The sequence below is a fragment of the Dermacentor andersoni genome, chromosome 7 (genome assembly GCF_023375885.2).
Source record: "Dermacentor andersoni chromosome 7, qqDerAnde1_hic_scaffold, whole genome shotgun sequence".
Taxonomy (NCBI): domain Eukaryota; kingdom Metazoa; phylum Arthropoda; class Arachnida; order Ixodida; family Ixodidae; genus Dermacentor; species Dermacentor andersoni.
The window spans coordinates 23,595,540-23,667,628 of NC_092820.1; the positions used below are offsets into that span (position 1 = coordinate 23,595,540).

General features: G+C 44.9%; 3 protein-coding genes across 4 annotated transcripts; 1 reads left to right on the forward strand and 2 right to left on the reverse strand.

Moving 5' to 3' along the window:
* Window positions 1–17,934: 17,934 nt before the first annotated feature.
* LOC126538935 (uncharacterized) lies at window positions 17,935–27,788 on the reverse strand. Of its 2 annotated transcripts, XM_072289563.1 has the most exons (6): window positions 27,712–27,788; window positions 27,168–27,314; window positions 24,464–24,675; window positions 23,737–23,911; window positions 19,468–19,544; window positions 17,935–18,232 (listed from the first exon to the last, which is right to left on the reverse strand). In XM_072289563.1, the coding sequence occupies exons 3-6, from the start codon at window positions 24,563–24,565 to the stop codon at window positions 17,957–17,959; spliced, it is 630 nt and encodes a 209-aa protein (XP_072145664.1). In that variant the 5' UTR covers window positions 24,566–24,675; window positions 27,168–27,314; window positions 27,712–27,788; the 3' UTR covers window positions 17,935–17,956. The 2 variants fall into 2 exon arrangements, with proteins under 2 accessions (XP_072145664.1, XP_072145665.1); XM_072289564.1 differs by lacking the exons at window positions 27,168–27,314; window positions 27,712–27,788 and having other exon boundaries at window positions 24,464–25,156.
* Window positions 27,789–31,809: 4,021 nt separating this feature from the next.
* Window positions 31,810–38,707, reverse strand: LOC140219543 (uncharacterized). The gene is made up of 4 exons (XM_072289426.1): window positions 38,564–38,707; window positions 37,278–37,375; window positions 36,903–37,094; window positions 31,810–31,897 (listed from the first exon to the last, which is right to left on the reverse strand). The coding sequence occupies exons 1-4, from the start codon at window positions 38,705–38,707 to the stop codon at window positions 31,810–31,812; spliced, it is 522 nt and encodes a 173-aa protein (XP_072145527.1).
* Window positions 38,708–51,405: 12,698 nt separating this feature from the next.
* Window positions 51,406–52,251, forward strand: LOC126535513 (uncharacterized). The gene has a single exon (XM_072289565.1). It carries the CDS (start codon window positions 51,406–51,408, stop codon window positions 52,249–52,251), a length of 846 nt encoding a protein of 281 aa, XP_072145666.1.
* Window positions 52,252–72,089: the final 19,838 nt, after the last annotated feature.

A 72,089-nucleotide genomic window follows, 5' to 3' on the forward strand; every position in this document is an offset into this window, starting at 1 on the left:
CTTAATCTTAACCCTCTCTATGCCCGTACAAATACCTTCAAGTACAGCTTCTTTCCCCGCACAATAGAAGTATGGAATTCCTTGCCTGGCTGCCTTCGTTCACTCCCGATAAACGAATTCGAAAGTGCTGTCTATGAAAACCAGTATATGTAACTACTTAAATCAGGTTTAGTTTATACTTTATGTGTGCGTATTGCTGTGTCTTTGCTTTTTATGAATCGATGAAAACAATTTGTAAGATTTTGTAAACGATTGTAACGATGTTGTAAGAGTCATTGTTGATTTCACTTTATTTTTGTTCAACACTGTTTTTACCCACTCCTGCAATAGCCCTCCTATGGGGCTGCAGTATGTACAAACAAAAAAATAAATAAAGAAAAATCAGTGGCATTTTGTTTTTTTTTGTTTTTTAGCATAGAGGACTGCAAGGCGCCAAAAAGGTATAATCCAGCATGACTGACTCGGCACCAACACTGCATGCGCGAGAAAAGTCTGATGCACCTTTAGACACAGCGATCACCAAATAGGGCGTCCGTTCCCACTGCATACCTACTTTACAACGCTGGCAGCCAGCGTCGGAGCTTAAACTCAACCCCACTCCACAATGCCGGCACACCTAGGGACAAATGCATACAAGGCGAGCATAGAAACTTCTCTGTAGTGCCTAAGCAAAGTCACATATTCAAGGAGCAAAAGCCCCGAGATTTTCTCTTGCTACTGCTTTTATTCGCAACTGCACAGAAACGTCTAGTGCCTCAGGAAATGCCACACCCTGCTGTCGTTACTAGTGATTGTAAAGAAACTGCCCGGAAACCACTCAGAGCACCTCAGCGAGCCACAATTAGCTCAGCGAGCAGGCTTATCGCAGCGACTGCGGTATCAATGTTCCATAGCAGATACAGCTACATGCTACTGTATTGCCTTTGCTCTGGTGCACGACAGGGCTGGAGTGCGTGCTTATGCTCAATTCTGGCCATGCTAAGTGGTCTGGATCGGCTTTGAATTGCACCAACTTGTCCTACGGGTATACTAGCCACATCCAAATGCTGCATTTAGAGGCACTGTCTACAGTTTAATAAGGCTATCAATTCATCTATACAGGAGCAGCCAGGAGTGAGAGTGAGCTAGCAAGTGAACATGTGGTCTCACCTTAAGTCTCGTGTGGCTCAAGGATAGTCAAATGTTCTCGAAATGAATCGAAATTAGCGAGACCTGACGGATAGAATACCAATAAGCAGTGTGGCTAGACAATACTTGGGCTTCTTCTAGAAGTAATCGTATTTTATAAAAATTCAAAATGCAGATTTTCCTTAACCACACCACAGGCTTAGTGAAAAACGCCTTCTGCAGATAGCACACGCTACTGTACCTCAGCCAAATTTTGCACTTGTGTGCAGCACGTGCAGCTCAGAAGTGGAGTGCGGAGTCATCTTTTTCTCAAACCTTTTTTTCAACAGAGGCCTTCTCCTCAACTTCTTGGGGCTGCTGGCAACTGCCCCTTGACGTCAGTGTGCACATTCCCAGACGGCGCTGCCATTGGCCCATAGCCAACACCAATTAAAAGAATTGTGCACTTCTTCCTGGCTGTTACTGGGTATATTTATAGACACAGTTTACTAAACAGGCTTGAATAAGTGAAAATCTGCGCTTCCAGGAGAAGCCAACTATCGTCTGCTGACACTCAGCCGCACCCACAGGCATAGAAATGAAATTTTGGCCACAGTGCTTATCAGTGTTGTAGCAGTAGGGCCTAGATAATTTTGATCAGTTTTGAACACTGAACTAGCCTCGAACCACACCTAATTCGAACACAGCCTCGAACCACACATACACAGGCCACACTACACTTCGCATGGAATGGCAGTTAGCATCTACAGTGGACGCTCACCACTGCAAACCTAGGCTGGGCTAACATTGCTTCCAGCCAGTCCTGGCTAGACACCTTGACAGATATCGCTCCGTAATGAACTTATGCGAAAGCTTTGAAATCCACAGTTTGGATTTGTGTACTATCACTGCAGGACAGCAAGTCCACACCACGTAGCATGGTCAGACTAGGCGCAACAGTGAATGTGCAATCCAATCCTGCCATGCATATAGCAAGTGAACTACATTTGCATGTGGTTGTTTCTGTTGCCTAGTGTACAAACTGCTAGAAAACTCTCCCTGCTATCTACATGTAGCACCATGCAACTTTTTCTGTTCGCCATATGCAAACTGATGCTCAGGGGTTTCGGGGATGGGACTACAATTCAAAAGAAAAGGACGTTGCTGCTGGAGGGCTTAACTGAAGGACTTCCAAGAGGGCTTTCAGCAATAGGAAGAGAGGTGGAACCAAGCTATTGTGTCTAATGGGGAGTACTTTGAAGGTTAGCAAAATTATTTCTTTAAAACATACGTCATCATTTTTGCTTAAGCATCTAAGGATTGGAAAACATCTGCCTGTAGAAACTTTGCACCATACCTATGGCACTTATTTAAGATAGCCATTGAACACATTGTGCTCTTAAAATATGATGCCGGAGAGACATTTCTAATAACATCGCGATTTCGAAGCCTTCGCCCCTCCCCTTCCCCTGATGGATCCACTTCCTGGGGGCGGCATATTTTTACGGTTATTTTAATAAATGTTTTAGCAACAACATTTGTGTCATAGCTTTAGGTGCGAAGAATGAATTGTCGGATAACAGCAACCTCGAAATTAATCAACTTTTATAGGCTATGTAAAGATGTAAGGAGACTCACGCATCATCTCCTCAGGGCCTCCGTTTGCAACTGGCTCCAGGGATGCGCTTGTGATGCTCTCATGAGCTGGTGCAGCAAGGGCTGAGGAGCAACAATCTACAATTAGTGCCAGAATAACAGAGCAACAAACTGTTATTTTTTATAGACCATTATATAAACAAGAAGACCCCAGCCCATGATTCGTAGCAAGAAACCTTGTGGGCACACATTTTCTTCATTTCTATATCGCCTAAATATTGTACAATTACAGACATTCTGCTTAGTTCTGGCATAATGTGTGCATAGCATAGCAGCCCTTGCATCCCTAGTGTAGTAATCATTGTAACCAGCTTCAAATATACCAATAGAAGTGCTATTTCCATCCTTGTCTTGCATAAGCATCGCAGTGACCGAGTGCAGACAGGAAACGCCATGCACACATAGGAAAGAGGGCATACGCAGTGGTGCTTTCGTGAAGTTCTTGATTTTATGTGTCCAAATTTTCTACGAAATGGAACATTGAGAACGCCAACTGCTCTTGAAATAGCATTGCACACAACATCGTGCGATATCAAAATAAAGTTTCTTGATAACTTCTGAGTTTCGTATAGCGATCTGGTGGTTACAAAAACGGGACTCCCCCGCAGGGGCGTCTGCGTCAGCAGGCGTTTGGTGTGTTGCGACACCACGGACCCGAGCACACGAGGGTTGGACCCTCCCGCGTGCAGCCGTGCGCGTCTTAGCCGTGTCCGGGGAAAAGGGGATCCTGGGGGTTGAGCCAATGCCGGGTGTTTGGACCTTTACGGCCCCTCGGCGGCGGCAACACACCCCTTTGGCCTCGGCTTCACGTAGACGGCACCCCCGGACTGACCCACCCGGGGGAAATCGGTAGTTGCCTTTTCCTGTCTCTCTCTTCCTCTAATCTTCGTCTTTCTCTCACTTTTTATCTTTCCTGTCTTCTCCTAGCTTCCACTTACTTCCAATTTTTCCAGGCAGCAAGGGTTAACCTTGTGTGAATAGCCAACCTAGGTTATTTCGTATTTGGTTATAGTGGTAGCGTACTGCTGGCGTTTGCAGGCCGTGTTTTACGGATCCTGCAGCGTCCCCTTGTAGGACTCCACGGTGGGTGGCTGGCGTTACTGCCGAAATTACAATCTCTTATGGCTTCTTTCCCCCATTACCTGATCGCTCCCTCAAGAGGGGGCGCACCGATGATGTCTTCGAATTTTTTGCCCACCAAAAAGAAACTTTTCCTCGTTTCCATGTAGTGCACTCTGAAACACCAGGCAAACCCGTGCGAACAATCTCTCCATTCCTCGTGTCCAAGTCTCTTACCCAAGTTTTTGGTATAGGTTATAAAGCATCCAGGATGGCAAGCGGCGATCTCCTCTTGGAGCTCCGCAACCAGAAACATTATGAAAATCTACCCAATCTAGTTTCATTTGGTGACGCCAAAGTAACAGTAACTCCTCATTGTACCATGAATACCACCCGTGTCGTAGTCTCCGATGATGATTTATTGGAGCTGACTGAGGCTGAGCTCTTGGAGGGCTTCAGCGAACAGAATGTCATAAATGTCAGAAGAATCAAGATGAGGCGAGACGGAAAAGAAATTGCGACCAAACACCTAATACTCACCTTCAACTCCAGTGTCCTGCCCGAGTCAATCGAGGCCGGGTACATCAAGCTTCGTATAAGACCGTATGTGCCGAATCCCTTGAGATGTTTCAAATGCCAACGTTTTGGCCACAGCTCGCAGAGCTGCCGAGGCCGCCAAACATGCGCCAAATGCAGTGCCCTTGAACACGCCACTGAAGCATGTAAGAACTCTTTACACTGTGTAAACTGTGACGGGGACCACCCCGCGTACTCACGGTCGTGCCCCTCCTGGAAGAAGGAAAAAAAAATTGTGACTATAAAAGTAAAAGAGAATATATCGTTCAAAGAGGCACGAAGCCGGGTAGCATACCTGCCAAAGAAAACCTTTGCCGATGTGGCCCGCCATCTGCCCCCACGGTGGTTGCAGCTAGCGCTGCTCCGCCAACCGAGCAGACGGAGCCATTGACCCCGAAGGTGGGCGCAGCCGAGGCTGCCCCAACCTCCGAGGCCCCCTCCAGCGCAGGCAACGGCCAGCGCAGCCAAATCCCTCAGGGAGCCCCATCGACCTCCGGGCTGGTGGGCGCAGGGGTCTTGCCCTCCAAGGCGGGACTCCACCTCAAAACCTCTCGCTCGCAAGAGCACGTGTCCGGAGCCTCACAAGAGGCAATGGACACTACACCTGTCCCCAAGGCGCACCAAACGCCTAAGGAGCGTCGAGAATCGCTCGAACGCTTCAGAAAGAACAAAACACCTATTACAGGGCCTCGAAAGGGCTCTGTAACCTAAGGCATATTTCCGTTTCCGTACACACAGGACTAATTTACATTAAATATGGATACACAAATCATACAATGGAACGTCAGAGGTCTCCTTAGAAACCTTGATGATGTACAAGAACTGATCCACCAACACAATCCAAAAGTGCTGTGTTTACAGGAAACACACTTAAAATCCAAACACACAAACTTTCTCCGACAGTACATAACTTTTCGCAAAGATCGCGATGATGCTGTTGCATCATCGGGCGGTGTCGCCATTGTTATCCATAAGAGCATTGCGTGTCAACTTTTACAGCTACAAACGCCTCTCGAAGCAGTGGCGGTTCGAGCTGTTCTCCTAAACAAACTCATCACCATTAGCTCTCTTTACATACCCCCACATTACAAATTAACGAAACAAGAATTTCAATCCTATATAGATCAATTGCCGGAACCTTATGTTGTTCTCGGCAATTTCAATGCGCACAGCTCCCTATCGGGCGACTCTCGTACAGACGCGCGAGGTCGTCTCGTTGAACAGTTCCTCTTTTCTTCAGGTGCGTGCTTACTGAATAAGAAGGAACCCACGTATTACTCCCTAGCAAACAGAACCTTTTCTTCAATAGATCTTAGCATAGTTTCCCCGTCCATACTGCCCGAACTCGAATGGGAAGTAACGAACAATCCTTACGGGAGCGACCACTTCCCTATACTGATAAGAACATCTAAAGAAAACGAATATCCTCCGCAAGCTCCTAGGTGGAAGATAGACATAGTCAACTGGGAGAAATTTCGAACTCTCACTAACATCTCATGGGCCGACATGTCTTCTTTAGAAATTGATGCTGCTGTGGAATATCTTACATCATTCATAATAGATGCCGCATCAAAATGCATATCCGAAGTGAGTGGTCTGGCATGCAAACGACGTGTGCCGTGGTGGAACAGCGAATGTAGGATCGCCCGTAAGAATCAGAACAAGGCGTGGGGGTTGCTACGCGCTTCTCCCACTGCAGAGAATCTTATGAACTTTAAAAAAATAAAGTCCCAAGGCAGGCGAACCCGCCGACAGGCCAGAAGAGAAAGCTGGCACAAGTTTTTATCAAGTATTAACTCGTTTAGGGATGGGGCCAAAGCCTGGAACAGCGTAAATAGGATTAGAGGGCGGCAAACACATTCACTCCCCCTGGTAAACACGCAGGGAGATACACTGGAAGACCAGGCAGACTCACTTGGGGAATATTTTGAGAGCGTGTCAAGTCCAACAAATTACACACAATCCTTCCTCAAACACAAAGAAGCAGAAGAACGTAAGCCATTAACAAGAAAAGGTCGAGAGAATGAGCCTTACAACCGTCCCTTTAGCAATGCCGAGCTAAGAGCTGCCTTGATCACATGCAAGATCTCTGCACCAGGACCTGACAGAATTGTGTACGACATAATTAAGAACGTACACACTGATACACAACTGACTTTACTTGCACTTTTTAACACTATATGGGCTGCTGGATATCTTCCACTTGCATGGAGAGAAGCGATTGTGATTCCCATTTTGAAGCAAGGTAAAGATCCTTCGTTGGCGTCAAGTTACCGCCCGATAGCCCTCACAAGTTGCATTTGCAAGCTGTTTGAGAAAATGATTAATCGGCGACTCATACATTTCCTGGAATTAAGCCAAATGCTTGATCCCTTTCAGTGTGGCTTCAGGGAAGGGCGGTCCACAATTGATCACCTTGTGCGCATTGAGGGAAACATTCGCGACGCCTTTCTACATAAGCAATATTTCCTATCCGTGTTCCTCGATATGGAGAAGGCGTACGACACAACGTGGCGCTACGGAATCTTGGGAGACTTGTCGGGAATGGGCATCCGTGGCAATATGCTCGCCCTAATAGAAAGTTATTTGTCCAACCGTACCTTCCGAGTAAAAGTCGGTAATGCACTGTCACGTCCTTTTACGCAGGAAACTGGTGTACCCCAGGGAGGTGTGCTCAGCTGCATTCTTTTTATTGTTAAGATGAACACACTACGTGCTTCACGGCCACCGGCCATTTTTTATTCCGTATACGTCGACGATATACAAATAGGCTTTAAATCCTGCAACCTCGCAGTATGCGAGAGACAGGTACAGCAGGGCCTGAACAAGGTTTCCAAGTGGGCTGAAGAAAACGGATTTAAGATCAACCCCCACAAAAGCTCTTGTGTTCTTTTTACTAGAAAGAGAGGCCTGGTTCCAGATCCTTGTGTTCAACTGTGTGGACATCAAATACCCATAAACAAAACACAATTTTTTAGGTATTATACTAGCTCCAAGCTTACTTTTATACAGCACATTAAATATGAACTTACTTAAAATTCTATCCCACTCAACATGCAGTAGCGACAGGAAGTGTCTGATGAATGTTTATAAGAGCCTAATTCGATCACGATTGGACTATGGTGCCGTCGAATATAACTCTGCCGCTCCGAGCGCACTAAAGATCCTAGATCCTATCCACCATCTAGGTATCCGCTTAGCCACTGGTGCTTTCAGAACAAGCCCGATTGAAAGCTTATACGCGGAATCAAATGAATGGTCGCTCCATCTACAGAGAAGTCACATCAGCCTTACATATTTCCTAAAAATACACTCTAATCATCAACACCCATGTTTTAACACTGTTAACGATATGACCTGCTCTACACTATTCCATAATCGTCCTTCTGTAAGAAAGCCTTTCTCACTTCGAGTGAAGGAGCTTTGTGATGAGATACATGTCCCACTCCTCGAGCTTCGCCTAATGCATCCAACCAAGTTGTTACCGCCTTGGGAGTGGCAGGTCATAGAATGTGACATATCCTTTTTAGAAATAACAAAACACGCACCAGAGATCGAAATACGAACTCATTTCCTAGAACTCCAGCACAAGCACTCCGGCGCACAGTTCTACACAGACGCTTCGAAGTCTAATGCCGGGGTGTCGTATGCTGCCGTCGGCCCATCCTTCTCAGAATCCGATGTACTACACCCGGAAACAAGTATATTTACGGCCGAGACCTACGCATTACTGTCTTCCGTGAAGCATACAAGAAAATCAAAACTCCAATAGTCAGCGATATACACAGACTCCCTAAGTGTCGTGAAGGGCCTGATGTCACTTTATACACACAAAAATCCAGTACTTAATGAACTATATTCCGTCTTGTGTAAAGCGTACAGATCTAACCAGCATATCATAATATGCTGGGTGCCTGGCCATAGGAGCATCGAGGGTAACGTTCTGGCGGACGAGATGGCCACGTCAATCGCATCGCAAGCTGTTAACCCTACCGCTGCGGTGCCTGTCACAGATCTGAGACCTTTCTTGCGAAGGAGATTGCGAGACCACTGGCAACGCATGTGGGACGCGGAAACGGATAATAAGCTCCACCTGATAAAACCACAGTTAGGATTCTGGCCCTCTACTGCAAAATCACGCCGAACAGATGTCCTATTCTGTCGTCTCAGAATAGGACACACGTTTGGCACCCATAATTTTCTACTCACCGGAAGTGAGCCTCCAACCTGTGCTAGATGCGGGGAGAGGCTGACCATACTCCACGTCCTCCTGGAGTGTCGGGAAGCCGAGAGAAAGAGACATTTTTCATTAGCATACCGACAGCACATTCCTCTTCATCCTGCAATGCTCCTTGGTCCAGAACCGCTTTTTAATACAGACACAGTGCTACGTTATCTTAGAGATGTGGTCTTACATGTTATTAGTCCCATGAATTCGTAGCGCCTCCTCTCTCGAGAGGATGCCACTGCGATAATTGTTTTGAATAGCACATGCCTCCAGGCCCTTGTGTTTCAAGGGCTCTAAGGAGGCAGTAGTGCTCTGGCATTTCTCATAATCTGATATATTTTACCTATCGTATCATTCTTTTTATATGCATCTAAATGTTCATAGTACAAGTCATACGTCATCGCCATAATTTTATTACACAGATTTTACGCGCTTTAGAGCGTATATTTTAAGGCCCCTTTACAGCCACGACACACCAATTTCATAGTAATCATAGTTACACCGCACACCCACTACCACAGGCATGGCGCTCTTTGGCCATTCCTGGCCCTTGCGCCATGAAACCCCATACATCATCATCAAAAACGGGACTCAAGGGAGGCCATCATCAGCACAATGTACAATAAAGCCGAAAAGGCATATAAAGAAGTTTGTTTTTGAGGACGCTGTTTTTAAATGCACTAATAAAATCACTTTTCAAACTTGCCTGTGACAAAGGACGAGGGCTTAGCATACAATGGGCCATTTTATAGATTGTAGGAACTTCTTAAAATCTCTCTAAACTTCTTGCGAACATTTAAAGGTTGCCTTCCTGGAAGAGCTCTAGGCATTTGTAAGCACATAGCCCGTTTGATAGCTACGTATAAAGGGGTCCTGGAGAACATTTTTCGAGATCTGAGAAACAAATTCTACCGATGAGTGCAGCATGTTTCAAGCAATACAACTCAATAATTTTTTTAAAAAGGCCTCGTATAAGCAAAGGAAGCAGGAGCATGATATATACGTGCCTTATTACCCCTCAATTCAATGGTTCTTTCCAGCAGGGGCAGTGTCAATAACAATGACAGGTCTATCACACCTCACCTTTACTTTTCCAAAGCAAACTTATGGATGGGCCTCAGAAAAAACATTCGAGTGATAAAAGAGTGGCGATGCATTAATAATTGTCGGTTTTGACTTCCTAATAATCTGTAGAGAATCTCGCAGGGTGTGAACACAAGTAATTCATCAAAAAAAATTTCCCTATGACCATTCTCTATGGGCTGGTACCATATAATGTCAACTGGAAGCTGGCTACCACTTTAAAAAAATGGAGAGCAGAAGCCTTCTGGAAAGTGGACGGTACGGACTGCTTGTTAGCTCCATGTGCTACATGCAGAATGTTTGCTTGGTAAGATCAACAGGTGGTACAGTGCTGCTTTAGAGCATTAAAATAGCAAGAGAGTTTCAGTGTCATCTGCTTTTATATTTGTCGCTCAGATAAGCCAAAACAAAGGCCGACTTGTGCATATTGGTCTGCACAGCAACACAGTGACAAGCTTTGCAGCCACAGGCAAAATGAAGGTGCTACTACAGCAGACATCCATTAAGTCAACTCCAGTGTATTAGATCCCAAACAAAGGTTCTGGCTGAAGCCAATACATTTCCATGGGACGAAATATTTTTGTTATTCAGTTCCTAAAATTCAACTTTGTCGGAGAATTCATACTTGGCTGGTCATCGCACATGTGTTAGACCCTAATGGTGATTGCATTGGTTTTAAGAACCCTAATAAAAAGACCAGAGTTGTTCAATGAAACACATTGCACAGTTATTTTATAAAAAGCTTACAGGGCAGTGCAGGCAGCTCCAGACAAGGCGATGCAGCTGCATCTTCGTCTTCATCCCCATAGCAAGCATCATTGCCTGAAGATTTATGCATGTACAATTATTTTTGAGGCACTATACAGGGTGTTTCACATAACTTCAGCCAAACTTTGAAAATATGCGGAACGAACCAAGGTAATGTTGCTTGCCATCGCTAGGAGCTGCTCAGATTATTTTTATATTCTGCTTAAACACATAATTAGTCTCAATTAACTTTCCAGTATTATAACTAAATGAAAAGTGTCAAGGAGGAAATTGTAGAGCAACATGAGAAACTCCCGATACAGCTTTCTGTTGCTCAATACATCCTACATAAAAGTGTTTTTCCGAGAGTGAAACAAGCCCGCTAATACACGCAAAATTGCCACACGACTGGCTGCTCAAGGTACTTTGCGTGTATTCGCAGGCTTCTTTCATACTTGGAAAAGCAATTTTACGTAGCACGTATTCAGCAACAGAAAGCTGTATCGGGAATTTTTCATTTTTTACAATGTTGTCGTTGGCACTTTTCATCTAATTTGTGAACATGATTAATGAAGTTAGAGATAATTTAAAAAAAATGTCAGTATCACCAAGCGACAGCAAAAAACATTAGCTTGGTTTGGTCCAGCTACATCGCATTTGCATATATTTAGTTTGGCTCAAGTTACGTGGAACACTCTGTACACTAAATTAACAATTCAGAACTTTTCAAAGCAAAGGTAGTCGTGAAAGAAAAAGTCGGCTGCTTAAATAGGATGAAGCTCAAAAAAGGGGGGGGGGGAGAAAATCCATACAGCTTTCTTGAAGAAAAAAAAGTACTGCAGTAAAAGAAAGATCATTTTGGTTCATGTACTCAACAATATACCACCATTTTTTGGGACAGTTATAGAGCTACCCAGGAGGCAAGCACATGGCAACACAAGGTTAAATTAATGTGGAAGTTGCTGCACTGTATCCTGCTAACGTTTATTGCATGCACTTCGACTTGCCAGTTCTGCCTGATGCCTACATCTGCTAGCTTCCTGGTCAGCCGTCAGCAAAACGACTGCTCTGTAAATGTAGCCCTGATCTAAATTTGCCTTCCCCTCTCCCATAAGCACAAGCATAAAAAAAGAAAACAGACGCAATTACCCGACTGCTCCGTTGTGTCCACACCAGACAGAGCTGCTCTTTTCGCTCTTCTTGTTGCCTTGTCATAAGTGCCTTTGAACAAAGAACAAATATTTCAATACAGATTATAACAGACACTAGAACAAGCAAGCTGCTAAGCTGTGCAGGCAACATTCTGCAACAGACAAATGTCATGAACAAGAAATTTGTGACCACTGCAAATGCCCACAGCAAACTGCAGACATTGTGCACAAGGTTGCACAGCTATGATGACATCAAAGTATCAGTGGTACAAATTAACATAACACAGGAACAGAAGAATGAGACTAAAGGATTAATTTGCCAATGTTTTTTTTATTCTTTGCAAGTTTTCAGTTCCACAGTGCCCACAGCCAATGTTATGACACATCAGACTGTCATGCCCCTGAGAATATCTTAATAAAGAAAGAGCCAGTTATTACAAGTCCCTTTCACAATGCAAAAATGCAGATTGCATTTGCTATAAATTAGAATGGAAACATTCAAATGGCAAAGAGGTGCAAGCCTCTAGGTGCACTGTTTATAAATTTAGATGTTAAAGAAGCTATTGAAATTTCTAAGCTAGTTGTACACCTGAAAGCTATTGGTCAAAAATGACAAGAGTGAATGGACTGCACAAAAGTGCCTGTTAATATTCAAGCCATTGCTAATTATAAGGCTACAGGCACTGCAAGCTAGACAGGAGAAAATTGTTCATAAGACACCACAAAGGCTTCTTTAATTTTCTGGACATGCAACAACGGTGCTTGCCAACAATAATTAGGACTTTATTTTATTTATTATATATTTATTATTTACACGACTTCATCATGCATAAACCTTAAAACAAATTTTAAGGGGGGCACGACAGAACTGTGTTCGTCCCAACTACCGTGGTCTTAAAGGGACACTAAAGAGAAAAATTATTTCTTCTGCATCAGTAAATTACTCGTCAGCATACACAAAGAAAAGTAAGTGCATGTTCTTCAGAGTCCAGTTGAACTAAACTAGTATTCATAACGCCCAACATCCATGTAGCAAAGCTAAGTAATGAGACAATGTTTTATTTGTTCTAATTGTCAAGATGTCAATTAGGTAAATGCCATCAGAACAGGCTGTTTCCAGCAAGGAACGCATTATGTGCTTATTTTTTCCTACAATGAGCGACCCCCCCCCCCCCCAATATATATGAAAAAGATAATGTGCATGCATTTGCACGGCCATGAAACTGTCTTGAGTAAGCAAACTGTCAATTTCCTCCCTTCTGTTGCTTCCAAGCTCCGATATTTATTTATAACACAAATATTCTTTCCACAATGGACCAACAGCTCCCCTATATTATTAAATACCAACACAAAAGAAATCCACAACTCTGAGTGGTGAGCCTGCGACGAACCGTTTACTGTTCTGCTGAGACTGTTGGATGGCACTGCAACCTTTTGAACCTGGGTGCGCAGACACATGTTATGAACTGGGGAGGAAGAGTTAACTTGTGACACAGGTGTGGATGGTAATGTAAATGATAAAAAAGCACTGTGTGATATATTTTGCAACGACCAGCAAGAGACGGTAGAGTACAAACAGTATTGTTTTATATCATTTTAGTTGCATGCGATGAACTTTCTTGAAATCAATCCCATATTGATGCAGAACATTCAAGGTTTGATCTAATTAATTAGTTATATAAGAGATGCCTCAATGAAGAACGATATATAGAAACTGCGACGAACATATCCAAGCAAATGGTTTGTCATTTACAATGTATGCTATGTGCACATCCCAAGTTAGGTTAGCGGTGATATGTGCGCCAAGATGTTTATACGAAGATGTATGTTCCTGTAATGTTATTTAGAAGATAAACAGGCATTGTGTTAGTAGATCTAGACACACACAAATTTACACTTAGTAATGTCTAATTCCAGCATGTCAAAAATTTAGAACTGTGTCACCTATTACAAGATCATTTCAGTCTTATATTTAATCTCACGTGTCTAAAGCAATACCAAAAAATACTAAATCAAGCAAAAGGCCGATTATGTTATGAATGTAGTCACTTACTGCACCTCGCCATCACGACAACGGGATACGTTCTCCAATCTTGTTGTGGGGCAACTTTGTTCTGGATCATGGTAATTACTTCTGACCCCCTGACACTTTCGGGCCAGAAGCAAAGCTCTTGATTTTGTGCCAGCCACGATGTTGGCACAACTGCCAAGCTGTCGTTCTCCTCAGGGAACTTCACGACCCTATATGGTTTCGGCATCCTGCATAGACAAAGCAGTTGAGGAGGTGGCCAGAAGGTTGTACCAATTTCATTCACTCATAAAGCACTGCGCGAGTCAAAATTCAGGCCAAGAATGCTGCTGCAACAATACTCAGGCTAGAACTTTTCAGTAAGAGTTCAATATCTAATGAGATGAGGAACTGAGGGGACCAATCTTTTGTTACAACTATATGAAACCAGCAGACAATAAAGCAATGAAATGGAAAGGAAGAAAGCATAAAAGTAATTGTGAATTTTAATTTAAAGGGAGAAATTATCAGGAAAAGGGAAATGAGCGTGGACAAGACGGCAACTGGACAATGTTGGAAACAAACCCACCAGCTCCCACATACACTGCTGTAACGTTTGTGCTGTGGCAATTATCCTCCCATCCACTTATTTTGGCACTTGCTCTTCTGTACAAAATCTGGCAATGGAGTTTTAGCCAGCACCGTTTCAGGTCATGGCAGCAGACGAAGCATATGCTGTTTTAACCACAGGAACCATTCAGTAAAAGAAACTTAGGAGCAGGCACCTGGTAATGCAGATGTGGTTTCGGCTGCCATCAGCAGGAAGTTGCCTTTTCATCAACATCAATCTCTCATTACACTTATTCATCTAAATTAAAACAAGAGCCATCTGTCTGTTGGATTCATTATGTTCTGCGAGGAAGCAGACCATGTAAGTATCAGTCATGGGAGCAATATTTGTAAAGGAGGTGCTTCGTAATCCCTCGCTGGTGAAATAGTGAATAGGCATCTCCATATATCAACCCATGAGTCGCTAGAGAAATCCCCTGTACTGCAGACCCCTTACCCCGAGCGAGTCCTCAAAGCAGACATAACACACTCCCAACTTCATATACACTGAAGTTGATAATGAGTACCATCACAGCAGCAGAAAATTAGTGGGCAACTATAGAATGCAAACCAGGCTTGCCTTAGGCTAGAATATGGTGCAACACCTTATTCTGAAAACAATAGGCAATTTGAATCGGAAGGCAGCTACACTAAAATGCTGTCCTCAGAACAAAATAAACTTGTTAACTGACCCATCTTTGCATTTCTTTTATGAAAAAAAGACAGAATGCACCATTGTCTGCCTAAGCAGATCCCTCTATTGAATTGTGACTTTTTCAAGATCTGAAATGCTTTGTTATGCATGTTAACAAGCCATAGTATGACAGATAATCCTTGTCACTCTGACAGACAAGTGCAGCCAAGCTAGGTCTGGAACAGAATCCAATTTCTGAATTAGACTTTGGGAAAAAGTAAATTAAATTCAGAAGTCAGGCTCTAATTGCTGAACAATCGCCAGCACCTCATTTGAACACCCCACACACTTGCAGAAATCTATTGTGCTAATGACCTTTTGGTGGTGAAAGTTTTTGTTGTGCAGGAAAGCGAAGTTGCCAGTTTTGCAAAGTGTTCATTGTGTATTATCCACATTCCGCGAACTGGTCTTTCAAATGGATTTCCACTGTATGTTCCATACTTGTGATGAAATGTAACAGTGAATGCAATGAAAAGACATGTCTGGTTTGTAAAGGACGAAAATCGCCTTTGTGGCAGCGCGACTGTCCCGAAGAAGAAATTGGTGTGCAAGTTGGATACAGAACCACTTCTACTGATGTAAGCCACCTTATAAACTCGCTGCGAAGCGGGTTGACACTATTGCAAATTATCTCGCAATTTCTGCCTAAGGATGCTGGCAAGACATCAGCACCTCGTCTAGCGTGGCAATGTTCGCATACAATTGCCACGAGTATAAGGAGCCATTCTACGCCTAGTCTCTGTGTCGAGTACGGGGCACGCTGCAATTTTGCTAAGTTTTTTTTTTCTATGCAGTGAATCTGCTTTAGAAGTTTTGCTAAAGGGTCCATTGGATTCCACAAGCCGTCCGCTATTTTCAAGCGCCGTTTGTTTAACATAATCGATCCACGGCATAAGGCTGGAGGTTTCTGTGCAAGCATGCGAAATCGGCCGTTTTATTAGGCACGTATCCTTTTGCACGACGTACATTCTCGTCTCCCATGAATACAGCTAGCGGAAGCTGGTGAACATGTTAGCTCTAAGTTGTGAACATTACGTGGCTGAAGCGAAATGATACACTCTGACCTCATTTTGTGGCACTAAACCATACCACTCGTACGGGACGAACAAGGATCACTAAAGAAGACTTTTAGATAATTTTTCAGCTGCATTACTGTTCGCATACAATTCACGTGGCTTTTTTTTTTGCACCACCGCAAGAGCAGCGTCGGAATTCCTCGTGATACGACTCATTTATTTCCTGGCCGGCACGTTTGCGGGCGGACTCTGCTGCCCTAAAGGATGCCAGAGCTGACATGTGGCCGGGTGACATTCGCAGATCCCTGACAGACCTCATTCAAGATATGGTGTAGCTATATTGCGCAAGTTGTGCATGAACTATACGCTTAATCTCTTTCTGCGCTTCAAAAGAGCGCTCTACGCAATGCCATTCCGGAGTATAGGACATGTGCGCATGATCAGAGCTCATCTCGATATCACATAGTACGCGACCGATCACCTGGCCACACGTGCGCTCGCTGCATATTGGGCACGTGCCGTTAACTACGCACATACTCACACACGACGTTGACCCGTAGATGAGAATGCATATAAGGTACAATCCCGACAAGAAAAACCTCGTACGAAAAAAATAAAAATAAATGCGTACTCACGTGCACGTTGGGAACAAGGAAGGCTATGGCAAGACTGTCGATGGCGATGGCGCAACGATGTCCAATAGAACGTACCCTGGACGATAGACGATAGGAGAGAGAAAACCGAGGAACCGACGTTCTTTTATAGCCCCGAAATTTCTTGGCTTCACTATGCGCCACCTCTCGAATTGCCAGTGCAAAAGTACATTATTACTTCATGAATTACGGCTCGTCATACGCAATGAAAACAAACGCACCGGGAAGTGTGTTCGAGTCGCGCGGGTCGCACCAGAATCAGAGAATGACAAAAACAAAAATAGTGTAATAATTATTGTTTTAATCCGATCCACAATCCAGCTTTCCGTGGCGGCTTCGCTACGGTTCGTATGTGATGTAGGTGAATCGAACGCACCTAAGGTACGTTCGATTCACCTGCACCAGTTCGCAAAGTGCTGCACCTCGCCATTCGTTACAAAAGGTGCAGAAAAGGCGCAGAGCTGATTCGCGATTATATTGCGCCCTCTCTACGCTCTCTATTGTCGGCGCCCGCTTCGTGCAGACCACAGCCTATTCTTACACCGTGGTGCAGACGTACAGGTGGTGGTATACAAACTTTATTTAGCAGACCTACAGGTGCGAAGCAGCGGCTTAGCAGACGACATAGCCCATATGCGCAAGCGCCGTTAAAAGCCCGCATACGTGCATCTGCCGTGTCTACACAAGCGCGGGTGTATGAACGGCTCAGAAGCTGATCATACCAGAAGTTCAGGATCTTTCAAACTTACACTCTAAGCCAAAAAGGTCTAAAAAGAGTAGGGGGGTTAGTCTCTTTGGGGAGCAAGTGCATTGCCACAACCATTAGTCCCTGAAGGACGAAGCATTCGTCCCTTCGAGAGTAACTGCAAAAGGATGAACTGTTCCTCCTCTAGCAGTTGCTCCCAAGGGGACTAACAGATGCTCCTTGCACATGCTCCCACAAAGGGCTAAATGTTCATCCTTCAAGATGCTCCCCCTCAGACTAAGAGTTCGTCCTGTAGGACTAAACATTCATCCCTGTACATACTCCCCACGAGGACTAAATCTTCATCCTTTCCAATCCTCCCCCTCAGACTAACAATTTGTCTTATAGGACTAACAGTTTATCCTCGCAGATGATCCAGTGGGGAGCATCACTTTCTCCCATAGGACCAACTTTTACACTATAGCTTTGCACTGCCAGGGATAAATTGTTCCTCCACTGAAGATTAATGTTTCATCCTCAAACGTTCCATATAGAGCCTTCTCAGTGTCTGCCTTGGCTGAGGGTTGCATGCTGCAACTTGGTCAAAACATTGTCACAACAGAAAAGTGGGGTGGGGGTGTGAAAAATAATTTATTTTTCAAGCATCATAAATGCTATGCACGATTACTGCTTCAGCAATGTCTGTGCCACACGGACAAGTGGTGTCGCTTGTAAGCCACTGCTTACACTAATCAGGCGGCACTGCAGGTCAAAAGTTTTCAGTGCTTTTGCACAAAAAACAATGTCAAAAGTCCAGTACAATGCCATTTGTGTGGCGACAGCTTGTAGTAGGTTCGGCGCCTGGATCTCCAGCGCTTCCAGCTGGACCGTAAACTCTGGCAGCTCCACAATGTTGCCGGTGTAGGTGACAGTTGGTACAACGTGCACCGCTTCAGGCTCCTGGAAGAGTAATGCATTGCAAGTGGCCTTAAGAGTAATATCATTCAGAAAAAGCAGTATGTATTCAGAATAAGATACATGACGGGTTTAGGCATTTTAAATTTTTTTCCCGAAATCTGGCAAAATTTTTGTTCTTTCTGCTAATTTCTACCCCAAATATTCTTTTCAGTGAACAAATCTCAGCAGATGAACTTTCAGTGGCTTTTTGATCAGCTCACTAATTTTATTGATGCTGATATGAGCAGTTATGATTTCATAATTTGCACTTGACATTAAGTTTTACAGTGCCCAGAAAAATGTATTGAGAAGCAGCCTTGCAAGTGTGCACTAACACAAACAGAATTACCACTTATTTGGAAACGTTATGCAAGTACATGGCTGGAACAAACACTGCAGAAAGTACATCCTGTTACCAGTGAACTTGCACAGTTCAGCCACCACAGAAACTTTAGCATAAGAAGTGCACAGCCCCATGCTCCCCAGCTGTCTGCATAATTTACTGTCGCCGCTGAATTTATTTTTCAGGGGACGTAAAAAATATGAACTTTAGTAAAAAGAAGTAATGATTGCTAAGGCAACAGGGGCTGATGAGTGATCTCGACTTTGCTAGGAGCCTTTTGTATCAAGCACACTCAGTTTATACGGATTCATAGGTGCCCATGAATTGCTGTCTTAGCGCTCAGATTGTTTTAGAGATGCTTTTCTGCTCTAATAAATGGTGCAAAAAATTTTCTGCACTTTCACATCAATAGCATAGGCACCTTAGGTATAGTCATGTTGCTTTTTCAAATCAAGGCATTTTCTAAAATGAGTGATTTATAATAAGCATAAAATGCGTACTTTATGCCTATTCTACAGTTTAGAAAGTGCCCTATTAATGAGACATCAAGACATCTCGTTAAAATAATGAATGCAAAAGTTGTTTCCCCTTGCACTGCTGCGTGTTTCATGCATCTATTTTGCTGCTGCTGTGGGAATATGCATATACTGAACTTCAGAACAGGCATAAAATAGGCCTTTTATGCTTATAATAAATTACTGGGTTTAGAAAATGCTTTCCATTTGAAATATCCGACACATGGCTATACCTAAGGTGCCTATTCTATGCTTGTACACCATTATCAACCTTGATAGTCTATTTACATACAAAGGTACAACCGGACATGGCAAAACCATTGCACCTTACAGCAGCTGTGAGCATTCTAATGTGTTTCTAAAAGAATGAAAGAACTCACGCGACTGCACACAAATGCCTCAACCCGTTCCTTCACCAGGCTGGGCAGCACAAATATGGCCGCGGTGAGCATCAAGTCTGAAAAATAACAAGGTGGTAAAAAGAAAGATTAATAAATACGGCAAATATGAAAGATGAACTAGCCTCTTGCCGCATACTCAAGTCCAACATCCTGCTTGCTCTCTTTTGTTTGCATTATATACTATATGCACAGCAGTTTGTATCCCCTAACTTTGAATATACAAAACCTAAAACTCTAGTAGCCACAGGCGTTTGTTCATTCTGCTCTTTAATAATAGTGGTAACCACAAGCAGGGGTGCCGATGCTGAGATATAGTGTTTGCCACCTGCCTCAAGCTTGGGTAGCATGCACATGACGTAAGTCACTAAGCACCGTTGCCACAGTTGCAGGCACACTACACGCTTTTAATAGATCATAACCAAAACATTCTGTGCTGCTGAGTCCTTGTGCAGGACCACTACGTGCATGTCGCTTATAGAAACGGAAGCAGCTCATTGTCGCTACACTGATGCATGGTCAGGAGTAGAGCACGTATGAAAAAACCTTACTGCACAGACACTCCCATGGCATACACATACACATGGTTCTCTTGCCAATGACAGCATGAGCTTAGTAGGAAACGCACTGCACACAGCTAATTAAAAATGTTTCACTCTAGGTGACAGCAGGTGCTGCATTTCCATGAATTGGCACTGGTTTTCACTCAGTAGGAGATTGCTATACGGTCATTTCATACAAAACATCCCAGACACCTGAAGTGACCATCAGCGATTTTCTTGAAAAAATTGGGCTAAGTGGCTACTGTGTGCATGAGGTTTCACCAAAGTATTTTAGTTGCAAAAAATGTTTTGATGATGTGAGCGCTGAGATCTCCGCAAGGAAGCAAAAGTTGGTTGCAAGTACAGTGTTTTAATCAGGTCTGAAACTAGGTGCAATCGCAAATTTTATTTTAGACCATTGTATTGGCATTTTCATATGACGTCATAATTGAATGCATTTTACAATTTTCCATGTTTATTTGGCTCAGTAAAAATGCAATAAAAGTAGCATTTTCCTAACTTTTTTCAATAAACTGCGTTATTTTTTCAGCTACTATAATTTTTCTCCCTTTTTGCCTGTTGCTATAGTGTATGCTAAATATAATTTGGAATTATTAATAAATACATCTTTTGAGAAGAATACCTCCAAAGTTGGCAGGAAATGAATTTTATGCAATATTCAAGCCAAATTTAAGCATTAAGGCTCTCCTGATAAAAGTATGCCAGATAGCTCAATATACGCACCAAGCTCTTAGCTTGCGATTTAGAAATTTTCGTTCGAGTATATTTTGCCTGGAGCATGAAAACAATATTTGAAGTCGACATCCAACATCACCAACAGGCACTCTGTACATGCCGCTGCTCTCGTCGTCTGCGCGTTGTCTGCTCTTTTCCTTGTCATCTGCCACCCAGCAGACTACGGCTAGTATATGGGGTGATCGTTTTTCAGTTTTATGGAATTTTTCAAAAATCCCGTGTTGCAGATATCACTATTCTAGTCCTTGAGCTGAATTGTTCAGAGAGGTGGACATGCACCAAAAATCAAAACACATCTTCAATAAAATTACGAGCGCTCACTAATGAACTTCCTAATTAGTTATTGTACGGCACATATTGATTGTCAGATGTATTCATTTATAGCGTCCTCGATCACCCGCACCGGTGCGCACCGGGGCGCCTTGGTGCGCACTTTCATCCTCGATCAACCGCACCGGTGCGCACCGACCATCCTCGATCACCGGAAGCGCACTCTGTTGGAGCGGTTTTTTGTTGCACCGTGTCGCACCGAGAAAATCGGCGGTGCGCCGGGGTGCAATCCCAGCAAGCACTGCGGGACGTGCGACGCGCGCGCGCACTGCCGACTGCAGAACCGCGGACGCTCTGGCCCGATAGCTGCGCAAGCTGCGATTGCAACGAAGTTGACGGAGTTAGCTAGTGGAGATGTCCGCAATGAGAAAGGAAGCGCTCCTAGTTGCTGCAATCGATGAGCTTTTTTCAAGTTCGTCTGACAGCGAAGACGACATGCTGATAGACCTCGCCCAGAAACAATGCGGTGAAGAGCGGCCGAAAGTGGACAGGTTCGTTGAGCGGGTCGTCAGGATTAATTATAAAATCCATTGGTGTTTGCTTGCAACCAGGTATGTCGGAGCACGCAGTTTGACAAGGTTCGAGCGCTTGCCGCAGATGCTCAGCACCTGCAAACAACAATATGTGCGCGCGCGCGTGTTCGCGCACGTTTTTCGCGCCAGGGGCAATGTAGCGCTGCAGGCAAGCACGCTGCACGGGGTGCAAAAAAAAAATTAAATTATGGGGTTTTACGTGCCAAAACCACTTTCTGATTATGAGGCACGCCGTAGTGGAGGGCTCCGGAAATTTCGACCACCTGGGGTTCTTTAACGTGCACCTAAATCTAAGCACACGGGTGTTTTCTCATTTCGCCCCCATCGAAATGCGGCCGCCGTGGCCGGGATTCGATCCCGCGACCTCGTGCTCAGCAGCCCAACACCATAGCCACTGAGCAACAACGGCGGGTGCACGGGGTGCAGTTTTGTCCTCGATGTTGACCCTCCGCAGTGCGCCACCACGGCGGTGCAAAGAGCACCATTCTGGTTTCGGGGCAACTCCGGGGCAAGGTGATCGAGGACGCTATTAGAATGAATTTCCAGAATTGAACCGACGTCAAAATACTTTCTAAAGTATGGGATGAAATAGTTACTCTTGTACTTCAATGCATAAAAGCATTTTGTTAAAGAAAAGTAAGCGGACCAACAGTGAATCTTTACGGAGAGTTTGATGGCGCATATCGAAACTGGTGGCATTCTGGAAATTCATTCAAAGTGGATATGCCTGTCAATCTCACCAGCTACAGTGTGTAAATTTCAATACGTATTTCAATTAGGAAATTGATTAGCAAACATTTGTTATTTTGTTGAATATGTGTTTCGATTTTTGATGCAAGTAATGTCCACCCCTCTGAACAATTCAGCTCAAGGACTAGAATTATGGTATCTGCAGTAGCCAATTTATAAAAGTTAAATAAAACTGAAAAATGACCACCCCGTACGCTAGCTGTTGAGTGCTGGGTGGCAGATGACGAGAAGAGCAGACGACAACACACAGACAACAGCAGTGGCATGTACACAGTGCCTGCTAGTGATATTGGTTGTTGACTTTAAAAATTGTTTTCTCGCTTCAGACAAAATTTACTCAACCGAAAATTTCCGAATCACAAGCTAGGAGGTCAGTGTGTATATTGAGACATTTGAAATATCTTGATCTGGAGTGTCTCAATGCTTAAATTTGGCTTGAATATCACAAGAAATAAAATTTCTTGGCAACCTTGCAGGTATTTTTCAAAAAAATAATTTTATTCTTAATTCCAAATTATTTTTAGCCTGCACTATGGCAAGAGGCAGAAGGGGCGAAAAATTATGGTAGCTCAAAAGCAACGAAGTTTATGGAAAAGATTTCTGAAAACGCAACTTCCATTGCTTCTTTCTTTACTGAGCCAAAAAAAAACAATGAAAATTCTAAAATGCATTCAATTGTGATGTCATATGAAAGAAGGATGCCAATACAATCTGTTATTGCACCTAGTTTCAGACCTGAATAAAAAATATGTACCTCCAACCAACTTTTGCTTCTTTGCAGAAATCTCAAAGAGCACTCATGTAAGCAAAAAATTTTCTGTAACAAAAATACTTTGGTGAAACCTTATTCACACGATAGCCATCTAGCCCATTTTTTTCCAAGAAAATGAATGATGGTCACTTTTTGTCTGGGGCGTTTTGCATGAAATGACCCCATACAGATGTGCACAGAGACGTCGGGGAAAGCAGGGCAAGTCGGCTGCCTGTTCTACCACCATATCAGCCGCTGCACATGTTCCCTGTCATGGTTTGTAAATGCTCCTTGGCATTGCATGGCAATGAAATCTTGTTAAAAGTTAGTGCTTTGTGCTGTCTTGTGTATCCCAGTCATTCTATTTGCACGCGTAATGCGAAACGTGGGATCATTCTTAACTTACGGCAAGTTGTTTTTTCATCAACTTTCATTGCCATTAATTTAACATTTCTTTAATTCAATTCGTAAGTACAAATAATTTCCCCTACGTTGTCCTTTGTGTCATTGTTTGTTGGCTTCTCATGATACAAGTGTTTTCATGTGGCACAACAAGAAGTTAATGTACCTTTGCTGAAAGTAACCATACCGTTCTGCTCCGGTTGGGGGACGCCATCTTTCATTTTCTGCAGCCCTATAAGAAAATCTTCAAGGTGGCGTTTCTTCTGCGCACTTTGAAGGATTTTTTGTGCTATTGGGTCAAGCACTCCTCTCAATACATCAAGCAGGGTCACATTAGTGATTGCTTTAAATTCCTGGAGGACCTAAAAAGTACAAAGTTAAAAAGCGAGAAATTAAGAGCAAGAATTCCAGGCAGCTTTATGGTGTCCGGCACTACAGGAGTGCTTCAATTGCTGTGGTAACTGGTTCATTAAGTTGACACAGGAATGGTGAATAATCTCGCAGGACTGTGATGTTTGTATATCTACAATTGGAAAACAGCCTGGTGAATCAAATAGGATGCCACCTCCTTTATCACAAGATCTTTAACAGTGGCTCGAGAAGTAGGATAGAAATAGAAGAAAGGGTAGAATTGATGCTTTAATGCCGAGATTTACAGAAATTGAGGTATTACAGAAAGCTCACTACATTAAATTATGTAAAAATCCATAAGCAGGAAAGAATATGCGAAAAACAGAAGAGCCGATTTGGCTTCATGCAGACAGTTTTTGGCGACATGGTCAATGCAGAGTCCTTGAACACTGTGCAGCTTATAAGTTCTCAAGCAATTATCTCATTAATCATTGAAGACTGCATGCATTAGGTCGCACTAAAATGTACGTCGTGTGAGAAAAGAATGCACAACAAATGCGTACCACGCAGCCAACAGCAAGGGCCGGATATTTTTCAACAATGTCCTCGACACTTGGCGTTTCTTCTGAAATCCACTTCCTCCTCTCAGCAAATGTGCGCATCATAGCATCAAGAGGTAAATGGTGTCCGGAGAGGCTTTCCTTGCCTCTTTCTGCATGGACTCCACATGCATGAGCAGGCTCATGTCATCCTCGGCATCGCCTATGTCATGAGCCTGGAAAGGCAAGCACGGTTACGAAATACAGGATTTTCATGTCATTTATGCAATATGTTGCACCCCACACACAAAGAGAATGGCATGGCTGCAAGGAAAAAGGCCTAAACTACAATCTATTTTCATAATAAACCTTGGTAGTCTGGAAAACAAAAATACATACAGTCGAACCAGGCTATATCGAACTCGAAAAAAAAAACACCTATCAATTCGATATAGAGCGTAATTCAATATAAGCCCGCTAAATAACTGGATGTCATAAAAGTGCATAAAATTTGTAAAATCACTTTAGTGGTGAACCTAGCTTAGTTTCGCATGAAACAGTCCTGCATTTTCTTCTGCTTGAGCAATTTCGCTGTCTGCGACGCACGCACTTCTCCACATTGTCTAAGGAGTCGCAGTCGAAGCAGCTGAGGCCGCAACCTTCCGCATTCCCGCAGAAGCACCAGACTAGTGCAAGCGCACCAATAACTTTGAAGGATGTGGGCAAAGGACCGTCGTTGCTTTCCTCATTGTGCCCACTTTCACTTGTGCTCGGTACAATGTCGGCAATGTAGTCTTCGTTTTCGGGCTCTCCCGTGGTCCCGACACCATTATTTGCACTAACAAACTTATCCACCGTTGATTTGTCAACAGCTTCCAAAAATTCTGACAGCTGACTCCAAACTTCGGCAACGGCTTCGTCGCATTTATCAGAATTTACAGTCATCACCAAGCACGCAGAAGGCGTGCCGGCACGGCTGAAGCGATTTTGAATAAACCACTCGTACACGGCCGTGCGTACGCGTCGGGCACCACGGGCATCGAGTTGCGAGTTTGGCCACTTTAGCCCTAATCTCCCCCTTATTCTTCGAAGATCATGTTGAGAGTGCTCCTCGAAATCTTGCATGCTGCGGGGACATCCGACTTCTCACCGCGTTCAACTCGATTTAATATTTCGAGCTTCACGACGAAAGGCAAATTCTACCGCTTCATCACGGCAACACTGCGGCAGAAGGCACACAAGGCGCGCACACAATTAACCAGAAAAGCAGCGAGACAACTCGCACTTCCGCCATCTTGCGCGACGACGGCACAATAGCCTCCGATTGGCTGTCTGAGCAAGCGCTGCGGGAGGGCCAAGATCATTTTTTGCAGGGGGGTGGTGACTGCTCGTCCAAGGCAGCGCATTCTTGGTAGGGAGAGTGGTTGGATGGAGCTGCGCCGCCGGGATTCCCCACCACCGCGAGGGAAAGCCAACTACTGGGGGCACTTTTCTGCCGCTCGACGTTCGATATATCGGGAGTTGCGGCTATTTTTGCTCGATGTAAGCGTAATTTTTGCTATATATACTCATTGTAACTATACTGTGTCCAGAAATTGTTCAGTATATAGAATAATTCGACTTAAATGGGTTTAATATAGGCGGATTCGACTCTAAATCATAAAATTCAGCTTATAACACAAGGTTTTCATAAAACAAACACATTTCTTGCATTACATCCAGATACCAACGTGTGAAGATATCTTAAGAAGAAAATGTAGCCTTTAAGCAACTAACAATGGTCAAACAAAGAATGTTACCGAGATTGACAAGGGGACTCGTCTGCCTCAAAGCAACAACTGGTCTGCTTAGCAGTGAATTTATATAAGCAAAGGTCACTCTCCTAGACAGGCAATGGAGGAAGATGAGAAGAAGCTGGTGTATAGAGTAGTGTGAAGGAAGTCAAAGTGGTCTGTAAAAAAGGGGGGGAAAGGTGGTGGTGTTTAGTTCTTATAAGACGGGGACAGGTAGGGGCACTGCTGTTGGTTCTTCACTGAGTGGGGACAATAATAATGGGGAAGGACCCACACATGCAAGCACACACTGCAACATGGCTGGGGCCTATTTCCAGAAAACAGGAAATAGAACAATGTGCCATTTAGACCTTTAAAAGGAGAGTGAATTTCTCGCATGGAAGAAGATATGCTATCCCGACATTTCAAAAGCAAGCTTTTTCCAATATCCAAATAATTGTCGTTCTTGTTTTAAAAAAGAAACATGCTTGCACTTCATTCCATGTGTCATCACTTGGCCTTTTTGACACTGCACTTATCAGAGGAACACCAATCTGGTCATTTCTTATACTAAGCAACCCAAGTTTTTTGTTTTAGCCTTACCCCGTAATAACTCTTATGGCCCCTTTATTATGTTCCTCCAATGTGGCTGTGGCAGATTGCTATATGAAAGCAATTATGTCCTCGATGAAGATCTCTCAGTCGAAATGACAGATAACCATTCAAATAATTTTTTTGTCAGTTTACATGATTAGAAAATAACTATTCTTAATAGCTTAATTACATACTGTTAAATTTTGGTGGCACCAATCCTTCCTGCATAATACTTTGGTATTCATTAAGTAGGATATTATGGTAGATGTCTTTACAACTGTACAGCCCATTAAATGTTCAGAATAGAGTGCTACCTAAACAGCAGGACTGTCCTCAAAAGAATGAGACACTTCACTACATACAAGAGATGGCCGGGAGATTCGCTTCTGTGCGACCTCCTCAGTGTGCCTGGTTCCTTTGACAGGCAGGGAACCAGCGGCCTCATCTTGAGTCTTCAGCTTTCTCCTCTGATATTTAGCTTTAAAGCGGAACTGCACCCGCCAGGTGTCCTGCAAATAAATTAAGCAACTACTTAAACTTTTTTACACATAATAGAAGTAACAGTCAACACAATTAATTAGCAGGAAAATCGCCTCAATTGAACACAGTGAAGCACGATCATGTACATTTCAATGCGTGCTGTTGAGTGCTGTCCAGACTATTAATGACGGTGCTGCCAATTACGGCATAATGTTGCGGCCAGTGCAAAAATTGACTAGCATGTTGCCCTGCCCCTTCTATGTAACAGCCAACATTACAACTGGTGCCAGGGCATTGCCTTGCTCTGTAGTGTGCATATGACACTGAACAACAAAAATTTATATTACACATTGTGTGCCAGCTAACTTTTGGACCTGTACACTTATTTTGCGCATTGACAGCACAGAAAATGTTACATGTGCTTACATATCCAGTTCCTGTTGAGTCAGCCAGACCGGGGAACTTTGTGATGAGCTCCCTGGCTGCTTCTTCGTATAGTTTTCCTGGATACCTATAGAAAGCAAAAAAATATATCAGAAACTAATTGTAACCACACTGGCAGTTGCACATGCAGAGCCTTTTTCGAAATGTCAGTGGCCTCAACAGTTACATGCCAGAAGGTCATCCAAGGTGGCAGTACAGCACATAAGCAAGCATATTGTTAGGTGTAGAAAGACCCCTCACCTCCACCAGAATGTTGCGTGCAGAAAGACGCAGACGCAAGAAACTATTTACAGGCTGTTTACACTGGAGCCAGAGCGCCAGGCCGACATTCGCTCGCATCAAGGGCACAGCCCCACTTCGTCGTTCTCGCGGCGGCTCGTCTTTTGAGCATCTCGTGATAATATCGTAATAATATAACTGAAGAAGCCTGTTCCAAATATGTTAACCTAGCTTCTTATTTCCTTTACTTATTTATTTGTATATACTGCAGCCAAACATTTGGCTATAGCAGGAGTAGGAAGAGAAGAATGAATTTCACAGATACATTCCAACTAATAGCTGTAAGAAATTCATCTAAAGGGCATTCATGTACATTCCCAGGCAAAGCATTCCAGCACTGAATCATATGAGGGAAAAAACTGCACAAAACCAAGCCTAAATGAGAACTATGCGGAAAAATACTTCGAGCATGATATTGACGAGTATTTGAGGGGGCTGAAAATTAAATATAATGCCGAGAACAACATGGCGAACTTGCATAAATGTGCAAAAACTTCAAACAATCAAAGTGCGAGATTTCTGGAGTGTGATAACGTTCAGGTTGGAAAGGTTCCAAGAGGCTGAAAAATATCTATCATACCGACGACAGATAAGCCTAACAGCTTTTTTCTCTTACTGATTCTAACAATTTAACGTCTTTTTTATGATGGGGATTTCATGTGATAAAGGCATACTCCAATATTGCGCTTATTAGGGTTATATAGGTTAATAGTCTAGTATGTTTTGGCGTGGATCGAAGCATGCACTGCAAATAATCGAGGCGTCGAAGAGCTTCTTGCATGTTAGTTTAATGTGCAAAGACCAAGTCATATAGTGCAAAAAAAAAAAGAACTCCCAAATATTTATCCCAGGAAAATCAAACCTTAAGGAGCATACAGAAATACGCTCACTAGCCTGCTGCTTCTCGGTATGAGAGACAAAAAGATATGAAACAAATGCAGTGCTAGCTAGAGGACTGCAGGAATTTGAAAGAACCAAGGAACTACACATTTTCCTGGGTTTCTGCAGCTAGCATGGTTTTGCTTTATCTCTGATGCCCCATTGTTTCTATATATTCCTAACAATAACCTCATATGTGCTGCCAAGTTTGTTTCGTCACCTTCACCCCATCACACATGTGCAAGTCCAGAAACATGGAAGGAACTTGGAAAGCACATAAAGTGTGTCACTTGATAATTGCGCATGCACTATGCGTCACACAAGCTTTTTAAAAGGGACTACATATGTGGCTCCTGAATGAACAACCCTGCAAATACTTTCACCAGAGTATGCATTGTGCCCTTGCACAGTTATAAGGTAATGCCATGGCATTGACACTTGCACAGTACTATTAAGACTCTGGTGGGTTCCACAATAATTTAAAGTACTAGAAGCTAGCATCAGGTTATCACTGAGCTGCGCTCCACACAAAGGAAGCAATGCTGTAAAAGCTGCGAAAGTAGTGCAGTCATGGAAGTTTCACTAGGCTTGTCCTGCAGGGAAGCTGTTTATCAGCACATTCTCCAGAACAACTGTTTTCTTGGTATATTAAAACAACACTTCTGGCATAATTTTATGTTAAATTTCATATAGTTGTACACCTTTTCACTTTGAAAAGGTGACCTGCTATTTTGGCTGCAACACCTAGCGGTGCGCTGTGGTCACTTTGGTCATGATGTGGTAAATATTTTCCAACTGTGAAGCTTTTCATGTAACCGATGTGTCACATTTTTTGACGCACAAGTACGAGACTTAATAGAATTACTCGACACATAGAGCATTTTTCGGTCTATAAGTCGCATCTTTGCATAAGTCACGTTCCCTTCAAAATGGCAGTTTTTCGAAAAATAAGATTGTATATGAGTTGCACCGAAAACGCGGGACTTATATTTTTCACTTTCCTGGTCGCAAATGCAAGCAGTGAAGAAAGTCTCCCTAGCCTTCACAGTATTGCCTCCTAGATAAACACAGTACATGTCAGTGCCATTACAGCAATTTGTGTTCTGTGCTACCGGATTTTTCAAACATGCTTAAGTCCTTTATGGTACAAGAAATGCATGGAAGCATAATTTGAAAAAAGGTAGGTGTGCAGACACAGACACAAGAGAAGAGAATGAGACAACACAAATGCCAAATGTCAACTGAAAGCACACTCTGTGGTGGAAAAGAAAGAGACAAAACTCATTTTTGCATGCTCCAGTACGCTAGTGCCATCTGTCAATCAGGAACACATGCAGGCCTACACCAGAGATCTTTTATGCTCTATTAGTCACTGAATAATACAACGACCTGTCTGCCCTACGTAGAAACGGCCGCAGCTGAAAGGAACTTTATATTGGTGTGGTATTCTTGCTGCATTGTTGTGGTATCGGCACCGAGGACATACCGTGGTGCTGTCTACCGTAAGCATCCGATTATGTAGAAAGTAGGACCACGTGCAGAGCCCCTGCTACGGTGTCGCCCACTGCTAGCCTTTGCAACGCATGCGTGCAAAATAACAGCCTGTTGTGGAAAGTATTTTAGCCGAGAGTCTGATTCAGTTGATTTGTATGCTGTGTAAGCAAATCCTGTGGTTAATTTTCATATTTCTGTGCCTTTATTATACAGCTTTGTTGTGAATTGGTACTGCAAATACATTCTGCTGGTATTGACGATGAAGCTTCTCTAGAAGGCAAACGCTCGTTAAAAAAAAAAGGTGGCTGGCTCTACAAAACAGTGACAAATTACGGTGTGGGAATAGATTCACCCTTCATATCTGCATGAAAACGATGGCAACGCAAAATTATTGAAGGGAGTGAAACGAGCAATCCGCCCGCACTTATTTCAAGCTAAAAAAAAACTTTCTTTTTATACCGTGCAGGAAGTAAACACGCAGCTGTCGTTGCTACAGGTATACTTGCACGCGGTATCACAACATACTGAGTAACGGCGTTTAGCAAGGCTGACAGTTGGGCAAGTTGGTGAGTATTGATGATAATGTGTATGTGAAGCATCCAACAAAATAGGATAAAACAGAGAAAACAGCGACTGTCTTGCTCCTGATAGACAGGTGGCACTACCATACCCAAGGGTGCGTAGATAAGTTTTGTGTCTACTTTCTTTTTGCCACAGAGAGAACTTTCAGTCGATAGTCTGCATTTGTGCTTCATTCTCTTCCCTTGTGTCTGCTTTCAAATTATGAATCCATACCAACTCAACTTACTGTCGTTCTAAGCTTGGTAGTATTAACAATTAGGTGGGGTGATGACTCACTATTGCTCATTGATTACATCACATGTTATGCTTTGTACTATATTAAAACATTGCTTGCCTTCTGTCTTTATGTGGGGCAGTGTGGCTTATCGTGGTGTTCAAACGCAGCTTTTATCGAATAATCTTTTGTTATGTATGTGCACCAATGTATGTTCCAATCAAGTGAAAAATAAGTCAACTAGCCCCTTACAGACTTATATTGCTCGAAATCCTGTACTCGAAGCATGGACAAGGAAAAAAAACTATGTATGTGGTGTAGACATTGACTGCTGCTGTTTTACTAAAGTGAGCGATACCTGCCCACAAAAATGTTCCAAGATTTTAATGCGAGGAAGCTGCTACCTCAACTGCTGAATCGTCTTTCTATACCCACAACTGAAAAACAGCCTTCTTATAGCTTTTACAAGAAAACAAGAGCCACAATGGCAGCTCAATAAACGTGTCACAGTAGCACATCACACACATAACCATGCAGGATGAAGTGCAAGCATGAAGACATCTCACAGCAATGACATGCCCATAAAGTAAAAGGAGTGACACAGCAGAGGGATCGGAAAATTGATCACCCTGTCATTGATCCCAAAGATCCTCCTTGTCATACAGCAGCGAAGAGTGCACCCCACCTCTGTCCAGAGGAAGGGCCACATAACTGCTGCGCCTGCTCAAGGCAAAAGTGGTAGCAAAGGAAAGGAAGAGAAGGCAAAGGTTATTGACTGGTAAAGATATTGCATGTAACAAAAGATGGCTGCCAGATATTTTCTTCCTTTTTATATGATGTAAAAAGGTGGCATAAGTGATCCAGGGTGTCGAACCAAACCCGTGCCCGAATTGGAAGTTGGGCCAGAACTGAACCTGATCCAATATTCTCAAATGTGCCTGAACCTGACAGAAACCTTAGCCAATATATTATATATATATATATATATATATATATATATATATATATATTGGTTATGGGTTCAGAACAAAGCAGCTCGAAGTATAAATAAGAACACTAGTTAGTCTTCATGGAGAGAGTAGAGTTTTAGATTAAAGTACGCAAGCGGCTTGCATACGCAAAAACTAGGGGCCACGGTACGGCGCATGCGCAGTACCGTCGCCCCCAGTTTTTGCGTATGCAAGCCGCTTGCGTCCTCTAAACTAAAACTCTCCACCGATCCAAACGGAGACTCATCTAAGTGATTCTGGTACATTGCTACTGTTGGGTTGACAATTAGATTCCTGAAAAAATATATATATGTGTGAAGGAGGTCAACTTATCTAAAATAATTACCCACCATTGCGCCAGTGCTTCTTGCCCTTTATGCAGTGCCTGTCAATTCGCTGTTTTGGTTTATACAAAGCAATTTATTGCTTTGCCAACCTTAACGTGTTTGTATTCCTTCAAAATGATGCGCAATACTGTAGCCTACAACTCAACAAGCACTGCACTACCCACTAGCTGAATCCAAGTACAGCTCATTATTAATCATAACTTTCAATGTGATTGTGCACCAGATGATGCCTTGCCCTGTCACATGTAGAATACATGTATGTAAATAAGTTTTGTTACCGTGCAGACTCTAGAAACTATTTGTTTTATTTCACTTCAATTCATATTTGACGATTAATTATTTTCCTCTATTCGACCAGGCTCCAGTTTTGCTCTCTCCAAACATCAGAGTAAATTTCTAGTGTTTTACTCGCTCTCAGTATCATTAGCAATATAAAGAAATGCAGGAAAATGAGCACGGAGAATTGCGAGTGGATGCATCGAATTGGTGCACGTGCTTGCCGCGCAATGCAGTCCTCAAAAGATGGCCGGGTTTATCAGCATGCTCATTGTAGCTATTTCCAATGAATTGCCCTTATATTTATATAACACCGACTGCCCTTTCCGGTCTGCCAACGGGACAATTTTTTCCACCTCCTGACAAAACTTCTGGGTGTCCCAAGAGCTCGGCACAACATGATTGGAAATAAAAAAGAAATGTAATGAAACTTAAAAATACAAGTCCTGGGGAACTTACGAGTGCAGTCACTTGAGCAGTGTTGTCTGGAGTGTTTAAGGTTAGCATGTTTAAGTCAATAGCATTGTGTAATGTGTAGCAGATAAGGTTATTGTGCTGGACCGGTTCGGCGTTGCCAACTGGTTCACAAACCGTTCTAGATCTTTATCCAAGATGGAGTGAAAGGGAGCACACTAAACCCGAACTGAACCCATACTTTTTCCGGTTCGACACCCTGACCTTGACATACATTTTGGTGCACAAACTATAAAATGATTATTTTACAGAGTACCTTGCGAGTCCTATGCAAAATGTCTTGGCAGTAATGCTGCTGACTTGATCAGATAATAGAAATTGAAGGTTGCCTCATTTCAGTGAACACCTAACAAGCATGCTTACTTGTTTGGTCTAGAAACAACTATCAAGAACAACAAAACAACAAAAACATGCACGAACACTGATGACAGTTGCTGTTGTTCCGATTTAAAGAAAGCTGTTTCATCACTGAAGTACATGTTTACTCAATGTAACACTTTTTCAAGCTTGCCTGCTATAGCTTTCAGCATTACTGCACCATACTGCTCACAAAAGGAATATATGAACATTATTATAATTACTTTTTGTCACCAACAAAGATGTTACGATGCCGCCTACAATTCCTTCACTTGTATGCGAGCGGCAAGTTCAAGCGAAAACCTGGATATAACACATCATCATCATCAGCCTGGTTACGCCCACTGCAGGGCAAAGGCCTCTCCCAAACTTTTCCAACTACCCCGGCCATGTGCTAATTGTGGCCATTGTGTCCTTGCAAACTTCCTAATCTCATCCGCCCACCTAACTTTCTGCCGCCCCCTGCTACTGCTTCCCTTCCCTTGGAATCCAGTCCATAACCCTTAATGACCATCAGTTATCTTCCCTCCTTATTACATGTCCTGCCCATGCCCATTTCTTTTTCTTGACTTCAACCAAGATGACAATAACTCGCGTTTGTCTTCCATGCGGAAAGTGCCCGTTACCGGCGGGTTTAAGTGGCCTTCAAGTTTCGGTGTTTTGGCGTGCTTTTCGAGTTGCAGGTTTCACAATTTTTGCAAGTCAGTGCTCCACTTTTAGGCGACAGGGTATTTGAGGGTAAATTAATTTTATAGTCATTTATTTTGGTTTTAGCTTCTTTTTAACTTAGAGGTCTTGTTGCACGTTCGTATAACTGGCCGTAGAGCAGTGAACGAAATGGTTGGTTCGTATAGTGGCCTTTCAACAGCTTTTGTTCTCGATTGCCGCAAGGCGTTCATGCACCGTCTTGGCCGGCAACCGGATGCAAGAGGCAGAGATGAGGCATACGGTCGGTTTCTGAGGGAGCTCGCGTGTCCCTTTTTGCCTATAGGCATTCCAGCAGGAAGGCAACGGCCCTTGTTCTGGTCGGGCTACGTGACCCTTTGAAGAAAAGGCCAACCTATTCAAATGCGCTAGGTCGGAGTCATAAACAAGAAAAACTGCAACATGTGCTGCGAACAAGGAGTAACGAGCGCCGTAGAGTCCCCTGTCCGCACCCATATGGGTGACAACACCCGATAAAAACAAAATAAATAAAATGACACGTGCAAACGATTTTTCTACTTCGCATGGAATCTTTGTCGAGAACAAGAGGGAGAGTGTGGCACACTCATAGACATCGCAAATTGGCAGCGCGTGTCGTCTGCTAGGAAAGTGTCGTATGTTAGGAAAACAAGTTGTGGGGCTCGCGCGACGGCCGCATTTGGTACGAAATTGTTGTCCAGTTCAACAGGCTTTGACACTGAAATGTCGTGCTCACACACTCTTCTCCCAAAAGGATGCACCGCAACGCAAGACAGCACCCCATTTTACAGAAGACGAAAAGAGCCTGCTGACGGCACTCGTGAACGAATACAAGCATATTGTGGAATACAAGGAAACTGATATCGCGTCGTTGACCAAGAACGAGACATGGAAAGAAATAGCAAAACAATATAATGCCAACCACGGGATTACGCGGCGCGATCACCTGCAACTGAAAAAATGCTGGAACAATCTGAAGCAAAAGCGGAAAAGAGGAAGCTCCGAAAGAAAAGCGAGAGTGCCACAGAACAGGTAAGCGCACATGTTCTGCATGACTGGCTCATTTGGGCTACTTTTTATTATGGTCAGTGCATGTATCGTATTCGGTAGACGAGTGCGTGACAGTTCGGCATGCTGAGCATAAATACGGTCGTGAGCGCTAATAACTGGTGATGGCATGTGCAACCATTAGAGATGAGAAAATACGCTCGCAATCAATCTTTCCACGACTGCGGGAAGCGCACCAGAATCGGGCGCAAGTGCTTCGCGATGAGCAGGGTCATCTTTCCAACTGCGCGGCACACTGTTGACTGAGGAATGCGGACCAGACTCACGGTGACTGTTTGAAACGTGCCAGCACTGTAAAACATCAGAACCATCAGCAACTGCAGCATGAGAGGCACACATGCTGTCCTCTGTTCTCCCCTCTTTCACGAATAGGCAACATAGCGAGTTGTCGCACAGCGTTCTTCGTGAATTCTGCAGCGACCAAGGAATTGTTTGTCGTCGTACAGCTCCATCAGATTCCCTCGGTCACGTAGGGCGGGTCGCGGAATTTTCAGCAAGGGCTGCGCCTCTGAAAATGCTGTATCTATGACGTGGCAAGCAAACTCGAAAGCAACTAACCTCCGCGCGACGTCCGTTCGGGAGGCTGCCATGTTGGAATAACGCACGAAGTCAGGTTAAAGTTAGCCCAGGAGCAGACTTGAAACTTGGGGGGACTTCGACCCAGCCAAGACATTCGCAAGCTCGAGAACAATTTAAGATGCTCGCCGAAGCTGTCTTGAGACTGCTAGGAGTCAAGTTCAAGACAAGTTAGATCTCTGCATTCGGGGGTAAGCTCCCAAACAGCAACTTAATGGGCAGCACAGTTACCGTGTCAAGTATGCCACCTAATTTGTACTTGCACAGTCCAGGAGTTTTTTTCGCATAGGAAGAATTTTTCGTCAACTGGGAAGCTCTCTTTCTAGCAGCTTCACGCTACAAATGAACAGGTGACAATTTTCCGTTATGGGAGTGGGCAAATGCATCAATCTCCTGTATACAAAAAGAATAGCTTCAGAAAGTTGCTTTAAGAAATCGGGTAAATTTAAGTAGAAACATCCATAAGATCGTCCCATTCCTTTGTAGTTGTACAGTAAAGTTGGATGAACAGTTCACTGACCGTAATTTTCACCACGTGAGAGGCAAATCAAAGTCCGATCAAACTAACGGCTCTTACCACACTGAAAGGTGGGCAGTGCCACTAATATTCCACAGCATGCTGCTGAAGGTGGCCTGTAGTGGTAATGCAGAGTGCAAATAGCTTACTGTATGTTTTACATATTTCCTCATCATTGTCACCCATCATGCGCCTTTTTCTTCCCTCTTTCTTTCCCTCCTCCCAACACAGAATAATGTACCTCAGGCCGAACTCTCTGCATTTCATATCATTAAACATTTCTCTCTCTCTCTCTCTCTCTCTCTCTCTCTATATATATATATATATATATATATATATATATATATATATATATATATATATATATAATAACACACCCTACTGAGCAATGCATTGATGAGCTGAAGTGAAGAAGTTGTAAGGGTTAGCCAGCTTACATTGTGTAGGTGCAGAGGTCATGGTGCAGCCACTCAACCACTCTGCGTCGATTTGCAAAGTAGCGGCCTGGCTGGTGCTTCTCAATGCTTAACCTGATATCTACAGGCACAGAAGGCAGGGTGTAAACTCTGCGTGCAGGTGGTTCTTGTGGTGCAGCTGGGAGGACCTCCACATCAATGACGTCAACAATTCTGCAATGCATTTAGAATAATGATTCATACTGCACAATTTGCTCATAGAAACCTTGACATGTTCGGTGCATGTCAAAAAATTTCATCAATTTAACGAAATCATCTGGGCATGCTGTTTATTTTTTCACCCCTAAAGGACTTTCTCTTGAAATCCACAATTGCTATATACAGCACAAAACTTACCGATACTGGCTCCCTTCTTTTATCTCCAACTTCGACTTGTCCTCAATGACAAAGTCATCGGTCACATCGACATGTAATCCAAAGTCGGCATCAAAAACCTGTCAAAAATGTTTGTGGCAAATGAGCAAACACTTCTACACAGCCTTGACCTCAGTTTAAGCGTTCGAAAAAAAAATGACAATTTCTGAGGAAGCCATAGCTCGGGGCCCACTACAGTGGTCAGACACGTAAAATCTAGAAAAGGTTTTGAGATAACCCAAGGACCAATTTAAATGAAATGTGCTCCATTTGGGAGAGAAAGCTGTAATCTAGTAACTGTAGGCAGTATAATTTTGTGTAAGGGTCTGGTGTTTCATAAAAAGAAACAAAAATTGGTAAAGGGAAGCAGCATGAGGTTTACAAATCTAACTCTGCATCAAATGGTTATCAAAGTTCTACAGGCTGTGTTCACAGAGCATCCATAGCGGTCAAATCTTATATATGAAGTCAGAGCATGTGTGAATGTCAGAATGTTAACAAGGCTTTCGAAAAACAGTCTCACTAGCTACTTAGGTTTATTTATAAGGAGTGCATATATTTTGCACGCCTTAAAATCATTATGTGCAGTTATTAACAGTATTGTGCGACTGTTTACCATTGTCTGTTTAGGCCAGTAAACTTTATTAAGAACTGGCATGCAAACAAAGACACGTGGTGCATGCCAGGTAAGCAGGGCACATGAGGACCTAGTAGAAACATGCCATATGAACTAAGGTCGTGCCTTTTGCATTCATCAAACATTTATTGCCCTTCATTACAATGAAGTTGAATTCATGGGCAGCATGTCGTCTTGATGTGCCTTGCCTATCTAGCATGCAACACGTGTCATTCTTGTATATGTATATAAATTCTTGTCAATGCGATAAAGCGTTCAGTTGAGCCAGTGCTTCTGCTGTCTGAATCCCTGTCAGTTATTTTCCTACCATATCAATACTTGTTGCTGGGCCAGTTGGTTCATCTTATTACGCAAAGTTAGGACTCGACCACGGGAGGAACACGTTCAGCACAATAAACAGCGTCTACAACACTCTTTCCGCTGTAACCTGTCTAACTTTTCTTTCTGCCGTCTGTTGCACCTTAGCTTTTCCTGACACTGCGTAATACATCAGTAATCACAACCGCATGGAATGTTTTAACTTTGAGCTTGCCGTAGGTAACTGAATGCAACCCTCACAATCTCCTGAGTTGAAGGCAAACAATGGAACGTGACTGGAGACACTGCAAACATATATTGAAATTACACTTACCGTCAGTGTTGCGCTGCCGAAGTCTATACCGGCGAATGCCCGCTCACGCTTCAGGTATACGAATAGCTGTGCGCGCTTCCAAGGGCCAACAAAAGGCACGACGACGTTCTTGTCGCGAAACGTTACCAAACATTTGCATGCCATGGCCTGACAAGCAAAGCACCTTCACAGCAACAAGCAGATAAGATAGCCCGATAAGCGTTCTAAAGAATGTCGTCGGTGTTGACAGACAGGAGATTGTCGAGCACGTGAAAACAGACCTGTATGGCATCGGTAGCCAGTGAAGCGAAGTATTCCTCGCCGAGGTAGAGTAGTTGACAACACTTGTTGGGGCCGGCCCGTGTTGTATGAAGCATTATTTCCATTTTATTAATAAGAAATTATTACGCAAAATTTATCACCAGACTGCTAAATATTTTTGGCGACCTTGCAATAACTGAAAGGAAATACGTAAATGCGGAACTACGTCTAGGCAGTGGTCTGAGAAAACAGGTGAGGCAAAGTTAAAAAACCTGCTGTGTGCCTTTCTGTAAAGACAACGATGGATGTAAAGTATTGCCCTAAGTGCCCGTACTTCTCTTGTCAGCTGACAAAAGTCGTGAACCACATAGGCATAACCCACAGCGCCGAACCGAATTTTAGTGTGTTTTGTGGCATCAACGGATGTGCGAGTACGTACATGAACTCTTCTTCTTACCGATCGCACTTGTATCGTCGTCACTTGAGTGTGCTCGAAGAAATTGGGAGTAACTTCCAACGTGTATTCCAAGTGCAGGAAAATGACGCAGCAGAATCTCAGCACGGGGAATCGCCTCCAAATCGGCAAGCTTCAGAGAGTGACTTTTGCCACATTGATGACGACGCGCCGTCAAGTGATTCATCAGACAAGCAAAAGCCACAAGTTCACGGGTTTCATCAGTTTCTCCAGCAGGCGAAGTCAGCTATCTGGAACTTTTTTTTAAAAGTAACTGAGCGGCACAGTTTGCCTCATACTGCTGTGGAGATGCTGTTTACCGAGTTCGAGTTCGTCTTTGAGCTGGTGCTCAAAGCTTATAATGAAGAAATCACTCATGCTATGAAAGCACCACAGACAGCAGCTGACCTTGAGTGTCTGCTCCAGTGCTCCTTTGTGTCACAACTATTCAATGGTATTAAGAGCAGACGACAAAGGGAGAGGTATGCCAAAGAGAATTTCCCCTTCGTTGAGCCAGAGCAGCAACTGGTTGGCCAGAATGCCGTGTATCACTAGTGCCGCTACCAAAGCTGCTGAACGCTTTGTGCAAAGCGCCAGACATTGTGTCTCATTTGACCACACCTTAGTTCATGGCTTCAGAACCTACTGTGTACAAATACTTCAATGATGGCCTTATATACAGAGAACATTTCAAAAACATAATGCGAGAAGGGAGTGAATGCACCATACTGCTACTCCTCTACACAGATGAGGTTGAAGTTGCAAACCCTTTGGGACGAAAGCGAGGCATGCATAAGCTACTGGCTGTATACTGCAGCTTGCTAAACCTTCATGTGAAGTACAGATCACAGCGGCAGAACATTTATTTATTATTGCTGGTGCGCTACACCTACGTCAAGACTTATGGCCTGACAGCCATCTTGCAGCATTTGCTAGATGACTTGAATAATTTGTATGAGCATGGCCTCAGCTTCGAGTACAGAGGATCAAAAGAACGTGCTCAAGTGCTAGTTTTTGGCATCTGTGGCGACAATTTGTCTTTGAATCGCCTTGGCGGCTTCTCCTGCTGTTTCAGTCGTGGCCGAGTGTGCAGATTCTGTATGGTGTTTAAGAACCAGCTGGCAGATAAAACATCGGAAGACATGTGCAAACTGCGCACGGCACAAAGGCACAAGATGCATCTTGCAGCCATTGCTGTTAACGGCACTACCAACAAACGCCTCTATGGGGTAAATGATGTATCTCCACTTTTAACACTTCCATACTTTGACGTAACCCGCCAGCTACCCCCAGATATAATGCATGACATCTTAGAAGGAGGAGCAGAGTGTGTGCTGCGTCATGTTCTGAGAGGACTTCTTTCTTCTGGCTTGCTCTCCAAGCAAGACTTGTCTGATCTGTCTGCATTTGAATATGGTCCTAATGACTTGAAAAACAAGCCTGTGCCGTTCCACATGACTTTCATCACTGGTAGTGCTGGTTTAACAGGAACAGCTTCAAATAAGTGGTGCTTGCTCAGGTTCATTACATTGATCCTGGGAGGAAAGATACCAGAGAGTAATGAGGACTGGGAGCTGCTGTTCCAGTTCAGAGAAATCCTTGGCGTTGTGTTTTCACCAGAAATCCCAGCTGAAAGTCTCGCATACTTGAATGTGCTGGTGCAGGCATTCCTCACTGAATTTGTGAAGCACTATGGCCGAGATTTAGTGATACCAAAGTTACATTTTCTTGTGCACTAAGCATGATTTTTGCGTGAGGTGGGACCTCTTAAACATATATGGTCGATGAGGTTTGAGGCAAAGCATCAACAGTTCAAGAAGCTGGCCGCAGCCGTAAAAAATTTTAGGAACCTCACATTTACACTTGCTATGCGGCACCAGCTGAAGCAAAGCTACCAATTGCACAGCTATCAGTTGTATGAGGGTCTTTCGACAGTACAGAGCAAGCAAGTTGTGTGGGATGCTCTTCCAGAGTGTGCAAAAGAGGTTTCGCCAGCAACTGCTCATCAAGTGCATCGTGCAACCCTTGATCATTGCCATTATATATGTGGAAGCGTCCTTGTGAAACAAAAGACAGGCCCAGAGTTTTACAGAATTGAGTCTCTCTTTGTTGCAAGAGGCAAGCTTTATGTACTAACAAGAATTATGGAAATTGAACATTTTGATCGCCATACATACTGCTTTTGCGTTAAATGTTCAGGGCAGTTGCAAATGATGGAAGCTGCAGGCCAGTTTCAGCCTTACCTGCTGGACTTGTACCATGGCAGAAACATTGTCCCAAAATGGGAAATATGGTAACTTTATATGCATTTGAAGTCTCGAGAGAGAACAAGCTTTTGTGTGTAGTGTTTGTATTATCAAGTTTTTTCGTGATGTATATGCTTCTGCGTTACTTTGCACATCTGTGACTGTAGGAACTTGGAAATTTGAAGTCGTGGGGGTTGTTTCTGATTGACCAGGGCCAATTTACAGCTTTCATTCACATATTGAATTCATGGTATAACATCACTTGTCATTAGAAATTATTCGTTCAGTGAATGACATTGATTACCGTTTTCCTTCTGATGAAATGAACAGTCTCAAGAGGCTCAGGTTCACACATTTCTACACATAATGCGATGACCATCATGCAGCTACTTCAAGCTTATCAACTTGTTCAAATAGAACTCGAATTATTATGTTGTTAACAAGTCTGTGATGTTTGCATTATGACTACTTGTGACCTTTTTGATGAAAGGAGTGAATCGTTTTTGACCGATTAGTGATGGGCCTGTTGGAAATTGTGGCACGCCTGAAAGAAGATGAAGGAAAGGGCCAAGCACATGGGGTTGAGCTAGCGAAGCTTAGACTGTGATGCATGGCATACCTGAACAGTATCACACTTGGCACCAATAAAGCCCGCAGACGGACGTTTTGCCACATGGTGTTTTAGTGCCTGTAGCGGCACTAGTAGCAAAGGCTTGCGATGCCTGCCGAGGAGGAAAAATATCGGTCAGCCACGAGCTCGAGAATGGTTCAGACAACCGGGCTGAATGACACCATGCTGCTCTGCTGGCCAGCCGGTGCTGTTTATTCCTTCTACAAATAAATTCTGTGGTACACTGCCTCCATCAACCAGCCTCGTACAATTGGTGACTTCGAACATAGGGAAAAGCAACAGGCTCTGCAGTGCTGCCGCCGAACCCTGCATACGGACGTGAACCAGTCAGCTGATGAATAGTGCTCAACGACGCTTTACAACTCTTGGCTTCTGCAGCTGCCGCCCTCACAGCCCTCTCGTGTGGTTCTTACAAGTCTAGGCCCAGCTATTCGTCAATATTCTGTATTCTCAGCTGTGACGGCACCGGCTCTGCAAGTGGGAGATTCCAGCAGATGTTATCGCGCCTTTCCATCTCCTGCTCCTTGATGGGAGCATATTCGATGGCCTAAAGGGCGCCTTCATGATCCATTTCAGCTTACTGCTGCACAATAGAGACGATGAAGTCTCCTGCGGCATCGGCTGCCAGCTTTTTTTTAACATCAGGTGCTGTCTTCAGTGAGGCTGCCACCAGGGGAGGGCGACTGAGGACAACGCACCTACTTTGCCTGCATATGCCACATTGGCCAGCAGACAGACAACCAGCATGTCGCCCTGCACTCATGGTTTTTTGCACCAGCTACCCAAAGCCATTCCACAACCACAGGCGTGCCGTCATAACTTCCTGCAGAGTGCATGCCTCCTGCAACCCAAAACATACTTCTTCATGAGCCCTTGATGTGCAACACCAACTACTGGGTGAGCAATCATATGCAGGCACACCGGTCACAACGGCATCAATACCTGAGCTCGATCCCGCACTACCGCATCTACCAACGACAGCAAGAGGGCAGCAGTGACTGCCCGCCCTATGCCGCCTCTGTCCACACCCATGAGATATATCTATCTTGACGACCTTCGCTACGGCGACAACGCGCGCACCATAAGCAGGAAGTGCTCGGCCACAGCAGTGACCGCGCTGTACCAAGACCAAACTTTTGTTGGTCAGCAGGATCCACTGCACTGCATAACCACGCTGGCACTAGGCCCCACAACACCGTATGCAGTCAGGTCAACTTGCTTCCTACCACCACTGAGCATCGTCCAATGACGGTGCACTTAACATCTACCTGAGACAATGCTTCCAGTGCACAATTTTATCCTGGTCGGGTATGGCAGCAGCATTACTTCGCCCACGGCTGCGTCCCCAGTCTGGCACGTGGTTTCCGGACACGCCAGGACACCATGACCTATGGAATTGCGACATGCTTCCGTGCTTTCTTTGGTTACACACCATTTCTGCAACATCTGCCTCCTGCCTACACTTTATACGTCGATGCCCCACGCTGCTTCTCCACTGTGGAATTCTGAGCCTCAACCACTTGAGTACTCATTCCCCTCTTTTACATTAACACGCACTCTGCCTGGACTTCCCAACAAACATGCCCCTCATGTAATAGTAAACTGCCCCTCATGTAATAGTTTCTCTTTTAGCTCTCTGCACCTGTTTTGCATATATGCTTTCATCATGCTGAGCGCTGGGGGGGAGCTTTTGTTGGGGCACACGTCGCAAAGGCTTGTCACAGCCGCTGGTGGGGAATAAGATCAGCCGGATATGAGTTAGAGAATGCTTGAGACCACCAGGCCGAATGGCACCATGTTGCTCTGCTGGCCAGCCTCCGTGCCGAAACGCGGGAGGCAAAGTGTACAATACAAAGTTATGCGAAGCTCTTCAGATGGATGCGATGCTGCCACTGAAAAGCACAAAGCACTGGCTCAAGAAAGTAGAGTAGTGACAGCAAAAGCAACTTTATTGTGGTGTTCAGCACGAAGCACACAAAATGCCAAGTGACACTGAAGTATTTGCTGTTCAGCTGTGCTGATTGGGAGACACCCTGACAATTTGCATTATTGGTAGGGTGCCACAATGTATAGCTTGTGGTAGGGACCTTTTTGAAGGTGATGTGCACTTTTTTATAGGACCCTTCACAGCTGCCTGCTTACAGAACAGGCAAAGCTCTTGGCAAAGCAGGTCAAGTGGAATCAGAAAATGAGTTAGTTAATTGGATTTTAGTGGCACAAAAGTGACTAAGGCTATGCTGCGTGAGCCGCAAGGTGTTAGATAATGAATAGTAAAAGATGCATTGTTCTAAGATTTATTTAAGACATCAGTTTCCTGTAAAGTGTTTAGCACAATAGGCGTGTACAAGTGGGTCATCTCTTAGAATCAGAGTGGGGTGTAGAGGTATGTGCAGCTTGTATGATTCGTGCAGAGGTTCTTGTCTTTGTTTTGATACAAGGACACTTCATTAGAACATATATTACTGTTTACGTTTCCTAGCATTTGTCACATGTCGGTTCTTTCTTTCTAAGAGTTTGTGTGAGACATGCCTGCCCTATTTAAAGTCGGCATAATAAAACCTCAATAAACCATTCTTGGTGATGGCGCATCTCCCATTCACCAAGTGCGGGTTCAATTAGATGAAACTTGTTACCTTTGCAGGAATCTCAATGGTGCTGCCATTTTGATGGCACCACCATACAAATCGTTCGGAGACTCATTCAGTGGTTTTATCATTTTTAACTCCTCTGTATGCTGCCAAGCAGGTGCATTTATCTGCCTTTCTGTTGCCTGGTATCCTTAACTGGCTTGGGACTCGGCATAATTGGATGTAAATATATCTTGTTTGTTTAAAACAAGCTTGTTTAAAGTACCACCAAGTAGAAGTTCATACTCCGATTTTAGGTATACAACCTTTAATGCACTTAGTGTATTAGTGTAGGTGATTGCTTTTCTGTGTTGATTAGTGACGAATTTGGTACTGCTTCCCATATGGCATAGACTTCAGCATTCAAAATGGAAAAAGACAGGCACTCTAACACTCATTATGCACTCTTTTGTCACGAACCCGATGCCCACATGGTTTCTTGTTTTCGAGCCATCATGGTAGAATTCTGTATAGTTGCTACATTTCTCCTGGAGAGGCTGGAATTCTTGTATTATGTTGCATTCATTATTTAGACAGAATTAGTGAAAGATCACAAGACTGTGTCATATAAGATCGTGGCGGCAGTCTTGGTGGTGTCTTTGTGACATTGGGTGTCTCGTCAGGGATATCGTATACACGACAGTATTTAAATCGTAAAAGAGTGGTTTGATTGTGTGTGGTTTGCTTGAATAATTAATGAGCATGAGTTACACTGTAAATGTTGTAGCACATGTGTTAAGGTGATGAGTTAATTCTTAAAACATATATGACACGGTTAACAGCACTCTTCAGTGACATAGAGGAGGTTCGTTGCAGTCATTGCGCAAAATCTGCGTCGGCAATGTTATGAAGTGCCATGTGACAGTCACAGTCCGAGATTGCGCACAGGATGAAGATGCCAAATGGGTAGGACTGCCATGCTGAACCATAAATGATACAACCATAGTCTAAAATGCAGCGTACCACAGAACAGTAAATGAGTAGCGAACATAGGTGATAGGAAGCCCAGTGCTTATTTGATACTTTGAGAATGTTGTGCACTCTATCTGCCACGAGAGCTGGAAATTTTTGCTTTTTCTTGGACGTTACTCCAAGAAACTTGTGTTCTTGTTTTACCGGTATTGTGATTTCACTTAATTTCAGAGAAGGGTCCAAGTGTATTCCTCTTTTTGCATAACATACATAGCAGAAACCGTTTTTTTTTCGGGTGGCGAAGTGGGAACCTTTTGTATGGCCATTGTGTAAATTTATTGTGATTTGAAGCTGCCTCGCTCAGGTGGATAAGTTTATGGCATTCTATGATTTTTAAAAGGCGAATAGCAAGAATGTGTGAAATGCTAAGCATTCAGCAACATTTAGCATGAATAGACGAGGCAAGGTTTTCGATCATTGTAATGCTGTCGGTTGTTGAAAGGCTGCTCAGAGAGGCACAGACAGGAAGGGCTGTATCCTCCATGGCAGCTAGCACAGAGTCCGCAAGGAAGACAAATATTGCTGTCATCTCGTATGTCCACCGCCTTTCATATAACCTGAAGAAAATAGGGCTGCGTGGAAAGGTGAGAGTAGTGTTTTCTGCTCTGAATGGTTAGCTTATGTGCAAAAAGAAACTGTAAGTGCAATTAGAAACACATATGGAAACAAGCCCCAGAATAAGTATACTAAAGCAACACCTGTGTCACTTATTGAGTTCTGTTATTCTGTGGAAAAAAATTACATCTAACAAACCAGCAGTTGCATGAATAAGAGTGTCAGGGAACGCTCCAATTAAGTGAGCAAATTCTTGGTGGATGGTTTCCTTGCACTTAATTGCCACGACATGATTGCATTCCCTGCTTTAAAGAAACAGACATCATTGTAAACAACCAGTCTTAATCATTTAAAGCACTCAGATTGAGGTATTTGGCGATACATGAGTAAAGGAATCGTCTTTGTCATTCTCCATGAAAGAAATGGAATTCCTGTACATGTTTGAGGCGTTATATGAATGCCTGGTTTTGTTTGCAATATTTTATTGTCGGGGTGCTTTCCGTTAGCATGGTTTGTAGACACGTGCTCATGATAATAAATGCCACGTATCAAGTGTTGTTAATCAAGGGAAAATGAGACATCCACCCGTGTTAGTTTGCTTTTTCTTCAACTCCGAACTTTTCTTTCGAGGAACCCGTATGGGTTTCCTTTGTAGCACTTAGCTCGTTTGGGTGGATGTCTCATTTTCCCTTGATTAATTACTTCTCTCCACCTTGCGGGTTTTCCACAGAACTGTTACGTCATAAGTGTTGTTCTGTCCCAGAAATAAATATTGTTGTTGGAAGTTAACGCTTCGTGTGTGTCCTGTTCCTTTCTTTTTGCTCCCTTGTATTGGGTGCGCTAGAGCGAAAAAAAAACCTGCAAATTTTCTCTCAGGTTAATGAGATCTTATGTTGAGAAGGCGTGTAATGAGCTGAAAGAAAAAAAATAGGTAACTTAGTTTTCTTTACCAGATTATTTAAATTTTTCCTTTCATGCCTTCTTGGAATATGTAACGTCTGCTCCCATATTCACAGCCAGATTTTTTAAATGTCCAACTATTACATACAAAGCAGTTATGAGGATGATGGGGCGTGAGACAATGTACAGTTGTAGAACAGGGATTGTTACTGTGTAGCCAATATTCCAAGTGCACATGTTAAGACATTGGCTTTCAGCAAGTAGACTTCATAGAAATTTTCATGAATTGCCCAGTAACTGTGCCTGGGACAGTCTTACCAAGGTATATGTATACAGTGCCATTTCCATTCCAAGTTTTACGCAGTATAATGATACATGCGCTACAAATTTTAAATAGCTTAAGAGACCTTATTTTGGTTGGCTGGTCATGAAAAGTCTGCTGAATTCTTTTTAGCAGATTCTCACATATGTCATCACATAACATGAAAAGCAAGAAAAAGTAATACATCACACTTCACAAGGAACAACACAGGGCTTTCGTCCCCCACGCCCACCTTAGTGTGGGGGGAGTGCCCCATGCCTTATAGAGGTATTACTCAAGTTCGCGCGTGCGCACCTGACCCTTCTCTGGATCGCACAGCGCCAACGGAGCGGCAGTCGCTCCCTAGCACTTTCGCAGCAGCCCTAACAGTCAGAGCTGTGACCCCTAACCCGCGGTTCGCAGTGAGTTGCGACCACGGCGGGTTCAGGCCAGGGGGGACAGGGTGAGTCTCGACCTAAGGTGTTTATTCACCTTAGAGTACAGATATACCAACTGACACCAACAGCAACCACACATACAAATACAACACAAAACAAAACCACAGCGGCGGAGCGTTCCGCACGTCTGGGGCGAAATACCGCACAATGTGGGAACCACAAAAGAGGCTGATAAGAGTTCAGCTCACCCAGAGTGGATCCGCGCTCGGGCCCAGGGGCGGTCAGTCGCTCACAAAGGCCGAACGCAACAGGGGGACGGCGTGCGGCGGTCTCAGCGGCTGAAGTGAGATGCCGCCTGTCGCAAGCTCCTCAGCCGAAAGACCACGGTGCATCGGGGGAATAGCGCTTCCCCCCGAGCGGCGGAGAGGGAGTCTCCCCGGTTCCAAGAAAGGGAAAGGAGGGAACGGGGTGCCTTGGTTGCAGCGTCGCGGCCAGGCGCGAAGAGCAGCGGGAGCGGCGAAGGTGCCCTCTCCCCGCTACCCTCCGCGAGCGAGCACGTGATTATCGCGTGATAACCGCGTGGCCGCTCCGGAGATATCGGGATGCGCGTGCGATCCCCACAGCCTTTATATGTGCAGTTTCAAAGAAGTGCGACAAGATGCGGGGGGGGGGGAGGGGAGGAAGTAGTCAAGATATTAAAATATTAAGAAGTAGTCAAAAATCTAGAATGACCCCCCCTGCCTCTTTTCGCTGCGACATCACGACGAGACGGGTGCGAGAAATAAAATTTTATTTTGCAAACATCCAAAAAAAGAATCGGTGCAGCCAGTGAACGCACCGCTTGTGTCGGATGCTCAGTTACTATCACTGCCACTCGAGTTCGTCGCACCGCTTGAACCGGCGCTGTCGGTGTCCCACAGCAGGCCGTCTTCCGTTCCGTCGAAATGGTTTGTGATCGAGCACTTAAATGATTTGACCACAACGTCCACTTGGACACGCTTCCAAGTATCCGAAATCCACTTTGCGATGGTTGATGGGGACGCTTTCTGCAGCTTTCGCCGCACAGCCGTGCAGTCCGGTTGTACGGCGTACTCGCGCCGCGGACGCCGTGCCACCTCGGGACTCGGACTATCCGACGGCTCCGGCTCGATGACAGAGTGAGCAAGCGCGCTTGGCAGCCTTGGCTACGCGCTCCTCATAACAAATAGGGGGCTGCTTAGATTCGCATGCAATCTTTTTTCCGAATTTTTTTCGAGAAAATAGAGGAGGGTGCTTAGAATCGCGAAAATACGGTATTTTAGGCCGGCCACTCTACAATGGAATTTTATTATGAATTCAAGCACACACGCAACAAATGAGGACGGAAGACAACAAAGGACACATACGTCGTAGTTTGCTGTGTGCGTGCTGCAATTTCACATTGAAATCCTGCTAACTCACTCAGCTTTCAGTACTTTTACAAGGGACGCCGCAGTGGGGACCACCACAGTAATTTTGACCACCGGGGCTCTTTAACGTGACCCAATGCACACGGTGCGCAACCGTAAATACATCTCGTTGAATTACACCTCCACATGGAATGTGCTGCAGCACCCACGACCGGGAATCGAAGCCGCGACCTCGTGTTTAACAGCTGAAGGCTACAACCATTGCGCCAACAGTGGGTAATAATAACAAGCATATGCCAAAGCTCAAATCATATAATCGACAGCAGTGAAGCTGCCGCCTAAAGTGAGGGACTAACAGCGAGGCACAAAGAGAATAAACGTTTCCGTTCATCCCCCCATTAGCACTTCTGAAAGTGTGGACTAAACATTTGGTCCCTGAAATATGCACACTGCACCTATCACTCACAGTTACTCTCCTAAGAGACTAACCGCTCATCACGAGGACTAACTGCCGCAGTTGCTCCCGTTTTCCTCCTTTGCGGCTTAGAGTGCACGCACTCTGTACACATTAGTCGGACAGAACGCCTGCACCGCGTCTGCACCGCGTCTGCACTTTGTCATTCGTTTCGAGTGTCGCACTGTGCCTGCACCGCAGAAATGGAGCTCCGAACTTCTCGCGAATCGATGTGAACTGGTTCACAGTGGTGCGGGCGAATCAAACGGACCTTTAACACGAACGGACGAAGGTCCGTTCGATTCTATTTGGCTCATGTACTAGCTGCTCGGCTGTTCCTTGCTGTGACTGACTGACTGCCCCACTGCGCTGCTGCTGTGCACGCCTTCGCCTCGCTTTAGTTTTTCGTTTTTTGGCACGGGTTGCAGCGTTGCGGCTTGGGCTTCTGACTCGTCTCTTTCGCACACCATGTCTTCCAAGTGGAGAAAATGTAGAGTCGTAAGGAAGGAATACGACAATATACAGAATGAACTAGGACTCGCGCGGCTTGTTGCTGGGCCTTCATCGGTTTCCCTGTCCAACGACAGAGCTGCAAGCACCACCTTTACGGACAGTGCTCGCACGGCGCCACTTTCGCCTCCGAAGCTGGGAAGCAGCAGGCAATCGGGAAATTCAATTTCGACGGACGACGGGGGTGAGCCTCCACTCAAACTGTTGAAAGAGCAGTCGGGAAGCGAAGCCTTAGTCAACAGCGTCTGCGGACAAGGTGCACATTTTGTTGAAGAATTCCAATCAGAAATTGTGGATATGTCTTCACGTGAGCACAGCGACTCTGATAGTAGCTCAAGTGACAATCAAATCTCAAGCAAATCTTTGGATGAGTCTGATGACTTTGTTGCTTTAGACAGCTGCACGGGGCCAGATGAGGGAACAGCGCTCACTTGTAGCGCAGCGATGTCTCGTGTATCTCCTGAACAAATGACAGCAAGTGAAGAGTTTGCTGTCATTGCTTCCAAACATAATATGACTCATGCACGCATTAACGATGTCCTCGATTTCTGCCGTCGAAGAGGCTTCTCTGACCTTCCAACGGATGCTAGGACAGTTTTGAGAACTGAGCGCAAAGCTCAGGTGGAGCAATATGGGTCTTTTGTGCACTTTGGCCTTGCAGCAGGAATTCGTCAAGTGTTGCCGCCGGGGCAAGTAGTTCCAAGTGAACTGAAGCTACCGGGCGACATCGATGGAGTCCCTCTTTACAGAAGTAGCCAGCTTGCATTTTGGCCCATTTTGTGCCGCATTACAAATGTGGAGGCATCACCACCATTTGTTGTGTGTATTGTGGTGCAGGGGTGCCACCATCTCTGCAGGATTATCTAGAGTCATTTGTGCGAGAGGTCTCGGAGCTTGCGTCTGAAGGGTTAAGCATAGGAGATGTTCAAGTACAGGTGAGCATTGAAGCCATGGTGTGCGATGCTCCAGCAAGGAACTACGTGAAATGTATTGTCCACACTGGCTATTATGCGTGTGAGCGATGCAACCAAAAAGGGCGGCATATTGAAAACAGGGTCATATTTCCCAAACTGCACGCACCAACACGAACGAATGCATCATTTCGATCTCAAGAGAACAAGCGCCCTCATTCTGGTTTTTCACCATTCCTATCGCTTGATGTCGACATGATTGCATTTTCCCCATCTGAATACATGCACCTCGTTTGCCTGGGAGTGATGCGACGACTCTTAAAGAATTGGGTATGCCAAGGCCACAGTAGTAGATTGAGCAGACTGTATCGTTGCCAACTAAATGAAAGCCTGCGAGAGGCATCCAAAGCATTTCCAACATATTTCCAGCGAAAGCCAAGGGGTACAGAAGAACATGATCGTTGGAAGGCAACAGAGTTTCGGACATTCCTCCTTTATGAGGGTCCTGTTGTCCTAAAGCCTCTTCAGCCTCCATCACACTACAAACATTTTCTAATGTTCCATGTAGCTATCATAATTTTAGCATCACCTCAGTACTACTGCGAATACAATGATTTTGCCAAAGATGTGCTGAGGTACTTTGTTCGAGAGTTTAGTGAGCTATACGGAAGAAACGAGCTTGTGTACAATGTGCACTCACTAATTCATCTTGCTCACCAGTGCCGGGACCATGGCCTATTGGATCAGTTTAGTGCATTCCCTTTTGAAAGCTACCTTGGACGAATGAAGAAGTTGCTGCGATCCTCCAACAAGCCACTTTCACAGCTAAGTAGGAGAATCTCTGAACTGAGGCACTCGACCAAGAACCAAGTCGAGGAGAAACTGCAACATGTGAAGCCTGGAGACTGCTTCCTGATTGACAGTGCTCCTGTGGTTGTTCTGGAAAAAATAGGAGACCACTTCAAGGGAGGGATTTTACCAAATGCCAGGGACTTTTTCAAACTTCCACTCAAGTCGTCTCAGTTGAATATTTGGCGCTGCAACACCTTAAGTAATAGAAGTAAGGTCTGGCCTCTTGATGACCTCCGGAATACTGCTTAGTGCCTGAGGCTTAACTACAAGCAAGGACATGTTGTTCCTCTTTTGCACTTTCACTGAAGCTGTCAGTGGTCGGTGGACTTATATTAACCCAAACTGCCTTAGTCAGTCATCTGACTGCCATATTGCTATGCCACCAATGACCACAATGTCTGTTCTATATGAGGCCGACAGTTGGGCTAGTTGTAATTCAAAGAAAGTTATTTTCAAAGAAAAATCCTTTTGTCTCTGCACCTCTTTTCATTTTTCTTATGTGCTGGAACATGTCCTTGTTTTTTCTATTGTCATTGTCGCGAATCACATATTCAAGCCATGTTCAAGCTTTCTGCATCAAGCATCTTGTCACTAATACAGTCATTAGCACTATTGTCCAGAGTGCTTAAATGGCATCCTTTGACCTGCACAGGTGGCATTTGGTGGTAACACTGGATTCGAGGTAGCATACAACTGCGTATGGATTGCTGCAGTGATGGTACTTCCCTAATCTTTCTCCTCACAGGCCTTCGTGTCTTCCGCAGCTGCAATTTCCTGAAGGCACTGCATTGCCACTGAGCAAAAGTAGAGATAACACATGGCAAAACTTTCATCAGCACACGCCAAGAAGTGTTATCTTGACTTTTATTCCATGGCACCTTCAGACGCTACAGTTACCGAAGCCACAGTGGCCAGTAAAGTGGAAAAGATAAAGCCAGCAGTGATCAGTGCAGCAGTGCAAGACCCGGTCCAATGACAGCTGCAAGCTCCCCATTTGAGGACTGCACTTGCATAGCACCACTTTTGCCTCAGAAGCCGGGAAGCAGCAGACGATCAGAAAGTCCATCATATCAGTGCAGCAGCGCGTTCTCAGATGTAAGGTATATAGAGCCAGGTGTTATCGATAAATGTCGCCCAAGCAGGCTTAAGCATGCCGTTCAAGCACTTAAGCATGCTGATAACTGTACAACCCGGACAAATTGCATTTCAAGCCTTCAAGGTTCAGCCCGAGCTTTCATTTTTGCTGCTGATGTGTTTTCACCACATCAGGCTCATACTGCCATGTCTCTTGAGAAGTCACCGCTCTCACTTGGGCACATCACCACCTCCACGACTTTGGTTTTGATTGACACAGTAGAGCATCTGAGCCATCCAGTTCTGCAACACAGAATCCAGCTGAGCCTGCACCTAACTTGCTGAAACTGAACTTGTGCTTAGATACCTCCAGTTTCTACGTGTTGAAGTGCACTTCACCTGTGACAAGCTGCAGCATGGAACACTAAACGGCCCTTTTCAGGGCCACCCAAACTATATGACTGGTGGGGACGTGGCAGCTCCTACTCTGCTGTCCCTGATCCTCTAGAAAATTAGCATGTAGTTATGTATGTCTGTGTGCGAATAGAATATCCTTTGGAATCTTGGGAAGTGCTTCTGGAAAAAAATATATATACAGAACAGTCTTTCTTTTCTAGAATAAACAGAAGAGCGAGAGAATCAACAAACCATTTCTTTAGTAATCACAGAAAATACTGCTATGGAATGAAAGGAAATTTTAAAAATACATAACTAGGCAACGTGAAGTGAACACGAAACCAAACGTTTCCAGATTTGTGTGATCATCACAGTAACAGAGCAAAATGACAATGTAATGCCATTTGAGACTTCATCTGCGCAAGTGTTGAGTGTCTCTTAAATGCTGTTGCAGTCAGGTTAAGCTTTCTAGTGCTAGGCGCCCTGTTCTTGCAATCTTATACTATCAAAACTCTGGGATGAACTTCTGCAACCAGCATGTTTTAAATACAGCCACCTTCGTTTAGAAAACAAACCACCATAAAATTCAGCAAGATGCAATCAAAGTAAGTGACAGAACAGAAGCTGGACTTACAAATATTAGTTTATCTTCACAATGCCAAGCATATAATTTTTGATATGCCAAGTTTGGTAGCTCAAGATGCCAATTTAAGTGTGGGAAAGCTTATGTGAAATTCAATCTAGTGTCTTTGACACACCGAACCTAAGGTTTCATTGTGGGTAGCTCAGATAACCAATAATAATTACTAAGTTGTAAATAGGGTGTGTCTGCACTTACCTACACAAGATTCAAACATTATTCTAAATGTCTGCATTCTTTCTCAGTGAGTATAACTGATGGAATGCTTGCACATCTAGAGCGGTGTTTCTTACGCATGTTTCCAAAAGCTCAATTTCAAGAGTTGTGCATGCTTTTCCTATTTGATACACACAATTAAAACTGGAGATAGAGCCATATTCACAACAAATAAAGAATACAGGTAAGTGGTCACCTGTGTGCCCATGGGCAGCATAGAGTAATGTTCACGCATTCTATTATTGTTGTGCTTACCAATCTAGAGGATGTGAACCATGCCACATGTCAAAGGGTCCTGGAAATTATTTTTGTGGCATGTGAACTCTGTGGCATATTTTGACAAGCAGATACCTTGAATTGGTTACCAAATGGCTACAGAAGGCATCAAGCATGCTGTGTGCAGAAAACAGCAGATTCACATCATGCCCCTTCTCTACTTATGCGAAAATGCACAAACATGAGATAATTTGCTGTTTAGTCTCCGCTCTGTCATGATCGCCTTGTTACGTATATATTGCTGCCTATCTCACTTCTTTTACATTCACTGTGACACCACAGCAGTTGCACTACTGATACTCATCAGCTTCCAGCCAACAAATTTCTTGCTGACCGCATAATTCAATTGAGTGAATGCAGCACTCTTTCCAAGCGTTAATAACAACATGCCAACACTACAAAAATCAACTGCAACAAGGCACAGCAACTGAGTTTACTAAAGCCTGCCTAGATTGCAACATGTGCAGTCCCCATCAGGCTTAGCCCAAGCAATCGAGCAGGTTAGTGATTTTCAGCATCTCACCTATCTAATCCTCACACCTTAACTGCAGCAGCTCTAGCTGCTTCCACACATGCAAAAAGATAGCACCAACACAGTATATACATCTGCATCTATGCATGCAGCATGCACATCATCACTTGAGCAGCTTTTTGGTGCGCTGCTAGCATAATGGAAGCAAGACTTTATTCCACACTCAATTTTACATTATCTTCAGCTGTGCCGTGGAAGCCGAGACACTGCACCATTAATGTATCCGTGTATTCTTATATTTGTCATGCACGTGTTGTTTTCGACATGACGCCAATTACGAATAAAGCTAATAAGTTTACCCACTCCCTCCCACCACATCAAAGGTACACTAAAAAGCAAGAATAAATCATCTTACACTCGTAAAGTATCCTTTCATACTTTTTTCATTCATTTGGCAGGAACAGATTGACTTTTACTTCAGAATATAAGGGCCAAATGTTTTTTTCTTCTTTCTTTTAGTGTCGTACTGGCACATCGATATGTATGAAAGATATCAGTGTTCTCTCATATTCGGGATCTGCTAAGAGAGGGGAAGTACAAAAAGGTTTCTAAGGTTATTCTTTGGCTCCTTTAGAATGAAGTAATTTTTACCAGGTAAACCAGCATACCCATTTAGATCTTGTCAAAATTCAAAACATCGCATTGAGCTGGTGCCGGAACAGTGACCGTTTTGCTATTGCAGTGCACAATTTACTAATACAGCATAAATTGGTAACCCTGTCTAGCACATCTTTAACGTAAAATGTAACATTGCTGTTACAGTTCTGCCTAACTTGAGGTGACCACGTGGTTATGAAAACAGACACAAGAACCATGACAATTTTTGTTTGCGGAATGCCATGGGACATAATGACGATTTGGTTTGAGTGAAAGCACTAGCCCCTCAGGCTTGCACTATGTAAACATACTCTGCTTCTCAGGTCACGTTATGTAACCTATGGTATGCTATATTAGCAGCAGTGCATAAAGACAGGCTTCCTTGTAGGAGCACGTAGAAACAATAACCAACATACAAATTTTGTGCACATGTGACTTGTTGAAGCTTAGCACCATTTTATTTGCCCTATATAGAGGGACAGATTAGAGACATGCAAGTATTTGTTTAGTATTCAGGAAACAGCATGCACACAAAGAAGACTGATATAGAAGCAAGAGGAAGTGCTGATTTGCAAGTGAGGTTTTATAGATGCTTTGTGCAGTGAGATATACAACAAAAATAAAAACATAACAGACTACTAACTTGAAAATAAAAAGTGCAACTATCTATGTACTAAACAACATCTTTATAATTCAGGGAAACGGAAGGATAACTGCTGTGTCTTCCATCGATTCGGGTGTTGCACATTTGTGTTATATTCTGCATGGTGAAGCTGCGTAGTGCTGTGATAGATGATTCTTTAAACAAGTATGTGGCTGCACTGTTGATAACCGACCACAATGTGGTTGTTTGTTGGCTTTTATGCTCCTGCAATGTTAGATCAATGCAACTTCATATTTCTCCTATATAGCCGAGTCCATTAAAGAAATTTCGCCTCCAGCTCTTCAAATGGCTGGAGCTGTTTCTAGCACCACTGCCCCTTTTTTTAATGAAGCATTACTTGTTCATAGCAGCGTAAAACTTGTAAGCTGATATTTGATTGCGTGACAGGATTATGACTTGGAACTTGCACAGGGCAACCACTTCATCCTATAATATGGCATGTGCCTATGGGGCTGTGGTAACTGTCTCTATGTTCATTTCTTCCCCATACATATGCTCCCTGCCAGTTCGAGCTTTCCTGGAAAATCACCTTCTGGAACATGCATTTGCTAAAAGGAAGTTTCTCATCATCAGTGTGTTACCTGGAGAAAGCCTCATTGCATCAATAACTCAAACACGGAAAGAAGGGCCTAAGGACAGCTGGAAATGCTCATTTTTTAAACAATATAAACGTCACATGCCACCCATATGAAATAATTGAAAACAGCATGTTGGTGTAGTTCTCAAAGATGTTCCAAAAATGAAATCTCCTTGCGACAGTGCCAGCAGCACGCAGTTTCTAGAGAACACCTGCAAACTGGAGCATGTAAACAAGTTTTTTAAAAGCAAGAACATTCACTCCGGCATTACACTTTTATGAGGCTATACATAGGCAGGCTAAACTTAAATGCACATCACTGAAAGGCGCAGGGAAGAACATTGTACATGCAAACAAACTGACAACACACCCAACGAAAGCTGACCATACATTGTGGGATGTGTACCTACACATCAAAGCTCAGTGACGCAACTAGAATGCATTGAAATGATAAATGTAAAAGCGTGCTATTGGCCGCTCTACTGAAGAAATAAGTATTGCATGTGCCAAAGAGAGAGACTGCACATGTGTATGAATAAAATGACATCTTCATTGTTTTGACAGAAAAGGAAATGGTATACAAAAATGAACAGATGGTGAGTTTGGAACTCTTTTCATCTGTCCCTGTATCTTCTAATTATATGTCTGCATTAATAAGTGCCACTAGCAGCGTGCATTGCCATGAAGTGTTGTCAACTAACCAGGCTTGTGCATTGCAACTCTCTGGTTCCAAAATACTGCAATCAGTTCAAAACTATACATTTAAGTGTTTTTGCTTGCTACCACAAAGTGTATCTTACTTGCAAGCACCTAGTGCACTCCTTTCAAGCAAGTGCATCGTAGCAGTATTCTCACACATGATAACTTGTATGCTGTAAACAGCTTAGAATGTATATGCATAAGTAAGGACAGCTGAGGAATTGGTGTGGGAATGCAATGAAGTAGCACTCAAGACGAACACAAAAGGACCCCGCAGGGGCGTCTGTGTCAGCAGGCGTTTGGTGTGTTGCGACACCACGGACCCGAGCACACGAGGGTTGGACCCTCCCGCGTGTAGCCGTGCGCGGCTTAGCCGTGTCCGGGGAAAAGGGGATCCTGGGGGTTGAGCCAATGCCGGGTGTTTGGACCTTTACGGCCCCTCGGCGGCGGCAACACACCCCTTTGGCCTCGGCTTCACGTAGACGGCACCCCCGGACTGACCCACCCGGGGGAAATCGGTAGTTGCCTTTTCCTGTCTCTCTCTTCCTCTAATCTTCGTCTTTCTCTCACTTTTTATCTTTCCTGTCTTCTCCTAGCTTCCACTTACTTCCAATTTTTCCAGGCAGCAAGGGTTATCCTTGTGTGAATAGCCAACCTAGGTTATTTCGTATTTGGTTATAGTGGTAACGTACTGCTGGCGTTTGCAGGCCGTGTTTTACGGATCCTGCAGCGTCCCCTTGTAGGACTCCCCGGTGGGTGGCTGGCGTTACTGCCGAAATTACAATCTCTTATGGCTTCTTCTTTCCCCCCATTACCTGATCGCTCCCTCAAGAGGGGGCGCACCGATGATGTCTTTGAATTTTTTGCCCGCCAAAAAGAAACCTTTCCTCGTTTCCATGTCGTGCACTCTGAAACACCAGGCAAACCCGTGCGAACAATCTCTCCATTCCTCGTGTCGAAGGCTCTTACCCAAGTTTTTGGTACAGGTTATAAAGCATCCAGGATGGCAAGCGGCGATCTCCTCTTGGAGCTCCGCAACCAGAAACAATATGAAAATCTACCCAATCTAGTTTCATTTGGTGACGCTAAGGTAACAGTAACTCCTCATCGTACCATGAATACCACCCGTGACGTAGTCTCCGATGATGATTTATTGGAGCTGACTGAGGCTGAGCTCTTGGAGGGCTTCAGCGAACAGAATGTCATAAATGTGAGAACAATCAAGATGAGGCGAGACGGAAAAGAAATTGCGACCAAACACCTAATACTCACCTTCAACTCCAGTGTCCTGCCCGAGTCAATCGAGGCCGGGTACATCAAGCTTCGTATAAGACCGTATGTGCCCAATCCCTTGAGATGTTTCAAATGCCAACGTTTTGGCCACAGCTCGCAGAGCTGCCGAGGCCGCCAAACACGCGCCAAATGCAGTGGCCTTGAACACGCCACTGAAGCATGTAAGAACTCTCTACACTGTGTAAACTGTGACGGGGACCACGCCGCGTACTCGCGGTCGTGCCCCTCCTGGAAAAAGGAAAAAGAAATTGTGACTATAAAAGTAAAAGAGAATATATCGTTCAAAGAGGCACGAAGGCGGGTAGCATACCTGCCAAAGAAAACCTTTGCCGATGTGGCGCGTCAGGGGGCAGTGTCACAACGGCCTCCGGCGGCTGTCCGACCCACAGTCAGTGAGTCGGCAGTCACGCCATCTGCCCCCACGGTGGTTGCAGCTAGCGCTGCTCCGCCAACCGAGCAGACGGAGCCATCGACCCCGAAGGTGGGCGCAGCCGAGGCTGCCTCAACCTCCGAGGCCCCCTCCAGCGCTGGCAACGGCCAGCGCAGCCAAATCCCTCAGGGAGCCCCATCGACGTCCGGGCTGGTGGGCGCAGGGGTCTTGCCCTCCAAGGCGGGACTCCCCCTGAAAACCTCTCGCTCGCAAGAGCACGTGTCCGGCGCCTTACAAGAGGCAATGGACACTACACCCATCGTCAAGGCGCACCAAGCGCCTAAGGAGCGGCGAGGCTCCCTCGAACGCTCCAGAAAGAACAAAACCCCTATTACAGGGCCTCGAAAGGGCTCTGTAATCTAAGGCATCCCATCCGTTTCCGTAAACACAGCACTAATTTACATTAAATATGGATACACAAATCATACAATGGAATGTCAGAGGTCTTTTGAGAAACCTTGATGATATACAAGAACTCATCCACCAACACAATCCAAAAGTGCTGTGTTTACAGGAAACACACCTAAAACCAAAACACACCAACTTTCTCCGACAGTATATAACCTTTCGTAAAGATCGCGATGATGGTGTCGCATCATCGGGCGGTGTTGCCATTGTCATCCATAAAAGCATTGCGTGTCAGCATTTACAGCTACAAACGCCTCTTGAAGCAGTGGCGGTTCGAGTTATTCTGCTAAACAAACTTATCACTGTTTGCTCACTCTATATACCCCCACATTATAAACTAAGGAAACATGAATTTCAGTCCTTTATAGATGAATTGCCAGAACCCTTTGTTGTTCTTGGCGATTTCAATGCACATAACTACCTGTGGGGCGACCCTCGTATAGATGCGCGAGGACGTCTTGTCGAACAGTTCCTCTTTTCTTCTGGTGCGTGTCTGTTGAATAAGAAGGAACACACATATTACTCCCTTGCAAACAGAACCTATTCTTCCATAGATCTTAGCATAGTCTCCCCGTCTGTACTGCCTGAACTCGAATGGGAAGTTACCGACAACCCTTACGGTAGCGACCACTTCCCTATACTGCTAAGATCACATAAAGAAAACGAATATCCGCCACACGCTCCTAGGTGGAAGATTGAGACAGCTGATTGGGAGAAATTTCGATCTCTAACTAGTATCTCATGGGCTGACCTGTCTTCGTTAGGAATCGACGCCGCAGTCGAGTTTTTTACAGCATTCATAATAGATGTCGCAGCTAAATGCATATCAGAAGTAAAAGGCTTGGCCTGCAAACGGCGTATCCCATGGTGGAACGACGATTGTAGGATGGCTCGTAAAAAACAGAACAGGGCGGGGGGGTCGCTACGCGTTTCTCCCACTGCAGAGAATCTAGACAACTTTAAAAAAGTAAAATCCGAAGGTAGGCGTACCCGCCGACAGGCCAGACGAGAAAGTTGGCAGAAGTTTCTATCCCGCATCAACTCGTTTACTGATGAGGCCAAAGCCTGGAACAGGGTCAATAGGGTAAGAGGGCGACAAGCATATTCACTCCCCTTGGTAAACACACAAGGCGATACCCTACAAGATCAGGCGAACTCACTTGGGGAGCACTTTGAGCGCGTGTCGAGCTCAATCAACTATTCCCAATCCTTTTTAAAACTTAAAGAAATAGAAGAACGTAAGCCAATCTTACGAAAATCCAGGCAAAATGAACCGTATGACCAGCCTTTCAGTATTGCCGAGTTGAGAGCTGCCTTGAACACATGCAAAAGCACTGCACCGGGACCTGACAGTCATGTATGACATGATCAGAAACTTACATACTGACACTCAATTTACACTACTTACACTTTTGAACACTCTGTGGGCTGCGGGATACCTCCCATCTGCATGGAAAGAGGCGATGGTGGTTCCTGTCCTGAAGCAGGGAAAAGATCCTTCCTTGGCAGCAAGTTATCGTCCGATAGCTCTTACGAATTGTCTGTGTAAGCTCTTCGAAAAAATGATTAATCACAGACTCATACATTTCCTTGAATTCAACAATATACTCGATCCCTATCAGTGTGGCTTCAGACAAGGGCGGTCAACAACAGATCATCTTGTGCGCATTGAAGGATATATTCGCGATGCCTTTGTACACAAACAGTATTTCCTCTCCATATTCCTCGATATGGAGAAGGCATATGATACAACATGGCGCTACGGGATCTTGCGAGATTTGTCGGGAATGGGCATCTGGAAATATGTTGAAAATAATTGAAAGCTATTTGTCCAATCGTACCTTCCGTGTAAAAGTCGGCAATGCACTGTCACGTCCCTTTACCCAGGAAACTGGTGTACCCCAGGGAGGCGTGCTCAGCTGCACTCTCTTTATCGTTAAGATGAACACACTACGTGCTTCGCTACCGCCTGCCATTTTCTACTCCGTATACGTAGACGATATACAAATAGGCTTCAAATCCTGCAACCTCACAGTATGCGAAAGACAGGTATAGCAGGGCTTAAACAAAGTGTCCAAATGGGCAGACCAAAACGGATTTAAGGTCAAACCCCACAAAAGTTCTTGTGTTCTCTATACAAGAAAGAGAGGCCTGGTCCCAGATCCTTCTGTAGAACTGGGCGGACAACAAATTCCTGTCAACAAAGAACACAAATTCCTTGGTGTTATTCTTGACTCCAGGCTCACTTTCATTCCTCACATAAAACATCTTAAAGAAAAATGTCTAAAAACCATGAACTTACTTAAAGTTCTATCCCATACTACATGGGGTAGCGACAGGAGGTGCCTGTTGAATCTTTACAAGAGCCTAGTTCGATCACGGTTAGATTATGGTGCCGTAGTGTATCTCTCTGCCGCACCGAGTGCGCTTAAGATGTTAGACCCCGTTCACCATCTGGGTATCCGTCTGGCCACTGGCGCATTTAGGACAAGCCCTGTTGAAAGCCTATATGTAGAGTCAGATGAGTGGCCACTCCATCTTCAGAGAACAAACATCAGCTTAACATATTTTCTCAAGGTTCGCTCTAATAAGGAACATCCGTGTTTCACAACCGTTAACGACTTGACGTGTGAAACACTTTTTCATAACCGACCCTCTATGAGACTTCCATTCTCACTGCGTGCAAGAGAACTTAGCACGGAAATGGATGTCCCAGTTCTGGAACAACGCCTAATGCCTCCAGCAAAGCTAGTACCGCCCTGGGAGTGGCAGCTGATAGAGTGTGACACATCCTTTGTAGAGCTCACTAAACATGCCCCAGAGACACATATCCAAATGCATTTCTTGGAGCTCCAGTACAAGTACTCGTGCACAGAATTTTACACAGACGCTTCTAAGTCACATGCCGGGGTCTCCTACGCAGCCATTGGTCCATCCTTCTCGGAATCCGGTGTACTGCACCCTGAAACAAGTATATTTACGGCTGAGGCCCATGGACTATTATCGGCTGTGAAAAATATCAGAAAATCAAATATTCAAAAAACAATTTTATTTACAGACTCCCTAAGCGTCGTGAAAGCCTTGAAGTCACACTGTAAACACAGAAACCCCGTAATTACTGTGCTCTATTCTATTCTCTGTAGAGCGTATATGTTTCACCAGCATGTCATTATATGCTGGGTGCCTGGACATAGGGGCATCGAGGGTAACGTTCTAGCAGACCAGATGGCCACATCGATTTCATTGCATGCAGTTAATCCTGCTGCTTCGGTCCCTGTCACAGACCTGAAGCCTTTTTTAAGAAGGAAACTGTGAAATCACTGGCAACGTAAGTGGGACGCAGAAGTAAATAACAAACTGCACTTGATAAAGCCACAGTTAGGTTCTTGGCCCTCCGTAACAAAATCACGGCGAACAGATCTCCTATTCTGTCGCCTCAGAATAGGACACACATTTGGCACGCACAACTTTTTACTCACTGAAAACGATCCTCCAACCTGCGGTAGATGCGGGGAGAGGCTGACCGTCCTCCACGTCCTCCTGGAGTGTCGGGCAGCCGAATCTGAGAGAAAGAAACATTTTCCACTAGCATACTGGCAGCAGGTCTCCCTTCATCCTGCAATGTTACTCGGCCCAGAACCGCTTTTGACACCAATGCAGTTTTAAGTTTTCTGAAGGATGTTGTGTTGCATGTTGTTAGCCCCACATGTTCGTAGCGTCTCCTCTCTTCGGAGGATGCCACTGCGATAATTGTTTTGAATAGCACATGCCTCCAGGCCCTTGTGTTTCAAGGGCTCTAAGGAGGCAGTAGTGCTCTGGCATTTCTCATAATCTGATATATTTTACCTATCGTATCATTCTTTTTATATGCATCTAAATGTTCATAGTACAAGTCATACGTCATCGCCATAATTTTATTACGCAGATTTTACGCGCTTTAGAGCGTATATTTTAAGGCCCTTTTACAGCCACGACACACCAATTTCATAGTAATCATAGTTACACCGCACACCCACTACCACAGGCATGGCGCTCTTTGGCCATTCCTGGCCCTTGCGCCATGAAACCCCATACAAAAAAAAAGAACACAAAAGGAGAAACAGATAGTGCACCTGACTATCAACTAAAGTTTATTAGAAAAGTTAGTGCTATTTCATCATGTTGCTATGCCAACTTTCCAGCTGTAATTAGTTATGCAGACTTTAATCCATTTGCAGCGCTAAAGACGAACAACGAGCACAACGATTCCTGTTTTAAGGAGAAAGTCCCTTCCGAGAATCACAGGAACACTGAGCCCGGGGAGATGAACGAAACGCGTGCGTCTCATTCGGTCTCCCCACCTGACAGTCAGCCTTGCGGCGCCCGCCGAATGGGCCACGCCTTTCGCAAGATTGAATGTCGTTCGGCAATCCCGCAAGCGCACTGAGTGCTTCTGCAAGTGGGATAACACCTGTTCGCCGAACAACGAAGCGCTTGCGCCCGTGTCCAGCAGCGCAGGAAATTCGCGGCCGACAATGGTCACCGGAATAAAGGGCGCGTGCGCACCAGCAATACAACCTGCTCGGTACGCCGAGGGGACAAGCAAGGTTTCGGTCACTCGTGCCTTCACGAGCGACCCGCGCTCCTGTTTCCCGACCTCACAGGAGGCCTGGGCGCAGTGCAGTCCCTTGCTATGTGCCCTCGTTGTTGGCAGCGAAAACAGCGCACTCCGCCGCGGTACCTTTCCGGAGGCGGAGCGGCCTCAGCTCCCTGCCGGGGTCGACTCGCTGCTTGACCAAAGGGCCTGTTGTCACGAGCGTCCGCCTCTGCGATGCGTTGGGTCGAAGTGCGTCCCTGTGCATGCATTTCGGGCGGTGGTACAGTACAGGCTGCCCGCCTCCCGTACGTGTAGGGATCTAGAGCGCGCGCGCTCAGCTCCCAAGCACACCCGCTTGTAGCCGCAAAGGCAGCTTGGCCGGGTTGTTGCCGTTGGGGAAGGGGCACAGGCCCTCCCCACGCGCAGCGTGGCTCAAGGGCCTCGCTGGCGGGCGGCGGTGGGCGATAGGCTCGCGCGGCGAGAATTTCGCCTTGAATGCGCTTTGCCTCGGAGGCCAATTCTTCTAAATCTCGGAACCGGCCGCCGCACAGGTACGCCGAAAAGGTCGGATGTGCCTGCCTGATCACCCGCTCGACGCATTCCTCGTTCGAAGCTTTGGGCTCGGCGACTAAGAAAAGGTCTCGCATCGCGCGTAAGTACTCCTTAAGCGACTCGTCAGGAGCTTGTGTACGTAGCTCAAGCTCTCGCCGCATCCTACTCTGGTAGTCAGCGGGTAGGAATTCGCGCAGGAATGCCACGCGGAACTCCTCGAGGTTTGTTGCACGGTATCCGGAAAGCCGGTACCACCTAGCCGCCGTGTCAGTAAGTGCTACGGGAACGACGCGTTCTAGCACCTCCGGATCCTCCAAACGATTTGCCATCTGGTAGCGTATACCAGGGAGTCACAATATTCCCTGGCACTGCGCAGATCACTGTATCCGCTATAAGTCGGGACTGCCAACCGTACAGTGGGGTGCGCGCATTTCGGTACAGCCGAAAGCTCCTTAACTGCCCCCGAGAGTGACTGAATCATTTGAGCGGCGTTTTGCAACAGCGTCTGTGCGCCTGCTCCAAAGGGAACCGTTGGCGCGTTAGCGGCGTGGTCGAGCAAGGGTGAACAGTCGTCCAGTTCGATTAGCGGCGCGGTTTCCACAGGGATACCGGCCGCGGCCCCGCCAGCCCCAGAGCAAAACAGGCTCCTGGCGGGGTGCGCCTGCTGTCGTTCACAGCCGCCACTTGAGGCAGCTATACGTGAATTGCTTAGACCGCTTGCAGCCAGCGTCGACAAAACAGGTGCGCGCTCGAAGGTTGCGCCACTGGGCACAACCGAATGCACTCCAAAGGGAGACGAGTGAGCGAAATTCGTGGCTGCAGCATTCTAATCCCCACAGGGGGCCGTGGCAGGCCACTGGTTTTGGCTGCTCAGTTGAGGAGCAGCCAGCGGGCAAACGTCGGAGAGGGCTAAGGCCCCGTTTCCGTGCTGCGCTCCGTAAACTCCACAGGGAGCCGATCGAGAGCGCTGCGACATTGCACTGCCTTGCATTCCGAAGGGAATCGTGGCAGACGAATGTGCTGGTGTGCACTGTTCGGGGAGGGCTCTGGCCCCGTTCCCAAACAACGCTACTGCTCCAATGGGAGCTAGCTGGTACGTAGGGCCCCGTGTTGTCGTCCCCGCAGGGGGCTGCGACAGGTGAGGGTGCATAAGTTCGCTGCTCAAGGGAAGCACTGGCCACGTTATCGAGCAACGCGGCGTCTGCTCGCGGTAACAAAGCGCAAAAGTCACCTAACAAATGAGAAAGGTCACTAGGCCTCGATGACATAACGCGGCAAGTATAATATGCAAAGGCGTACTAACTCGGCTAAGCACAGACAAAGGGTTAATGAGCCTTTGAATCCGCATTGGGCGCCAGTGTGGGGTCTCAGGGTCTCACAGTAGTATCGACCCCCGCGGGTTCGAGCTTAGCGAGCCGCAGGGCCGCGTCAGCCGTCAGCCTCTAGCGCCGCTGCGCGCGAGCTCAGGCCACAAGGGGCTACCGAGCGACGCACGCAAGAACACAGTATTGCCCTAAGTTGACGGAAACCGTTTATTGTGTCCAACGGCACCCAACACTGCACGAACGCCCGGTCCCGGGACGGCGGGGAACCAAAGGGGTCCCGCAGCAAGGGCGAAAAAATAGAGTTAGGGGCGCCTGTAGCCCGTCGCTGCGAGAGCACAGGCTCAAGCTGGGACGCGCCGCTAGGAAAAGTCCCCGGGGCTATGCTACTTGCTCTCGCGATAACCGATGGGCCAACTCGCGAGATCTCGGACAATCTCCTTCGGCTTGGGCCTCCGATGAGCGCGGCTCGGCGTGGTACGACCTCGCGCAAGCACTAGGCACCCGTTCTTCGGCTTAGCTTCGGGATAGGAACAACACGAGGTACGCGCTCCCCGCACGGGCAAAGGCACCGTGCGTGAGCTCAGTCCTAGTCACAAAGGTGTCGGCGGACGAGAGGAAGCATGCACGTACCGGGCGCAGTCCCAAGGAGCAAGAAGAGTCGCTACCGTCACGGCAGTAGCCACCAGAGGCCGCCCCGTGACGTCACTAGCTCCGCCCTCACCGCGAACCACCGCGAGTGGAGCGCCACAGCCGAAACTGGTTCGGAGCGAGGACGACGTGGCAAAAGGATTGCAGACATGGGTGAAATGCGCCCGCGCAATGGCGCGTCGAATTCCCCAAATCCCCACAATCTCTATCACAATGGCACAGCCAATATTGGCGCAACGCCGTTAACCTTGGCCCATCATTGGGCCAGGAATCAGAATGGCACTGCCAATATTGGAAACACGCTGTTAATCTTAGAAGCGTACGGTGAGGGGCTAGTTGGTATGACATTTATGAGAACAAAGAAAAACTGCGCAAAAAAGGACAAGACAAGGAAAGAACCACACGACACGGGCGCAGACTAACAACTGTTTTAATGCTCCAACGCCTCTTTCCCACCAACAACAGAACGCATGCGCACCAGCCGCAAAGACCAATGCCGCTATCATGTGGTCAAGCCTAGAAACGTCAACTCCTTGCGGTACAAATGTGTGGAAGCTTCGCTAACACATTTATCAGGCCCTAATCTCGCAATTTTTAAAGCTTCGATTACTTCACGCTCTTTCTTATCCCTTGCGCGTCCGACAATCTTAGTCCTGCCGAAAAGTGGGGTACAAGCATTGTCGTCATGCCTGCAGGTCTCGCAATGCTTGGGAAGATGCTGTCCTCTAGAATCATCTAGGGAATTGGCATGTTCTAACAATCTAATATTAATGCAGCGGCCTGTTTGTCCAACGTACACGTTGCCACAACTCAGCGGAATCTCATAGATGACATTCGCTCTACAGGGCACAAGCTTGTTCCTGTGGTTAGTGCAGCACTCGATTTTCTTTTTCCTATCAGGTCTAACTAAATTGCACAGACTGGACAGCTTACAAGGTGCCGAAAAGAGAACCTGTATGCCGAAGATTGTCGGACGAGCAAGGGATAAGAAAGAGCGTTAAGTAATCGAAGCTTTAGAAATTGCGAGATTAGGGCCTGATAAATGTGTTAGCGAAGCTTCCACACATTTGTACCGCAGGGAGTTGACGTTTCTAGGCTTGACCACATGATAGCGGCATTGGTCTTTGTGGCTGGTGCGCATGTGTTCTGTTGTTGGTGGGAAAGAGGCGTTGGAGCATTAAAACACTTGTTAGTCTGCGCCCGTGTCGTGTGGTTCTTTCCTTGTCTTGTCCTTTTTTGCGCAGTTTTTCTTTGTTCTCATAAATGTTAATCTTAGGCCGTCATTAGGCCAGGAACTGCCAATATGTTTCCAACGTTGGCGCAACCTGACGTGCCGCCGGAGTACTTTCAATATGGATACACAAATTATTCAATGGAACGTTAGAGGTCTTCTTAGGAACCCTGATGACGTGCAAGAGCTTATCCAAAAACACAACCCTAAAGTGCTGTGTCTACAGGAAAAACACATAAAACCACAACACACAAACTTTCTGCGACCATATGTCAAGTTCCACAAAGATTGCGATGATGCTGTCGTATCATCAGGCGGTGTTGCCATTTTTATTCATATAAGTATTTCCTGTCAGCGTTTACAGCTACAAACGCCTCTTGAAGCAGTGGCGGTTCGTGCTGTTCTCTTAAACAAACTTATCACTGTGTGCTCGCTCTACATACCCCCACATTGCAAATTAACTAAACATGAATTTCAGTCCTTCATAGATGCATTGCCAGAACCTTATATTGTTCTTGGCGATATTAATGCACACAACTACCTGAGGGGCGACCCTCGTATAGATGCGCGAGGACGACTTGTTGAACAATTCTTTTCTCTTCTGGTGCGTGCATTCTGAATAAGAAAGAACCCAAATATTACTTCGTTGCCAACGAAACCTTTTCCTCAATAGATCACAGTATAGTTTCCCCGTCTATACTGGCCGAACTCGAATGGGAAGTTGCGAGCAATCCTTACGGGAGCGACCACTTCCCCATACTGCTACGAACACTTAAAGAAAACGAATATCCACCACAGGCTCCTAAGTGGAAGATTCATACAGCTGACTGGGAGAAATTCCGAACTCTCAGTAGTATTTCATGGGATGACATGTACGCGTTAGGAATTGATGCTGCTGTGGAATATTTTACAGCCTTCATACCAGATGCCGCAACTAAATGTATATCACAAGTAAATGAATCGGCATGCAAACGGCGTGTCCCGTGGTGGAACGACGATTGTAGGATCGCTCGTAAGAAACAAAACAAAGCGTGGGGGTTGCTACGCGCCTCCCCCACTGCGGAGTATCTTATCAATTTTAAAAAGGTAAAATCCCAAGGCAGGCGAACCCGCCGACAGGCCAGAAGAGAGAGTTGGCAGAAGTTTTTATCCGGTATGAATTCCTATACAGATGAGGCCAAAGCCTAGAACAGGGTTAATAGGATTAGAGGGCGGCAAACATATTCACTCCCTCTGGTAAACACACAGGGCGATACACTGCAAGACCAGGCAGACTCACTTGGGGAGTATTTTGAGAACGTGTCAAGTTCAACAAATTATTCGCAATCCTTCCTGAAACATAAACAAACAGAATGCAAGCCACTCATAAGAAAATGTCGACAGAATGAGCCTTACAACCGTCCTTTTAGTATCGCCGAATTGAGAGCTGCCTGAGCTCATGCAAGAGCTCCGCACCAGGATCTGATCGAATCATGTATGAAATGTTTAAAAACTTACACAATGATAGGCAAGTTACACTACTCACACTTTTCAACACTATCTGGGACGCAGGGTACCTTCCGATCGCATGGAAAGAAGCCATTGTGGTCCCTGTTTTGAAACAAGGCTAAGACCCTTCCTCAGTGGCAAGTTGCCGCCCGATAGCCCTCACAAGTTGCATTTCAAGTTTCAAGTTTATTCATCAACGATGGCAGATTTACAATAATTGTATGCAAAATGAGCACTACACAGGGAGTCCCAAAGTTACAAACTGTCAGGGGGACTCCCATACATGAAAAAATAATAAAAGAAAGAAAATACAGATAAAGCATTGGTTACGGTGGCATTACAGACTAAATAAGAAACAGCGCGAAAAAAAAAGAATTCAGAACTGTTTCGTAAGACAAAAAATTGCGAAGAAGACTTCTGTAGTGAACAAGCAATGCAAATGTACAATACAATAAAAATATGAGTAATATAACATGTAGTATAATAGCTAAGTCAATTATGATTACATTCACAAAAGTCAGTGGTTAGGATGAAGAGAGTTGCTGCATAAAGTATTTCTTAACCAGATTCTTGAATATATGCTCTGTGGGGGATGATTTAATGGTATGTAGAATATAATTTCATAGTTTTATTCCCGCAAATGTGGTAGTGAACTTACCATAATTTGTGCGCACTTTAGGCAAAAGACGATTATCGAGTTGAGAGAACCTAGTAGTGTTAGTATTCACAAAAGTTTAAATAACAAAGCCATCTATGTGTGCAATATTACGAAATAACTTATAGATCACGATTGTTAACTTTAACTGAAAGAGCTGATGAAGAAGATGAATGTTTAAACTGCAATAAAGTGGCGTTGCATTCGATATGAAATGGCTGAAAGTCATGAGGCCAATCGCCTGATTCTGCATGCGCTGAAGTTGGCTGAGGTGAGCGAGGTATGTGTTTCCCCAGGCTGATATGCAGTAAGATAAATGGCTGTGAATGTGTGAATGATAAAGGGAATGGATAATGTGTGGCTGGAAATACGAGCGGGTTTTGATTATGGCGCGTATTCCAAACGATACCTTACGGACAAGTGGCTGCGCATGAAGATTGAATTTCAGATGCTTGTCTAAAACTACGCCAAGAAACTTAGTGCTAACAGATATTCGTATTAAGTTGTTTTCAAGACGCACCGATATAGAGTTAGAAATTAGTGTCGGGAAGGAATGAAAAACCATAAAAATCGTTTTTAGCGGATTGATGCACAACATGTTCTTTTGACACCAGGAAGTTAAGGTGTTTGTAAGGTGTTCGAAAAAATAATAAATTTGTAAGGTGTTCGAAAAAATGATAAATCGGCGACTCATTCATTTACTTGAACAGAGAAAAATGCTTGATCCTTATCAATGCGGCTTCCGAGAAAGGCGCTCCACAACCGATCATCTCGTGTGTGTTGAAGGAAATAATTGGGATGCATTTATACATAAACAGTTCTTCCTATCGATATTTCTCGATATGGAAAAGGCGTACGATACAACGTGGCGTTACGGTATCTTAAGAGACTTGTTAGAAATGAGCATCCATGGTAATATGCTTAACCTAATAGAAAGCTATCTGTCCACTCGTACCTTCCGGGTAAAAGTCGGCAATGTACTTTCACGTCCTTTTACGCAAGAAACGGGTGTACCCCAAGGAGGCGTGCTCAGCTGCACGCTCTTTATTGTGAAGATGAACACGCTTCGTGCTTGATTACCACCAACCATCTTTTACTCTGTCTACGTGGACGACATTCAAATAGCTTTCAAATCTTGTAACCTCGCAGTATGCGAGAGACAGGTATAGCATGGCCTGAACAAAGTGTCCATGTGGGCAGACAAAAATGGATTTAAGATCAATCCTAAGAAAAGTTCTTGTGTTCTTTTTACAAGAAAGAGAGGCCTGATCCCAGATTCTTGCTTAGAACTATCTGGACAACAGATACCTGTAAACAAAGAACACAAATTTGTAGGTGTCACACTTGACTATAGACTCACTTTCGTCCCCCACATTAAACACCTTAAAAAAAAATGTCTGAAAACAATGAATCTAATGAAACTTCTATCCCAGACTACGTGGGGTAGTGACAGGAAGTGTCTAATGAATATCTATGAGAGCCTCATTCGATCACGACTAGACTGTAGTGCCGTGATCTATAATTCTGCAGCCCCGAGCGCGCTAAAGATGCTAGATCCGGTCCACCATCTAGGAATCCGACTGGCCACTGGCGCTTTCAGAACGAGTCCCATACAAAGTTTATATGTAGAATCAAATGAGTGGTCACTTCATCTACAGAGAACATACATCAGCCAAACATATTTTCTGAAAGTCCACTCTAATCCTCAACATCCGTGTTTTAACACCGTTAACGAGAATACATATGCTACACTCTTTCGTAATCGTCCCTCCGTAAGACAGCCTTTTTCGCTGCGTGTGAGGGAGCTTAG

Excerpts from the sequence above, each read along its gene's own strand:
- LOC126535513 (XM_072289565.1), top strand. The coding sequence starts at position 51,406 with ATGATTGCATTTTCCCCATCTGAATACATGCACCTCGTTTGCCTGGGA.
- LOC140219543 (XM_072289426.1), bottom strand. The coding sequence starts at position 38,707 with ATGGCATGCAAATGTTTGGTAACGTTTCGCGACAAGAACGTCGTCGTG. Across the intron at positions 37,095-37,277 it reads AAAGAAGGGAGCCAGTATCG|AATTGTTGACGTCATTGATG; the intron begins GTAAGTTTTGTG and ends AATGCATTGCAG. Across the intron at positions 31,898-36,902 it reads GACCTCTGCACCTACACAAT|GCGCAGCAGTTATGTGGCCC; the intron begins GTAAGCTGGCTA and ends TGCCTTGAGCAG.
- LOC126538935 (XM_072289563.1), bottom strand. The coding sequence starts at position 24,565 with ATGATGCGCACATTTGCTGAGAGGAGGAAGTGGATTTCAGAAGAAACG. Across the intron at positions 19,545-23,736 it reads CCCCCAACCGGAGCAGAACG|ACTTGATGCTCACCGCGGCC; the intron begins GTATGGTTACTT and ends GTTATTTTTCAG. Across the intron at positions 18,233-19,467 it reads AGGCATTTGTGTGCAGTCGC|GAGCCTGAAGCGGTGCACGT; the intron begins GTGAGTTCTTTC and ends TTACTCTTCCAG.